The sequence below is a fragment of the Hibiscus syriacus genome, unplaced genomic scaffold (assembly GCF_006381635.1).
Source record: "Hibiscus syriacus cultivar Baekdansim isolate YM2019G1 unplaced genomic scaffold, ASM638163v2 tig00110239_pilon, whole genome shotgun sequence".
Lineage (NCBI taxonomy): Eukaryota > Viridiplantae > Streptophyta > Magnoliopsida > Malvales > Malvaceae > Hibiscus > Hibiscus syriacus.
In genome coordinates this window covers 1822063-1894151 of record NW_024062641.1, presented here as the reverse complement: position 1 = coordinate 1894151, position 72089 = coordinate 1822063, and the positions used below count along the sequence as shown (strand labels likewise).

At 35.7% G+C, this 72089-nt stretch overlaps 1 protein-coding gene and 1 pseudogene across 1 annotated transcript; one reads left to right on the top strand and one right to left on the bottom strand.

The window, feature by feature from the left end:
- Positions 1 to 18095: 18095 nt before the first annotated feature.
- Positions 18096 to 19526, top strand: LOC120114700 (B-box zinc finger protein 21-like). Its single transcript, XM_039135522.1, has 3 exons — positions 18096 to 18410; positions 18528 to 18980; positions 19109 to 19526. Exons 1-3 carry the CDS (start codon positions 18222 to 18224, stop codon positions 19367 to 19369), a joined length of 903 nt encoding a protein of 300 aa, XP_038991453.1. The 5' UTR covers positions 18096 to 18221; the 3' UTR covers positions 19370 to 19526.
- A 22164-nt stretch (positions 19527 to 41690) lies between these two features.
- LOC120114664 lies at positions 41691 to 52714 on the bottom strand (annotated as a pseudogene).
- Positions 52715 to 72089: the final 19375 nt, after the last annotated feature.

The window sequence follows — 72089 nt, the reverse complement described above, 5'->3', positions numbered from 1 at the left end:
AACACCCTGTTTAAATATCTCCACCATCTTTGTATGAAAGTGAGAGCATACAGAAATAGATGTCCCTTGTTCCCATATGTAATGGGGTAAGGGGGATGTAAGATAGTAGGTTGTCCCTAACATCAGATTGAGAGCAGTTTCCGTAGAAGACCTCCGAATTATGAAATGCCCTCCGTGGGACTCGATCCCACGACCTCAAGGTTAAGGAATAGTAAAATCATGGGTTCCTATCAATTATTTTTCTAATATTAATTACTATTGAAAAAATATTTTTAAAAAATAAATAATTTTTTATCAAGCTCTGCTCAATTAAAAATTATATTTTTAAAAAATAAAAAACATTTTAATTTCTTTTATAAATTTCTAATTTAGTCCCCGAGTAAAATCAATTTTATTTATTATTAAGTCGAAGCTAAAGATCGAAAGAGATGAGGATGGCAAGGAGATTGAAAGAGAGACTGATCGCCCACACAATTTCTCAATTATAATTACATTACCAATATTTCAGCTCTGCTCTTTCCTTGCTATTTATTTATTTTGGGGTTTAGGGTTCTAATAATGTTTATTAGGTAAACTACATATTTAGTACTTAAACATCGGTTTTAGTTTGTCTTAATACTTAATCTTTCAATTTTTTTAAAATTATACTTAAAGTTTAGTTTTTATTATATTTTAGTATCCAACTGTTAAAAATTTAACACGTTTAGTACCTAAACTGTCAATTTTGGTCCGTTTTAATACCTAAATTTCAATCTTTCCATAAGTTAATGTTAAATTTTGAACGAGTACAAAAATTAAACAAAAACTGATCTTTAAGTATGATTTTGAAAAAAAATTAAAAGATTATATACTAAAACAGACTAAAAGTAATAGTCTAGATACTACACACATAATTTACCCTAATTTTTTTAGATGAAATATATTTATATTTTAAAAATAAAAAATATTATATATATATATATATATATATATATATATATATATATATATATATATATATAAAGGAAGCAGACTACAATCTAAGCATCGCTTCCCTTCTAGCATCTGTCATTAGGAATGGAATCAGTTCCTCTGGTGGGTTCGTTAGTATGATTATATCGGTCTATTGCGTCTTAGCATATTTTTTATATTGATAGATGTTTATATTCATTTGATTGTAATAAAAATTAGTTATTAATGTGTTTATATATTTATTATTATATTAACATTGATTATATTTAATTTTATCGTTAATATTAATATTTATTTTTTAAATGATATAATTAATTTTTTAACTATGTTTATATAATATTATTTTTATTATTGAATTATTATTTTTTACAATTCAATAATTAAAAAAATATTAATATAATTAATAATTATTATGTGACATTAATCTATCAAAACTGTGATGGCTTTGTATAAAATAAGATTGACAATAATGAATGAGTGCAATTTAAAAATTTCACGCCAGAGAATTCGATAATAATTTATTGGTTAGAGGTTTACTTTCTACTCATTACGTTTTAATTCAATATTTAATATAAAAAAAATTATATAGTAAGCCAAAAATCTCACCATGATGAGGGAGGGTGTGGTCCTCTTTGCTGGAAATGCAAAAATAGGGGACACAACCTGTCAATAATATTCCTTTAAAATCGAGATTCAAATTCAAATTATATTAATAAAATTTCATCCCATTTCACTTCTCCGAACTCTTTTATTTTTTAAATTTAATGATATCTTTGAATACAACGTTTTTACTCGAATGTAATCTATTAAAACTATAATAATTAATCTGAGATCCGTCGGTAAGGCGGACTGTCACAACCCAACTTTTGAAATTGAATTAATTAATGGAAATTTTAGGGATCAATTTGCGAGAACTAAAAATGTTTGGCTGGTTCACGGATTTCCTGAAAGTTCAGGGATCAAGCCCTAGATTTTCCCATCACAGTTCTGCAGAGAAAATTAAAAAAAAGGAGAAAGGGGGATGGTAAGGATTGAACCCTTATTTCCGAATTCGAACCCGAAGGCCTCCAAATTGACCGTTAAACCCGAATGTGCATATGTAAATTATGTACTTATTATAGTGCATCAATTTTATCTGAAGGGTCAATGACTAATTAATGTCATCGAATATTTAAGGTACTCGTGGATCTCATGATCGTTCGCTTGCTCAACCTAGTTCCTCCCGATCTGCTCGTCTGCGAGAGCCCCTGTGAATACTCGTATAGTTTTGTAACCCTGTTAAATATTCATTTTTGATTATTATTCCGATTATAACCTTGTTCTATAATAACTTAGGTTCTCGTTCAGTCGAAGATCCTAGTGAAGTCAGTGCTCGATAGATCTCCCAGACTGATACTTTTTGCGAGGTGGGTTCCTCGTGTGTCATATACCTATTTTAAATATATGTTTGAAAAATCATGTGCACATGATTGTTTTATCTGATTTGCAATGTGACTATCTGTTTGACTTGATTTCGTATGATTTATCTGATTTAAAGACTTGTTTCTAATTAACTAAAGTTTAAGCCTGATTGTATGGTTTATTTTCTCTGGTTGCTGTTTTTACTAATAAATAAATATGTCTGAACTCTGATTTCCTGCTACCACTGATTACTGTATGAAAACTATTTTTTCCAGGGTACTTTGGGATCTGGTATGAAGTCTCTGCAGGTTCAACTCGGTCAAATTGGTTATTTCTTATATAGGTTCAGATCGATCGAGTTGGTAATTCCTTATGGACCTAAGGCGACTCTTGGGTGGGTTTATGAGCCTAATGGGCCTAGTGGTAAGACATTTTGGATCCTGAGGTACTTCTTTAGGGTGACACCTCTGCTATGTGCATTGGGTAAGTCCTTATGGGCCTGAGGGCACTCCTTTCAAGTGGGCACCTATGCTTCAGTTATGGTAAGACCTTATGGACCCAAGGTGCTCCATTTGATTGGAACCTATGCCCTTCGGGCCTAGGGTAAGTTCTTATGGATACAGTTATGAGGAACTACATATGGTGTTCGGTTAGAGGGTGATTATGTATTTTTAAGCTAAAAACACTATTGACGTTTTCACAATTTGGAACTGAACTGATTTTGGAAACTTTACTAACGTTTCATAACTTTCTTGATGAACTGGTTTTGAAATCTAAATTGTATGTTTTATTTCTGCACTGTTGGAACACACTGAGTTATATAGCTCATTTCCTCAAACTTTTCTCTTTTAGATATTTTAGATAGGCGACCTGTACCTGGCACTTGGAGGATTGACACATTCGTACAATGATATTTTGTTGTAATGTTTTTATCTTCCGATTTGCTTTTATTTTAGGTGACATGTGCCTATATTTTGAAAATGATGGAATGCTTTTATTATATTTAGTTTTTACGACTTTAATTATTTGGAATTGAATTTTAATAATATCAACAATATTTGTAAAGATATTTCTCCGTAATATGGTTTTTCATTATTGATAAATGTTTTGGAAAATATTATCATAATCCGCTATATCTGGTTATAACGTATTGGACGTCTGGGTCTAGGGGTTACAAATTTTGGTATCAGAGATTTCGATTTTTAAAACCTCGTACTGTGAATGGTCCAAACTAAAAATACAATTTTAAGATATTTTGAAAAATAAGTCACAAATGCCATGTCACTAAGTTTTAACGAGTTTAACTATGTATGAACTATAAGTGCCAAAACTAATCCTAGGTTTAATCTTACTGTAGTGAACCTCGAGACCCATCAAGATGAGTGCTATACGTGGTCGTCGACCTGGTCGAGGGCGAGGTCAAGCGACTAGGTTTACGAATCCTATAAATGAGATGCATATAGATCCCTCACCTCTGGTAGATAATTCTACTTCTGTAACCCCGATGGATCTGCCTCCCATCCCTAGTATAGGTTTGACTACTCCAAATAGAGGAGCGATCATTTCTGAGACTGAACCTACTAGATGAGAATTTCGATAGAAAGTTTCTCTAGTTAATTCATGGACGTCAGAGCTACAGGGGTTGTACAGAGGTTGAGGATTGACTCTGTGATACTGAGTGGCGCATGAACCAGTAATAATTAGAATCGCAACGGTGTTATTTGGGAGTTGTCTCTATGTTAGACGGGAATGCCCACACCTGGTTGGAGTTTGTTGTAAGTAGCGTTCTGACCAATTACTTGGCATGGGATTTCTTCAATGAGCGTTTTAGGAGCTATTTTCTAGAAGAGCATTATCTCACGCAGAGGCGAAAACAATTCGAGGATCTGGTTCAGAATGATATGACTGTTTCTGAATATGAGATAGAGTTTTTGAAGTTGCTGAAGTATAGTTCCAGTTTGGTATCTACCGAGAGGGATATGTGCCGAAAGTTTTCTTAGGGGCTCAGATACGAGCTGCGTCGTCAGGTGGTTACTCACCAGGATGAAGTGTTCGATGTTGTAGTAGAGAGAGCAAAAGACGTTGAAGAAGTTGAATCTTCTGCACCTGATAGAGATAGGGTAGATCGAGACCGATCTAGAATACTTTCAGATCAGTCTAAGCCTTTTTTAACCCATGATAAGAGGACTCGTACTGTTGTCCATCAGAGGAGTCATTCTAGTTCGAGGCTTACGTCACCTCCACCTCCGTTAGTTAGTCAAGGCGATTATTCAGGTTTCACTCCGATACCGAGTTACGAGCAATGTGAAAATCAATACGAGGGAGAGTGTCATAAGAAGATGGGTACATGTTATCGCTGTGGATATAGTGAGCACTTTCTGAGAAATTATCAGCATCTGGCTTCTTTCGATCGGACCCCCGCTCAGACTCCTGTATGTTCTCAGGCTTCTATTCAAACTCTATCTAGGAGCCACAGTCAGGGTAAGACTTCTGGATCTTTTTCTAGGGTCGACAGTAGAGCTCGATCACAGAGTAGATGACCAACTGCTTCTGAGGCTCGACAGCTTGCCTTTGTCTACGGTATTCAACGTTCTGGTGATCGAGATAAGCCAGGGACTTTTGTAGGTATATTTATTGCTATTTCTGTTTCTTATAACGCCCTTTCAATATACGGGTTTCGTATCTTGAGACCCCTCAGACTTTTGATTTAAGGCACCGAGGCCCTTGTTTCAACTATGAGTCTAAGAAGTTTTTCCATTATCGTCAATAGAATGATTATCCTTTGTCCTTTGAAAGAACTATTAGAGATCTAGGTTTTTTTTTTGTGTGACTCTGGTGAACTTCGAGGACAAAATTTTTTTAAGGGGAGGAGAATTATCACACCCTAATTTTTGAAATTGAATTAATTAATGGGAATTTTAGGGACCAATTTATGAGAATTGGAAATGTTTGGATGGTTCACGTATTTCTTAGAAATTCAAGGATCAAGCCTAGATTTTCCTATCACGGTTCTGTAGAGAAAATAAAAAAGGGAGATAAGGGGCTGGCCAGGCTTGAATCCGTGACCTAGGGTACGACCGACCATGCCCCTACCAACCGACCTAAGCCACTATTTGAGTTTAAAGTAATATATATATATATATATACCAATTGCTTTATTTTTGGGTTTTCATACCCATAACCAAAACCCCATTTCCCCTATGAAAACACCCTAATTCCCCCTAAGTTTTAACCGTAACTGTTGTACCCATTTCTCGATTCATTCGCTCTGGTCACCGATTATGTGCCCTGCTGAAATCATCAAAATCAACATCCTCTGGCAAACCTAACCCAATTGTTAGCGATACAAATCGACCACCATTTGGCATGAATCGATAGCAAGTTGCCTGTGATCACATCGCATCGGTTTTACTTCGATTTCGATCACCTCGCTCGTCAGCTCACTTCACCACCTCGACTACCAGACTCCTCAGCCTCGTACGACCAAAACCCGACTAGTGTGGCTCTTCACCTTCATTGTTTTCATCGTCCACCGGGGGTAAGATTCGAGTCATATTTATTTTAATATTTTACTGAGTTATGGTTGATTGTATTTGTTGTATTACTTTTGGTTGAGTGTGATGATGCATCCCGAGTGTTCGATCGTCCAAAACTTCCTTTTCGCAGTTGCCACGTGCCTCCAAGCACTGACGCATGTATGTGGGGCTCATCCATAACTCTGTAAACCTTCTCGAACCGGTCTGGGTCAACTCAGACCGAATCGAGTCAACCTAAATTGATCTGAGTCAACTTGAACCGATCTGACCCGTTGACTTAACCCGACCCGTTGAATTTGATCTGACCGTTGACTTTGACGAGAGTTGACCATTGACTTTGATCGTTGACTGTTGACTTTGACCCAAAAAGCTAAAATTTTTAAAAAGTCATATTTTATGTTTTTCGTCATCCTGAGATCGAATCCGAAGTATGTTTTTCCAAATTCGAACCCGAAAAAATCCTCCATATTGACCGTTAAACCTGAATGTAAATATGTAAATTAAGATTGTATTTCAGTGCATCAATTTTATCTAAAGATTCAAGGACTAATTAATGTTATCGAATATTTAAGGTACTCGTGGATCTCGTGATCGTTCACCTACTCGACTCGGTTCCTCCCGATCCGCTCGTCTGCGAGAGCCTGTGAATACTTGTATAGTTTTGTAACCCTTTTAAATATTCAGTTTAGATTATTATTTCGGTTATAACTCTGTTCTGTAATAACTTAGGTTCTAGTTAAATCGAATAGCCTAGTGAAGCCGGTGTTTGATAGATCTCTCAGACCGATACTTTTTGCGAGGTGTGTTCTTTGTGTGCCATGTACCTATTTTAAATATATGTTTAAAAAATAATGTGCATATGACTATTTTATCAGATTTGCAATGTGACTATCTGTTTGACTTGATTTTGTACGATTTACCTGATTTAAAGACTGATTTTTTATTTACTAAAGTTTAGTCCTGATTGTCTTATTCAAGTTCTCTGGTTATTATTTTTATTGATAAATAAATATGTTTGAACTCTGATTTCCTGCTACCATTGGTTACTCTGGGATCTGGTATGAAGTCAATGTAACACTTCTAATTCGTATCTGAGGTGCTCTAGGATCTGGTATGAAGTCTCTGCATGTTCAACTCGGTGAATATGTTTAGACTGATCGAGTTGGTAATTCCTTATCAACCTAAGGCGACTCTTGGGTGGGCTCCTAGGACTAATAGTCCTAATTGTAAGACCTTTTGGACCCTAAGGTGGCACATTTGCTATGTGCATTGGGTAAGTCCTTATGGGTCTGAGAGCACTCCCCTCAAGTGGGCACCTATTCTTCGACTAGGGTAAGACCTTATGGACCCAAGTTGCTCCCTTAGGTTAACACCTACGCTCTACGAGCCTAGGGTAAGTCATTATGGATGCATTTCTTGTAACACCCCCAACCCGTACCCGACCCGGATATGAATTAGAACTGTCACATTAACTTTTCAAAACCTTTACTCTTACAAAAATCATGAAAAATTTGAACTTTCATTAAAATAAAGTGAACTAATTTACATAAGTATAATCAAAATATTACAAAATCGATCAGAGCATATGTGATTTAAAGTTGATTACATTCCAACATAATTAATACAACAAAATGACGTACTATTTGAATCACTTCTGCTCTTCTATAAAAGGTATGCTAGCTTGTTGGATCCTAACTCTGATTTTCCTACTTCTTGGTACCTACGTGTGAAACACTCACACGCTAAGTCGCAGACTTAGTGAGGCATATAATACAATAATGCATTATCTACATCATGAACATGCAATTCAATCATTTTGGCATGCAATCACAACCATCCTATAACTACTCAATCATAACATATATGATTATTCGTTAACAAATAATAATATGTCATCTTATAAGAAAGTAATTTTTTTTATATATTTTATATGCCCATGTACATTACCGAGAACTTAAGGTATGTCAGTGCATTGAGGTTGTGCACAAATAATGTCACAGCAACTTGTATAAGTTTGCACTGACTGCCATATAAAATTATCCCGAATGACCTCATATATATCATGAAGGACCACATATATCTCCCGAAGGACCAAATATAATTGTCCCTAAAGACCACATATATGTTCCAAAGGACCAAATATATATCCCGAAGGACCTCATATATGTTCCAAATGATCACATAAATGTCCCGAAAGACCACATATAACCCTCGACTTTTGGCATGCCAATTATACTTGCATGTCTCATCTTATATAACATGGTCTTGAACATTTATATATTTCATATGTTCATATGGTTAACTAATTCTCCATATATACTTGTACTCATATACTTATATCATTTCTCATGTAATCACATATGTGTTTTCTCGTAACGTATATCATATGTGCATATAATCACTTATCTCATATCATATAGCTTATGTTTTGTTCTCTTATATTCACATGGATCACATAACATCTATCATAACATATACACATATGTCAATTATACATGTACTCCTAATGATCATAACTATGGAACCATGAAATCAAACAGAAGAAATAGACTTATCACAAGTCTTGTTTCCATAAAATAACATCTATACTATGGTATGCACTCACCTTAGCCTCACTTAGTCCAATCAACTCCTATGACTTTTATCTCTTTCTTGATCGTTCCTAATTCTTCGATCATTCCGACACTTACTTATGTTCAATATCTACACAAATTTACATTTGTTATGGATATTAGTATTCTAATCCTTATGAATCGATCAACAATAACCTAAACTAAAAGAAATACTTAATTTAAATTTCCACTTTAAGTAGTATCGGTACCCAAGGTATGGTACTGATACTTCCTTTGCTGTGGTATCGATATTGTGCTTTGGTATCGATACTCTTTCTCGATTCTGGAATTCCATTTCAAGAACGATATCGATATTTTCCTAAGGGTATCGGTACCATGGGTATCGATACTACCCCTATCGATACTTCTTGAATAACTTATCATAATTTGGCTTATGGTATCGATACTTATTCATATAGTATCGATACCCTCACCCCAAATATAACCCTTCTCTCTTTGAAGTATAGATACTGTATGAACAATACCGATACCCCTTGCCCAGAATTCATCATTTTAACTCGAAAATTCACCTGAATCCACCTAAACCTTTCATTTTGAACTCCTTTCATGCCATTTAACTTAACTACACTTATACAAATCACCTTATATCCATATAACACATTATTATCTTCAATATCTCATCATAAATTTTGAAACCAATAATCTGACTAAATTTCCAACATATTCTAATTTCATTTCTAACACTTTATACTTCTTATTCTAACCAATGAAAAGTCAAATTTAATCTTCAACTTCACTTACTAATCATTTTCAACAATTTCACTTGAACACCTCTTATATTAAATCATTTTTAACTCTCTCATCTTTTGGTTTTAATAAATCTTATGCTTTCCTTAAGCTTAAGTATTACATAAAGAACATAAACCAAGCTTAATTTAAATAAAAAATAAATGGATATGAAACTCATCTTGATAATATGGGGTTCACAGTTGAAGGAAGAAGAAAGATGAAGAATTCTCTGGAAATCTTTGATTTTTCCTCCCTCAAGCTCCACGTGGTTATAATATAACCATAACCATATTTTTAATTATTTCATTTGACAAATGACCATTTTCCCTTCCATTCCTCCTTTTCTATTCAATCCTACATAAAAATATTACACTTAAGTCCTTGAACTCTTTAATTTATCTAATTTAGTCACTAAACTCTAAAATTTTTATAATTCAGTCACTAACCCAGTGTTTGGGATGTTACATTTCTGGGGAAATTCATATGGTGTTCAGTTAGAGGGCGATTCTATATTTTAAGCTAAAAATACTACTGATATTGTCACAATTTATAACTCAACTGATTTTGGAAACTTTATTGACGTTTCATAACTTTCTTGATGAAATGGTTTTGAAATCTAAATTGTATGTTTTATTTATGCACTGTTGGAACACATTGAGCTCCCTAGCTCATTCCCCCAAACTTTTCTCTTTCAGATATTTTGGATAGGCGACCCGTACCTGACACTTGGAGGATCGAAACATTCATACAATGATATTTTGTTGTAATGTTTTTTATCTTCCAATTTGCCTTTATTTTGGGTGACATATGTCTATATTTTTAAAATGTTGGAATGTTTTATTACATTCAATTTTTAGAACTTTAATTATCTAGAATTGAATTTTAATGTTATCAACAATATTTTTAAAGATATTTATTCTTAATATGGTTTTACATTATTGATAAATCTTTTGAAAAATTTTATCATAATCCGCTATACCTGGTTGTAATGTATAAGTCGGGTCTATGGGGTTACACAGAAAATTGATGTCTTTATAGATAATATATTGAAGATCCACAGGGTTGAAAATAAGTGGAGAGTTAGAATCTCTTGAGGTTTTATTGGTAGTATCTATTGAGGTTTTATTGGCCATATGATCTGCAACTTGGTTGGCTTCCCTTACGATCAGGTTGAATTCAACATACCACACATTCCTGGATAGGAGGACGATTTGGCATACTTGGTTGAATAAACTATTTAGTGATGGTGGTATAAGGAGTTATATGACTTCAGCATTTTCTGATTGTACTATAACTCTCTCAAAGACTTGTTGCAAGCTAAGTTAAGTCTTTCGGCTACTGTCCAAAGTTTGGCTTCTAAAATGATTCAATGTCCAAAATAATTTATTGAACACGATAATGAATTAACCACGATAGGTTTTTACAAGGCCACTTGCTGCATTAGAGGCCTTTGTCACGATGTTATACTGCTGCTAGTAAGCTCGTGTGGCCTTAGACGCGTTCTTAGTCGAATTAACAACTAAGTAACCCAAATGCCTAAGCATTTATTGTTTAAAGCAAAGCAGAAACAAATAAAACAAAGGGAAAACAACGAGATGGATGCTCAAAGTAAAGAGAAGAGAGAATGAGATAATGTTAACTTGCATTCCTCAAAGTGACGATGACAAATGAATTGGAGAGAGCCTCATTTTATAGCTGGAGTCCCATACATCCAACAATTACAATTGAATTACATCAATGGTTCAGAAGAAATCCTACTCTATCTAATACTCTATTTTCTATCCTTTTTAAATGGATAATTACAAGAGATAATTGTGGGATTTATCAATAAGATAAATAAGGAATTATCATGTCTTATCTTTTTATCCAAATAAGTGGTCCAACTTTCTGGGTCTTCTGGAAACTCTTCTAGATCTTTTGGAAGACCCAAAATGTGAAAAAGAGAGCTTTAGGTAGCCTTGATCACATTTTATTCGATCTTGGGCTTGTGGCCTATAACATTCTCCCCCATTAGATCTAGTGACATCCTCATCGCGCGACTAGAATGAAATTGGTCAATCTCTTTTTTGAATTACCACAAGGCCTCAACAAGTTCCCAACTCCCCTCACTCACGGGAAGTCTCTTCCATTGAACAAGGTATTCATGTCTTGGGATGCATACCATTTGTCTAATGAATCTCTCTACGTGGATGGCTTCAACTTCTTTCTCGTATGAGACCTTCACTCTAACTGGTGATCGGTGTGATTTACCTTGATCTAGGTCATCCTCATCCTAATGAAATGACTTCAACAAACTCACATTGAAAACAGAATCAGATCGGATGGTCTATGGTAACTACAACTTGTAGGACATGGTGCCCACTCGTTTCATAACATTGAAGGGACTCTCGTATCTTCGCACAAACCCCTTGTTATTCGGGTTACGCAAGATCCCAATCAACTTAGCAATGACTAGATTGTAAACTTCAAAATTCATGTCCTGACGCTTTTTATCAACCCACATCTTAGTTTGCTTCCTCGCCTTATGCAAACAAGCGCGGGTTAAGTCGTGGTTCTCATGTTACTCCTTGAAAAATTGGCATGCTACTAGATTTAGCCCTCGGTACCCAGTCACAACCGCATTTGGTGTGAACAGTTGCTGCTTGGTCACAATCTTAAATGGACTTTGATTAGTTACCTCAATTCTCTTCAAATTGTAAGAAAACTGAGTTACATCTAGCAACTTCAGCCAATCACGTTGCATGACACTTACATAGTGCCTCAAGTAGATCTCAACGAGTGTATTCACTCACTTAGTTTGCTCATTAGTCTACGGATAGACACTCGTCGAGAAGTTTAAGTCTGATACCATCAACCTGAACAACTCTATCCAAAACCTCCCATTAAACCTTGTGTGCCTATCACTAATGATCATCTTCAGAACACCCCAGTACTTCACCACGTACTTAAGGAAAAGACGAGTCGCTTCTCGGTTGGACACACTTTAGACACTGGAATAAACGTCTCATACTTGGAAAATCGCTCAGCAATGACCATGATGTTCGAACATCCCTCTGACATGGGTAAAACGACTATAAAATCTATAGAAACAATTTTCTATGATCTCTCCGGGATCAACAATGGCTGCAACAACCCACATAGTATTTTCTGTTCAATCTTGTCTTGTTGGCAAACAATGTAAGTCTTCACATAGGCTTCAACATCATCATCAATATGCGGTCAATAATAGTGCTCTTCTATCAAGGCCAAGGCCTAATGAATCCACGGATGTCTCACCCACTTGGAATCGTGGCATTCCCTTATGAGCTCTTTCTGCAATCCCATAAATTGCGGCACATAGAGTCAGTGTCCCTAGGAATACATGATCTCCCCCTCAAGTTAAATCCTCCAAGTTTTGCCTCATTGGTAAGTTTCTTCAATGATTTTCCCCAAGATCATGTGACAAGTCCTCTTTGACATGATCTAGCATTGGTCCTTCCAACAAGCTCGCCATCCTGCTAACGTACCTTCGACTTAAGGCATCAATAACAAAATTTATTTTCCCTTATTTGCACTTCAAGAAAACATCAAAATCGGCAAGAAACTCTTACCAACAAGCCTGCTATGGTGATAACTTCTTATGTGTGAGGAAGTAACTATTGGCAAAATTATCTGTGTACACAATGAACTTTGACCCAAACACATAATGTCACAATGTGCGTAAATAATGCATAACCGCAATCAACTCATTCTCATGCACCATGTATCTCTGCTCAGTATCTTTAAGCTTTTGGCTCTCAAAAGAAATCGTATGTCCCTCTTGTATTAGGAGCCCACCAATCGCCACATCAGATGCATCGGTGTAAATCTCAAAGGGCTTGGTATAATCTAACAGCACCAAGACCGACTCGTTCACCATTGCGAGCTTGAGTTTTTTAAAGGCTTTTTGACACTCTGGTCCCCAATCTTATGCCTTGGCCTTTTTCAACAACACGATCAATGTTGCAATAATTCTGGAGTAATTTTTGATAAACCTTCGATAGTAGTTAGCTTACTCGAAGAACGATCTCAAATTTTTTTATCTTGGTTGGTGCTTCCTACTGTTCAATGGTTTGAATCTTGTCCCTGTTCATCTTGATCACGCCACCTCTAATAATGTGACCGAGAAACAGAACTTCCTTTTCATTCTTAACATAGAACCCATTCTCTCGTAGGATTATGAACACCTTCCTCAAGTGTTCATCATGCTCATCCAATGTCTTGCTATAAACCTCGATATCATCCAGGTAGACTATAATGAACTTATCGAGAAAGTGTTGTAGTACATTATTCATCAACGTACAAAAAGTGGCAGGAGCATTCGTAAGGACAAAAGGCATCACAATGTATTCACATGAATCGTACCTCGTCACACAAGTTGTCTTCAGTTCATCTCCCTTGGCTATCCTGACTTGGTAATATCTCGATCGCAAATCTAACTTAGTGAACTACCTCACATCACCAAGTTGATCAAATAAGTCTACAATAAGAGGAATGAGATACTTGTTCTTCATTGTGAGTTTATTCAAACCTCTATAGTCAATGCACATTCGAAGTGACCCATCGTGCTTCTTTTGAAACAACACCAGAGCACCGTAGGGTGACTTGAAAGGTCAGATATAACCAACATCAATGAGATCCTTCAACTATCTACTCATCTCCTCTAACTCGGGCGAAGCCATTCGATAAGGAGCTCAGGCGGGTTGCTCATAATTTGGCACAAGCTTAATCTTGTGATCAACCTCCCACTACGGAGGTAACTTTTTTGATAAATCGACACTCATCATATCCATAAATTCTACCAGCATACGTCCTACTTCACTAGGAACTTTCTCGATTGTGATAACAACATCACACACCAAGTTAGACAAGAAGGTCAGCTCCTCATTGGGTCACCTTCGAGAATTAAATTGCGGACTAGATCTTGGCCCCTACTTCGGACCCTTGATTCACTAGAACAATGCACTAATTCAGTGTAAAAAACTCAAAGCAAGTTCAAAATCAAGGTCATCAAGAGGAATACCTTGATGTCCTCCTTGCCGAACCATCCCTCAACAACTAACTACACTCCCTTTACGACTTCCGCAATCAAAACTTCTTTGGAATTTACGGTCTTGATGGTACTACTTGCCTTTTCTATATGAAGGTTAAGCTTTTTAGCAACTTGTTTTGACATGAACAACTCCGAGGCACTCGTATCAACTAGCGAACTTAACTTTTTTCCAGCAACGTTGATATCCACGAATATCAACCCCTTCTTCTTCCGTCTCTCTTGAGCTTCATATTACTGAGTATGGAGCCAAGCTTTAGAGTCTCAGTCTCTTCCCCATCCTTGTCCATGATGACATTAAATCTTGTTCTTCTACGGACACCCCTCGTCAAGTGCCCAAGGCCCTTGCGGTTGTAACATTAGATAGGTTCCTTGTCATTCTTATCTCCATTCTTGGCATTTGATGGCTTAGCCGCGCCACTCAAATCCTTACCATCTATGGATAACTTTCCCTGTTTTTATCTCCATCTTTGAATTTTGATTTCGATTTAGAAGAGTTAGGCTTTTTGATGCCAAGCTCAATGACTGACTTAGTCATCGTCAATACAGTGGAGAGATCATTGCAACCCTGCTACCTTAGCTGGTTCTTTTCTCATGGCTTCAGCCCCCATCCATAAAGGTAAATAACTCGTCATCTTCATCCAAACTCGGGACTTGGAGACTCAGTTTGATAAACCTTCGAACATGGTCCCTTGGTGATCCTTCTTGCTTGAAGCGACTCAACTTTGACTTTGCCTCCTCCTCAACATACTCTGGATAAAACTATTCCTTGAACTCAACTTGGAAAGCCTGCTAAGTCTCGATGGTGGAACTCCCCCGCTTCATATCGTTGTACCTCCGTCGCCACCACAAAAGTGCCCCCTCAGATAAGTAAGCACTAACAATGCTTACCTTATTGGCATTATCCTCAATGTCCATGGCTTAGAAGTATTGGTCTATCCCCCAAAGAAATTTCTCTACATCCTAGGTGGACCTGGCCTCTTTAAACTTATCAGGCTTATGAATATCACACACGACTTTAGGTACTATAACCGTCAGGTTACTCCCAAACGCAGCTTTGCACACTAACAACACGTTCTTGATTATCTCAACCTCTCTTTTCAGCTCGACAACTTCAGAGTCAGAACTCCGACTCTTGATTTCAACGACTTCTTTTCTCAAGGCCTCAATCATGGCATCAATAACATTACCACGCTCCTCTATCTTGATGTCAAATTCATTGAGGGTTGATTATACCTCCTCCTGGATACTCCCGTAGGCCTTCACCTTATCGAAATCCAATGACCCCAGCTTATTCAGATCTACAGACTCTAATACTCTGTGACCTCCTTGACCTTATTCATATAATTCTCCAGCTTGGTAACTATCCTTTGAATTGACGTCAAGAAATCCTTTGACGTAGCTCTCTTCTTCAAAGGATTGCGAGACTCATATCCCTAAGAAATTGTTGCCTCAACATATTAAGGTGCCATCTAACTCAAACAAAACTAGCTATGATACCACTTATCATGAGGCTAGACTGTTGCTAGTAAGCTTGTACGACCTTAGTCGCGTTCTTAGTCGAATCGAAAGCTAAGTAACCCAACGCTTGAGAAAAGATTGCTTAAAGCAAAACGAAAACAAACAAAAGAAAGGGAAAACAAAGAGATATGTGCTCAAAGTAAAGAGAAAAAAAAGAAAGGGAAAACGGGGCTCCTATCCCTAAGAAGTTGTTGCCTCAACATATTGTGGTTCCATCTCACTCGAACAAAACTAGCTCTGATATCACTTGTCACGGGGCTAGACTGTTGCTAGCAAGCTCGTGCGACCTTAGTTGCGTTCTTAGTTGAATCGTTAGCTAAGTAACCCAAGCACTTGAACAAAGATAGCTTAAAGCAAAACGGAAACAAACAAAAGAAATGAAAAACAAAGAGACATGCACTCAAAGTAAAGAGAAGAGAGAATGAGTGAAGCTAACTTGTTTCCTCAAAGTGATTCTGGAAAATGAAGTAGGGTAGAGCCTCCTTTTATAGCTGGAGTTTCCTACATCCAACGATTACAATTGAATTACATCAATGGTTCAGGAGAAACCTTATTTTATCTAAAACTCTATTTTGTATCAATTTTAAATGGATAATTACAAGAGATAATTGTTGGATTTAACTACAATATAAATAAGGAATTATCATGCCTTATCTATTTATCTAAATGAGTGGGTCAGCTCATTTGGGTCTTCTCGAAACTCTTCTAGATCTTTTGGAAGGCCCAAAACATGGTAAAAAAAAGCTTTGGGCAGCCTTGATCGAATTTCCTTCGATCTTGGATTCGCGGTCCTTAACACATTAGTAGGTATTTATTATTCTAATACCCAAAATCAATTAATTCGCGAGTTAATATTTTTTCTATCGTATACAAAACATTCATTTATTTTAATATCTCATAACTTCGATATTATTTATAATATATTGTTATTGCTAAAATTATTTTTTCGTTTCAAATATTTTTAAGTGTTATATTTTTTTTTACCAAAAGTGTTATATATTTCTATATGCAAAGATTTTATTATATTTTAATAAGATAAATTCAGCTTTAAAACAATATCACAAGCCTTAAATGATTACACCATACCACAATAAAACACTTTAAATACCCTGATCTTAGAACTCTAAAACAAAAATATAAAAACCATTCAAATTAAAAAATTATAGAACTTCAAAATTTTAAATCGAACATCTTTAGTGAAATGGCTAAAATTCAAGAGAAGTATTTTGTAAAATGTGTCTTTTTTTTAGTTTTATTGATTATACTGTTTAAAGATAAGGTATGCTAAAATGTATTTTTTAAAATATTTTTTAATAACACATACTTATTTCTATATTACATGATAAAAAATATTATTTTCATCAATAATTTTTAGATGATATAACCATAAATAATATTTAGATAACAAAATCGTATTTGATGAGATGGTTGATAGCTGTCATGAGGATAATAACAAATATAAGAATTCTGGTTCACCAATCACCAATGCTTTCAGTAATAAACTATAAATTTACAGTACAACAGCTATATCGGATGACGACCATGCTGATGCACAGCACCTTTGTTTTGATTAGTTAACTATTTATTTTACAGAAAAATGGTACAACAGCTTTCATTATACGACGACCATGATGATGCCATTTATAAAGAAAATGAGAGAATATGGTAATTAAAAATATACAGTTTATGTTAACAATATAGTTTATGATATCGAAAAGTTTGAAAGCTTATTAACTTAATTAAAGGAAATCACAAGTCATTGTCCCTTGGATCCTTAGAGGAGCTATTATTAGCGTTATCTTCACCTTACATAATTATTTTAAAATAAGACTAAAGTTTTACCAACCAGTGTCATTATGCTACTTTTAGTAGTTAATATATTATATAAGAATATTGTATTAAATAAAATATTTATAATTTTATATGACTACTTTGATATATTTAGTTAATTATTATTATCATATACAATAATTTTAAAATATTTTAAGAATAAATATATTTAATTTATTGATTACATTATTCAACTTTGTTTCATTATATTTTCTTAAGTTATTAGTTTATGGTTATTAAAAAATTTAATTTTTTTTGAAAATTTTTATTTTCTTTCTTAAAGTAAAATTAAATTTAAAATTAAAATTTATCAAAAAATATTTTAAAGAAAAATTATTATATTCATGTGCTTCCCACTATCCTTACAGCATCTGAAATATGAATCTTAATAACGTCAAAGCAATATATTACTGTTTACTGCATAGATATGCATAATGCATATAAACCTCTATTTCCTTCTCTTCTGGGGTTCCAAACTTTCACCGTCTTCACGGTATTCCTCTCTGTCTGGGGATCCAGAGTGATCGGATTGGAGCAAAGATCAATAAACAGATGAAGATTCAGTGCGATGTGTGTGACAAAGAGGAGGCCTCAGTATTCTGCACCGCAGACGAGGCCGCCTTGTGCGACGCCTGTGACCGCCGAGTTCACCACGCCAACAAGCTTGCCTCTAAACACCAACGTTTTTCCCTTCTCCATCCTTCCTCTTCGAAACAAGCCCCTCTTTGTGATATCTGTCAGGTAATTTTCACTTTCTGATCTCTGGGTTCTTTTTGTACTTTGTGTTATTGTGTACTTGTTGGAAATTGGACCTACTGCATCGGTGGATTGATTTTGATTTTCCTATTTTTTTTTTAGGAGAAACGAGCTTTCTTGTTCTGTCAGCAGGACAGAGCAATTCTATGCAGAGATTGTGATGTTCCAATTCATGCGGTAAACGAACATACCCAGAAACATAACAGGTTTCTTCTTACAGGAGTTAAACTCTCGGCTACCTCTTCTTTCTATACATCCTCCATCGCTTCCTTATCCAACGTTGCTGATTCTGTTCCTGAATTCAAGTCTCCACTATTGGTCAAGAACCCTATCTCTGCTTCTCCAGCAAATTTCAATCCACCTTCACTTGCTAAATCTTCATCAATCAGTACAACAACAGCAGTAACAAATGACAAGAGCACCGGAGATAACCTTCTAGCAACTGAAGACGGTGGGTCAACAAGTAGCATATCTGAGTACTTGATAGAGATGCTTCCAGGGTGGCACGTCGAAGATTTCCTTGATTCCACTTCACCTCCCCTTGGTTTCCGTAAGGTTTGCATTCATCTATGGTTATCCTTTTCTTACTATTTAGCTTTGACAAATTGTTTTTTTATTATTAATAATTATGTGATTTTCTTTTGGATTTGAATATATTTTTTGTTTTTTGGATCTATATTCAGAGCGATGATTGTATGTTGTCGTTCCTTGATGCTGATTTCGAGAGCAATATGAATGCTTTCTCACCAGAAAGTTTAGGGATTTGGGTTCCCCAGCCATCGTCTTCCCTGTATCCTCAACATTCTTCACAAACGGGAGGGCAAATCGGGTTCAAGGAAACAAAGGAAATCATGGGGGTGAAAGCTAACAGGAGATGGACAGATGATTCCTTTACAGTACCACAGATGAGGCCTCAACCCAAGAGATCTAAGCGTCTCTGGTAGGATCAGATGTTGAAAATGTTGTGTTATAAGTTTGACATGGGTTCAACTTCCCATCTTTAGCTTATCTTCTCATTTCTTGCTAAGTTAGATTTCAGTTTAATGTTTTCCACTCCCTAATAAGCCCAGTTTCGTTTATAGCACTTTCTTCATTTTCCCCACTAACAGAATGCAAGGATTTCGTAAACACGAATAAAAACAACTATTTCCATTTAACAAAACTGGAATCTAATCTAACAGAAGGCATGACATATCGTTATCAAAAAATCTAAAGAGAACATACAAGTGAACCGTCTCAACAGACAATCATGGGAACAAAGTAAAGGGATCTCTCCCCCCTTTCTTTTTGGTCGGGGAGATGTATTTTGTCAATGAGATTGGATCTGCCAATTGGAACCGGTTGTAATAGGAAGGGAATAACAAGAAGATAGATGATAGTTACGATAAATTGATGATGGGTTCGGATAAGGAAAAAGAGGGGTAGGACCAGCCAAGAGGTAGCTGGTTTTGTCCTAAAGCGAATTGCACTATCGGCTGGTGGGTCGAGCACATCCTCTGGAGGTCCCCCAATTATAGATATGCTAATTCATGCATCAACTTTCCTCAATTTTATAAATAAAATTATTAGTCAAAGATATTGCTTTTTAAATGTGAAATGATTTCCAATCGCGTCATGATATCATTATGAAAATGCTTTGTGTTTATAGGTCTTTAGTCTAAAACTAGAAAGGCAGTTAAAAATGACAACTTCTAAGGTCAAATCTGTGGACTGGTTTTTTTTGGAGGGTTCAACCAGATCGTACGAAAGGTAGCTTGTTGCAAACTTCTGTCTCCGGCACAATCTTTTTGGTGCTTATGGAACCTTTTTGTCTGGTGGGCTCAAATCGGCAATAATAACCTTTATTCTTACACCTTATTTGCATGAAATATCACATCAGGATCTTAATTTGTTTGATATTAAGAGATTTGCCTTTTTTTGCCATGTTTATTTCAAGCATTGAAGTGGTCGACATCGCCCACTATAAAAGCAAACGCCGAAACATATCGTGTAGGTTTGTTATCTAATAAGATTGAGTGTGTGTGAAGTTAACAATGTTAACTTAGATGTTGAAAATTGCGTGAAGTTATTGAGCGTTGCATGTGCGTGTGTGCATTGCGAGTGCACGTTAAACTTTCTGTTATGAGTTTGTTATGCTTCTGTTATCTAGGTAATGAGCTGTATAAAGAGGCTTCAAGCCTTCACTGAAATTTGGTCAAGTTTAATGAAATTCTTTTGCTGAAATATTTCCCTTGCGTGTAAGCTAGCAAGTTGTTCATCATGGTATCATTCGCTTTCCGTTCCTGAGGTGTATGCTTTGCTTCGCTGCTTCAGCTGCTGGAGGAGATGGACTCTTTGACTGCTAAGTCCTTTACACACAAAAAGGTGAAGGCCGTTCTCGATGAGTCTAATTTCTTACTCTGGAAGCATCAACTCTTGTTAACTGTTTGGAGTCACCGGCTTGAGCAGTTGTTAACTGGTTCGATGCAACCTTCACCTGATTTTGTGGTTGGTGCGAATGGTGAGTTTGTGCCAAATGATTTGTATGATGATTTTGTGGCACAAGATAGTGCACTTGCTTCGTGGCTACTGTCAACGATCAGTTCCCATTTGCTTTCTCAGTTTGTTGGGGCAGAGACAACGATAGCTGTTTAGAACAAGGTTTTGAAATTTTTTTCAAATCGCTCTACAACGGCAGTCATCAGCCTTCATTATAAGCTTCAGTCACTCAAGAAAGGAGATGACATCTTGAGGACCTACCTTACTCGGATCAAGGAGGTTTGTGATACGTTAGCATCGTGTAACAGTACGATCTCCATAGCATAGCAAGTTGCAAGTATCTTAAAAGGTCTCTCCAGGGAATATCAGTCGTATGTTACCTTCATGACCAAAATAAAAGATTCATTGTCCCTCGATAAGGTGTGTCCGTTGTTGATTGATGTTGAGACTTAGATTGCTGGCTTTGACGCTTGAGATGATCAATTTCCAATGAGTGCTCATGTAACTAATATGAGTATTGGTTCCAAACCGAGTAAGAAAAACTCTTAAAATCGATCTGATTATCGAAATGAATTTGGCTATGCTACTCGAGGACGAGGTCGTGGGAGGCCAAGGGTTCAGTGCCAGTTATGTGGCAAGAATGGACACCTAGTGCTTGATTGTTGGCATCGTTTTGATCAGAACTTCTCTGGTAGGGTTTCTGGTCGTTATTCATCTAGAGATAACACTGGCAGTGTTAACTACTCCAACCTTGAAGATGTGCCAGTAAATGGTGCAACATGTTCTTGTTGTGCTAAAGGACATACTGAAGCTCATGTTGTTACTGCTCATAGTGATTAATGGGTGGTTGATTCTGGAGCATCACACCATGTGACACCTGATGCTTTAGCCATTGGTCATAAGGGTGATTTATCTGGTCCATGTAAATTAATTGTTGGTAATGGTGTCTCTTTCTCTAGTCATGCTACTGGTAACTCTGTCTTAAGCTCCAATTCTTGAGCACTATTATTAAATGATTTGTTGCATGTGCCTAAGATAACAAAGAACTTGCTTCCGGTGTCAAAGCTTGCTAGTGACAGCGGTGTTTATTTTGAGTTTCGAGCTACAAGTTGTTGTGTTCGATATGAGAGGTCTGGTGAAATTATGTTGCAAGGTGAAGAACGAGGTGGTCTTTACTTTTTTCAAATGGATGTTGATGCTAGGAGTAGTAGTCAGGAAGAAGCTTATTTTGCACTTGCTTCGAATAAATTGTATTAACCTTGGCATAGACGCCTAGGGCATCCTGCACATGGGACCTGATCGCTTGTAAATGTATATGCTAAGGCAAGCAAATCTGTGCAAGTATACACAATCGATGCAAGTAATATAGGGTAAGTGAGTATCGTCTCCACAGGGATTGGTCGAGAAATATATTTTTACCACAACTAGAACTAGTGTCATAGACTAAGTCCTACTAAGTATCAACTTAAGAACTAATAAAATGAAGAAGTGATTTTACGATTGCATAAAAGTTTGGTCGAGGCAAAATAAGTATGCAGAATGCTAAAATAAAATAAAACAAGACAAGTGTTGATTTAAATCTAATGCAAACAACCTCACATATTCAGATATATCACAGAGCATTTATGCTAAACGTTTGCTTTGGCAACAATTATTCTAAGTCTATAATGAATTATTATGACTTGCTAAACTGCCCGATAGGATTACTAGGTATTCTTAGAAGGTTGCTATGGCAATACTCCTCAGTGTTAACTAAAACCCTTGGTGTGTCAAACTGTTTTTTGTAGCAATACCTCTCAGCGTAAACTATAGGCGTTGTCTATCCTACTCTAGCGTCTATCCCTTTTAGTCGATTGAAACTCACTCCTTATCTCTAAGGTAACAAGTTAGAGCTTCACCATCCGAGATTCATTCCATTGCTCACGTGGATTTATCTTAATTCTCTCGAATCTAAGAATCACTATCTAGACAAAAGGTTATCTCTCGATGCTCTTATATTGCCAAGACTTTTTTTACCAATACCCCAGGAGATCTCTCGATGCTCTTACAGCGTAAGGTAAAATATTTAAACAGTGAGCAAAACAATCATAAGCAAACATAATTCATCATTCATAAAACATAAAAATATTGTTCAGGCAAAACAAAGTTTAACACCAAGTAAGACATTTATGGTGCTATCAAAGATCATCCAGAATTCAACGTTTAGTACAACCCTAAATAAATAAAGAGTTAAAAACAAAGGAAGAACGACTCCCAAAATCGGGGGCTCTATCACGACAATTCTGATCAGTACCACTCATGCCTTGGTGATCAGCCTCTCTTGAGACCTGATCACCGCTCTGCTAAAGTCTGGCTATGGAGGACACCAAGGAAGGTCGGTGGGTAGACGGTGAAGAAGCACTGCAGTTGCTCGCTCACGCCTTGGATAAAGCTCTTATCTCTTCTTCATTTTTTTCTCTTTGGCGGCTACGGTTGATTATTTATAAGGAAAGATCTCCTAGGGGTTTGCATGCTTTTGGAGTTTCCATAAATAACCGTTATTAAATGCCCAGACTTAAAAGGAAAGGCGGCTGTCAGAATAATTAAGGCTTGCTTGCACGTGAAGTAGGTCATCGAGCTGGCGTGTGACATAGGCGGTTTCGTCACACATGCTTCAGACTTCTTCAGATAAACTTTGCCTCGGCGAGATAAATCTACTCCTCACGTTCTCATCTATTCCGTTGGCCTTTGCAAATTTACGTTGTCACGACTGAAATGTTCTTCCTATGTAAGTTTCCTGCACAAACACAATCTAAACAATCCTTTCTCCTCAGCAGGATCAGTCAGACCAAATAAATCTTACCTAAGCAAAATTTATCCACCACAAGCTAATGCAACCTATATGCAACTAAATGCAACTAAAATGTTGTGCATACTTTGTTTAGATGAGCAATAACTCAAGTGAAAAGACTAAAAATTAAGTTTTTTTACGGAGTTATCACACCCCTAAACTTAAGCTATTGCTTGTCCTCAAGCAATGTACAATAGCTAGAAGAAAATCAAAATTGTCATGACAAGCAGTGTTAAGAATATCATATGGTTTGAGATTTCAACCCTCAGTAAAAATGTTTGGCCTCAACATGTTCGACAGTAATGTCAGTCAAGTCCCTTCCCTTATCAGGATTCTTTGCTATAGTGTGTGCGTGATTGTGACCAGTCTATGCATAAAGGTAATTATAAAACTTAAGTAAGCACTTCTGGTTTGTCAAGGCAACAAATTATTTTTCAGGCTTAGTTTATACTCCTAATTATTTATCAACCTCTTTTTTTAGGGGAGTCAGCTCATCACACATGCCGTTTCACACTCTAGGTGAAAGGGAGCATACCTTCCACCCCCAAGCTAGTCGAGCAGAGTCATCCTGTGACTACTTTCATTCACTCATATGCCTTGGCTACTCTTAATTTCTTATGGAGTTTTTCTAATTATGCTTTTGCACAGAGGAGTGTCCCTTCTTATTTTTCGAGTTTACAAACACTAGAGAGTTTTCACTTTACCCTTAAAATATTTTTGAAGTCTCGACAAGCAGAAAGTTCTTTTCCAAAAAATTACAGATTACCTGAAGCAAGGTCAGTATACAACCGTGTTTATAAACTTCAAAGAATCAGGCCTAAGGTTGGTTCTCTTCTTTAGACAGTCTTAACAATAATTATGGCCTACGCAATCAAATTATGCATTCATCATCGGGCATCCCTAATTCATTCCTAACAATAATCTTAACATGCTTATGTCATGACAACCAGAATTTTTAACCAATTATCATCAACTGCTTTTTAACAAAGTATGGCAGAATATGGTACAATATCTCCCCCAAACTTGAGGGAATGCATGAAAACTAAAACTATATAAAGCTATATGCAGATGAGAAAAAAATGAAAACTAAAATAGAAACTCACTGTGGTGGGTTGGCTTGAATAGTTTTGGCGTCGAGGGGGATGGCTGAAGTATACGACCTGGCATTCTCTTGTAGTGCTTCTTCCTGGTCGAGGCTTGTATTGGAGTTGACTGGTCGACAGTAGGGGTTGGTTGTGCTAGAACTGGTACTGGACTAGGATCTGCTTCTGGGACTGATATTGCTTGATTAAAGGGGACTGTATAGGATCGTGCTCGGGTTGCTTTGGTACTGGAGTAAAAGCTTCATCAGGGAAGAAGTTGGGTGGGTTATCTTGACTGCTCTCGGAGGTGGAAAAGGAGGAGGAGGTGTGGAACTCGTATGTGTCACCTTGGCCTTCCTCTGGTACGGGTGGGACATGGGTTGCCAGTGGTGGCACATCAGTGGGCACTTCTGGGTGAACTTCTGGAGGGACATGCGATGTCGTGGCATGGTATGTTCTACCGCCTACCTTGTATTTGAGGATGACACTGGGGAAGGTCGGCAGTCTGGTGTTAGTGTTCGGGAGTAACTCCTTGAAGAATGTGTTGAGTTGCATGTCCCTACCCTTGACATAGTCGAAGTAGATTTCCATGTGATCTTCCAGGCGTCCGATCTTTTCACGTGTTTCTCGAGTGTGCGTGACCACATCGGCCATTCTAGCCGTGGCAACCGATTTTGCTCCTCGCTCCAAACCTTCATGTGGGGCATCCTCATCGAAACTCATCAACTCAGATACATTTTTCTTGGTAATACCCTCCTAGGATTTAATGAAATCCTTGAAGGGCTCCTCAGGAAACGTTTTCTTCCTGCACAGCGCGATTATTAGATTGAGAAACAATAGGTTACCCCGGTTCCTCTTGGCACATTCATGGATTTGCTCAAAGATGAGTTCTCCAACATCGATCTTCCTCTCGTATATGATCGAGTGTAAAAGCATCAATCTTTTCACGAGGAAAGTGGTGTTGTGAGATGTTGGCATCAGCTTGCCTTTGAGAAAGTGGTTCCACAACTTTACGTTCGGTTTTAGTGCTCGGCGATCTACTCTTTTCCTTGTTGGGGCATTCCTTTCGAACTTGGCCCACCCGAAGCATAAATCTTTCTGCACTCTGTCATACGTTTCTTGATCCGCCTCAGCCACGAATCGCTTGTACTTCTCCTCTACTTTCCCCAACTTGAAGTATATATTGACTGCTGAAGGAGAAAATCGAAGGAGCTTCCCTCGAACGTACACTGTGTGGTTGGATGGGTCTTCGAGGTGGGCGTAGAACTCCCTTACCATCGCCGGTGCTACGACTTTGGAATGGCTAGTAAACTTCTCCTAGTTATGTTTCTTTATCACGTCCATCACCTCTGGTCCAAACGATTCTTCTTCCTAGGCTGGGAAGATGAATTCATCTTCCAAATATACTTGACGTTTCTGAAATATTTTGAAGCGTGCTTTTGCTTCGGCTGTTTGGAAATGTTTGAAACTCTGTGTTGGGGGTTGGGTTTTCCTTGATCTTACCATTGTACTTGGTTGAAATTAGTGGTAGCAATGGGAAGGAATTCGTTGACAGAAATTTTTTCTTGTTTAGTGGAGAGAGAACGAGGCACGATGAAGAAGAAGAAGTTGGGCAATTTTTTTCTTTGGAAAGTAATGAGTGGTTTCGAGGTAGTTTTGTCCTTACATGAAGGGGAAATATTTTTGCATTTAATGAAAAATATATGATTGGACATAAAGTGCGGGAAAAGATCTCTTTTACTCTTTATTCTGCCGCCAAAACCATGCATCCTAGGGTTTCTTTTCTTTTCATGCATGCTCTAACTCCCCATGGGTGTTCTTTGCTTGCCTATAGTAAAAAAATAAAACAAAACGGATGATGAAAGTAGAAAATAACTTAACTTATTTATGTACAGAATTCAAATTTTCGTTGCCTAGGTAACAAATTTTGTTTAAGTAAATAAAGCAAACTCTTGGGCATCATGTGCCAACGATGCCAGTTTGTCGCGTATGAATGGGGCTCTTTTGTACTCCTTGAGTCTCTTCCCATTCACCTTGAAGATGGAACCATCTTTTTACTTCTGGATTTCAATTGCACTATTGTCATGGACTTGGTGTACGATGAATGGTCCTGACCATCTTGATTTTATCTTGCATGGGGATAACTTAAGACGTGAATTGTAGAGCAGTACTTGTTGTCCAGAATAAAATTGCATGGGCAATAATTTTCTATCATGCCATCGTTTTGTTTTCTCGTTGTATAGGCGGGCATTCTCTTATGCGTGTGCTCTAAATTCATCCATCTCGTTCAGTTCCAAGAGTCTTCTTTCTCTAGCAAGCTGAGCATCCATGTTTAACTTTTTGATAGCCCAATATGCTCTATGTTCGAGCTCAATAGGTAGATGACATTCTTTTTCATAGACTAGTTTGAATGGTGACATTCCCAACGGTGTCTTGAACGCTGTGCGATAAGGCCATAGTGCTTCATCCAGTTTCGGTGATTAGTCCTTTCGAATTAGGTTGACCACTTTCTCAAGGATCCGTTTAATTTCCCGGTTAGGCTTCGACTTGTCCATTCCTTTGAGGGTACACCATAACAATCCTATGTCGTACTCCAGATCGCTTCAGTGCGTTGGCAATCAGTTTATTATCAAAATGTGTTCCTTCGTCGCTGATGATAACTCGTGGTGTTCCAAATCGGGTGAATATATTTTTATGCAAAACTTTTAACACCGTCTTGGAATCATTGTTAGGTGTTGCAATGGCCTCAACCCACTTTGATACATAATCTACTGCCAAGAGAATGTGCACATCTCTAAAAGATATGGGAAAAGGTCTCACGAAGTCTATTCCTCATACATCAAAGAGTTCAATTTCCAGAATATTTTGCCATGGTATCTCATGCCTTTTTGATATGTTTCCTGTTTGTTGGCATCTATCACATGACTTATAGAATTCATACGCATCATTGAACAAGGTTGGCCAATAAAATCCAGACTGAAACACTTTCGCTGCTGTTCTCGTTCCACCGAAATGCCCTCCATATGGTGACTAGTGGCACTGGTGTAGAATATCTTTATGCTCTTCTTCTGGAATGCATCTTCAGATTATTTGGTCTCCACATTACTTGAATAGGAACGGTTCATCCCAGTAGTAATGTCGTACATCATGTCGAAACTTCTTTCTGCCCTGGCTAGATAAATTAGGAGGAACAACACCACTAACAAGAAAGTTAACTATGTCAACATACCACGGCGCAACCGTGACAAATAATATTTTCTCATCAGGGAAATCCTCTTGAATTTCAGTTATGTCAGGACAATCAAGTTTGTTATCTAGCCTGGACAAATGGTCTGCCACTTGATTCTTTATACCTTTTTTATCCTTAATTTCTAAATCGAACTCTTGTAGCAATAATATCTATCGAATTAGTCTAGGCTTTGCATCTTTTTTATTAATCAGATATTTAATGGCAGAATGATCTGTATACACAATTACCTTAGTGCCTATTAGGTATGTCCTAAACTTATCGAATACAAATACTACTGTTAAGAGTTCTTTTTCAGTGGTGGTATAGTTTACTTGTGCATCATTAAGAGTACGGCTCACATAGTATATAACATGAAAGATTTTACTTTTTTGTTGCCCTAGCACTGCTCCGACTGCATAGTCACTAGCGACGCACATGAGCTTGAAAGGTTCGTTCCAATCTGGTGGGACAACGATTGGTGCTGTCGAAAGCTTTTTCTTCAAATCTATGAAGGCATTCAAACAATCATTAGTAAATTCAAATGGATGATTTTGTTAAAGAAAAAGACATAAGGGTTTAGAGATTTGAGAAAAATATTTTATGAACTGCCTGTAGAAGCATGCATGTCCAAGGAAATTGCATACACCTCACACATTGGTGGGTGGGGGTAGGTTTGCAATCACGTCCACCTTGGCTTTATCGACTTTGATGCCTCGACACGAAATTTTGTGACCTAACACTATTCCCTCAGTTACCATAAAATGGCATTTCTTCTAATTCAGCACAAGGTTGGCTTCTTCACATCATTTCAATACCTTGGATAGATTACCGAGAGATCAGTCAAAATCATCTCCCGAGATGGGGAAGTTGTCCATAAATATTTCCATACATTCTTCCACCATATCTGAAAAGTTTTCCATCATGCATCTTTGGAATATAGCTGGAGCGTTACACAGTCCAAACGGCATTCGTCTAAATGCATAGGTACTATACGAGCATGTGAAAGTGATTTTCTCTTGATCCTCCGGTACTATGGCTATTTGGTTATACCATGAGTATCCATCGAGAAAGTAGTAAAATGTTTTCCCGCTAACATATCAAGCATTTGGTCGATGAAAGGGAGGGGAATGGTCTTTCTTTGTGGCTTTGTTGAGCTTCATGTAATCCATGCATATGCACCAGCCCGTGACTGTTCTTGTGGTGATGAGTTCGTCATGTTCGCTTTTAATCACGGTCACACCACCCTTCTTTGGTACACATTGCACCGGGCTAACCCATGAACTATCGGATATATGATATATTACTCATGCGTCCAACCATTTTATAATTTCTTTCATGACTACCTTATTCATTATTAGATTGAGCCTTCATTGAGGTTCCATCGAAGTGCTATGGCTATCTTTGAGGTTGATTTTGTGCATACATATGGTCTGACTGATTCCCTTCAAGTCTGTCATTATCCATCCAAGAGTTTTTCTGTGTTGTGACAAAACATTCAACAAACTATTCTCCTGCTCGGAGGTTAGGTTGGTAGAAATTATTACTGGCAGAGTTTCATCAGCTCCTAGATAAGCATACTTCAAGTGTGATGAAAAAGTTTTAAGTTCTAGTTTTGGTGTATGTTGCAAGAATGAGTCTTGAGACTTAACCTCATCATAATCTAAATGTTTGAATTTCATACATGATCTACTATGAAGAAGTCTCGATTGATCATTTGTCTTTCCTCCGTATTATGCATTGATATCATTTTTGGAGTGTTCATTGTTCAGATTTTCGTTGTCGGGGCCATGGTTTTCTGAATCGTCTTCTAGAAATAATTTGCTTGGAGAAAATGTATCTTGTTCGTAGATCTCGGTTTTAGGGTCATGGTATAAAGCACTATATTTATCGAGTCTTAGAGATTCACATTGTCCAAGGATTATCTTCTCCTCTACTTCTCTGATACACTGACACTCTTATGAATCATCCACATATTTCATGGAGTTGAATACATTGATGGTGACTCTTTGCTCTCCTACTCGCATTGTGAACTCTCCCTTTTCACAATCTATTAGGATTCTCCAAGTGGCTAAGAAGGGTCGTCCCAGAATGATCGGGCTCATCGGCTTCGCAATCCAGGATGAGGAAATCAGCTGGAAATACAAATTTATCCACCTTCACTATGACGTCCTCTATTCTGCCCTCTGGCCGCACGTATGACCGATCAACTAGTTGTAAGATGACTGAGGTTGGACAGGGGTGATACCTGTCTACTTTCATAAATATGGACTTTGGTATCAAGTTTACACTTGATCCCAAATCAACAAGAGCTCATCCTATGAAGTCATTACCGATTGAGCATGGTATTATGAAGCTGCTAGGGTCCTTTTTCTTTGGTAGGAGTTTGCTCACTGCTGAACAGATTTATGTTGCCGTGGCAACACGTTCTACCTTCCGTTTCTTTGTAACAATGTCCTTAAGAAACTTGGCATATTAAGGTATTTGCTCGATGGCTTCTAGTAAGGGTACATTGATACATAACTGATCCAGAATATCAACGAATTTTTTAAACTGGATGTCATCATCATGCTTCTTCAACTATTGAGGGAATGGTGGTGGATGTCTCACATTGTCTGTTGCTGTTATTGAAGAATCTCTGGCCTTGACCATGAATTTCTTCTTGTTTGAGTGATGCTTTTCTGAACCTTTTGTTCTTTCCTTATCTTCAGGTGTTTCCTCTCGTTCAACATTTTCAGTCCGATCCTCTAGTTGTGTTATGCCATGGAGAGGACTGTTCAGGTGTTCTCCCCCAAACTTGTCATCTTAGTTGATCTGTTTTTCACTCCTTAGTGTAAGTACATTGCATTGTTCCTTCCCATGATGTTTAGTGATCTCCGTAATACAAGGGAGATTTCCTTGTGGGCGAGAATGTAGTGCTGTAGCAATTTGTCCCACTTGATTCTCCAATTCTCTTAGGGAATAACCATGGCTTTGCAAAAGTGTTGCTTGACTTTGTAACAAATTTCCTTGATTTTTTAATTGTTGCAAAATGTTCGTGCATCAAGGTCTTTGTGGAGACCATGAAATCTTTTGTCGAAGCTATAAATTCCTGCATTGATAACTCAAATGAATTAGTATTAGAATTAGTATTAGAGGAAGAATCTATACCTTTATTATCTTGCCAGGGCTGCTGATGATGTTGATTCTGAAAATATTGATGATCAGAATTATTTTTTTGTGGCCTGTAATTTGTTGTTTGATTATTGTTGTTTCCTTGATTACTCCATGAAAAATTTGGGTGCTGTCTCAACCTAGGATTATACGTGTTTGAGTAGGGGTTATTGTTGCTCCGATTGTAATTGCCCACAAATTGGTTGACTCATGGTTTTCTGGGCATTCACTCTCATAATGGTTGCCGTGACAAAATAAGCATGCATTATTGGTCACCTTGACTTTTCTTACCTCATTAGGACGTTGCAAATTTTTCAACATATTGGTTATGGTAGAAAGTTGAGCTGCTACCGAATCCTTACCCTCTAATTCATATACTCCAGATATTTTTTTTGCCAGTTCCCAATCTTGTATTTGGAAATTGATAATCATTATTTGTTATCCTATCGAGGATGCCAAAAGTTTCCTCGGGTGATTTATCTAGTAAGGTGCTATTTGCTGAGGCATCTAGCATCATTCGAGTTGATACATTGACTCCGTTGTAAAACATCACCACTTGCGTCCAATCGTGAAAGCCATTGTTAACACACTTGCGAAGTAGGCTTTTTTACCTATCCCAACATTCGTACATTGATTCATCATCTCCTTGGCGAAAACTAGCAATGTCATTGCGAAGTTGTGCATTCATATTGGGTGGATTGTATCGAAGTAGGAAACTCTTGCATAAATCTGCCCATGACTCCATTGAGCCGGAAGGAACTCCGCTGAGCCAGGATCTTACTCTATCACGTAGGGAGTAAGGGAAAAGTTTCAGTTTGAGCAAATCTTCATGTACTCCTTGTTGCCGAAATGAGTCGTATACTTCAAGGAAAATACGAACATGTTGCCTAGCATCCTCGTTGGGTGATCCACCAAATTGTCCAATAGAGTTTAGCATGTTAAACATCACCAGTTTGAGTTCAAAATGAGTGGCTTGTATTTTAGGTGGCACTATGCCTGGATTGAGGTCATCGAGAATCGGGTTCAAATGATCTCTTATTGCTCTTGGCCTTGCAACTTGAAGATTAATAGCTACATCAGGTCCTGAATCTCCCATGTTGTTTTGCATTTGGAGTTGATTTAAATGTTATCTGGTTCTTTGGGCACGCAACCTTTGTCTGAGCGATTTCTCAACTTCAGGGTCGAATGGTTACCAGAAGATCTCAGGGCCATGCAATAATAAAACCTACAAAAGAGAATAATAAACTACGTTAGACTAAATATAAGGTGACACAAAAAGAACTTGTTATGGCTAAAAATTTCGTCAGTTGCCAATCCCCGGCAATGGCACCAAAAACTTGATCGATTGTAAATGTATATGCTAAGGCAAGCAAATCTGTGCAAGTATACAAAATCGATGCAAGTAATATAGGGTAAGTGAGTATCGTCTCCACAAAGATTGGACGAGAATTATATTTTTACCACAACTAGAACTAGTGTCACAAACTAAGTCCTACTAAGTATCAACTTAAGAACTAATAAAATGAAGAAGTGATTTAACGATTGCAGGAAAGTTTGGTCGAGGCAAAATAAGTATGCAAAATGCTAAAATAAAACAAGACAAGACAAGTGTTGATTTAAATCTAATGCAAACAACCTCACATATTCAGACATATCACAGAGCACTTATGCTAAACTTTTGCTTTGAAAACAATTATTCTAAGTCTATAATGAATTATTATGACTTGCTAAACTGCCCGACATGATTACTAGGTATTCTTAGACGGTTGCTATGGCAATACTCCTCAGCGTTAACTACAACCCTTGGTTTGTCAAACTGTTGTAGAAATACCTCTTAACGTAAACTATAGGCGTTGTCTATCCTACTCTAGCGTCTATCCCTTTTAGTCGATTGAAATTCACTCCTTATCTCTAAGGTAACAAGTTGGAGCTTCACCATCTAGGATTCATTCCATTACTCACGTGGATCTATCTTAATTCTCTCTAATCTAAGAATCACTATCTAGACAAAAGGCTATCTCTCGATGCTCTTATATTGCCAAGACTTGTTTTACTAATACCCCAGGAGATCTCTCGATGCTCTTACAGCGTAAGGTAGAATATTTAAACAGTGAGCAAAATAGTCATAAGCAAACATAATTCATCATTCATAAAACATAAAAATATTGTTCAGGCAAAACAAAGTTTAACACCAAGTAATACATTTATGGTGCTGTCAAAGATTATCCAAAATTCAACGTTTAGTACAACCCTAAATAGATAAAAAGTTAAAAACAAAGGAAGAACGACTCCCAAAATCGGGGGCTCTGTCGTGACAATTCTGATCAGCACCACGCCTGCCTTGGTCATCAGCCTCTCTCGAGACCTGATCACCGCTCTGCTAAAGTCTGGCTATAGAGGACACCAAGGAAGGTCGGCGGGTAGACGGTGAAGAAGCACTGTAGTTGCTCGCTCACGTCTTAGATAAAGCTATTCTCTCTTCTTCCTTTTTTTTTCTCTTTACCTGCTATAGTTGATTATTTATAAGGAAAGATCTCCTAGGGCTTTGCATGCTTTTGAAGTTTCTGAAATAACCATTATTAAATGCCTAGACATAAAAGGAAAGGTGGTTGTTAGAATAATTAAGGCTTGCTTGCACGTGAAGTAGGTCATCTAGCTGGCGTGTGACATATGCGGTTTCGTCACACATGCTTCAGACTTCTTCAGATAAACCTTGCCTCAGCGAGATAAATCTGCTCCTCACGTTCTCATTTGTTTCATTGGCCTTTTCAAATTTACGTTGTCACGATTGAAATGTTCTTTCTCTGTAAGTTTCCTGCACAAACACAATCCAAACAACCTTTTCTCCTCAGCAGCATCAGTCAGACCAAATAAATCTTGCCTAAGCAAAATTTATCCACCACAAGCTAATGTAACATATATACAACTAAATGCAACAAAATGTTGTGCATACTTTGTTTATACGAGCAATAACTCAAGTGAAAAGACTAAAAATTGAGTCTTTTTTACGGAGTTATCAGGACCCTAGAGCAAGTTTGCAAGTTACTTCATGTAGTGGTTGATAAGGATTTGAATGAACAATGTGTTGCTTTTCATATGGGAAAAAGCCATAAGCTCCCTTTTAATGCTTCATATACGATTTACACTGCTCCATTTCAATTGATCTATACTGACTTGTGGGGGCCTTCACCTGTTGTTTCAAACGGTTATAAGTACTATATTAGTTTTGTTAATGCATGCATACGTCATACGTGGTTGTATTTGCTTCATGATAAGTCCCAAGCAGTTCATGATTTTTAGTTATTCCATCAACTTGTTTCTATGCAGTTTGATTCGAAGATACTTGCTGTGTAGAGTGATTATAAAGGAGAGTTTCGCAGTCTTTCTCATGTTCTCCTAACACCTGACATTTCGCATTGCTTAACTTTCCATCATACATCTGAGCAAAATATAGTTGTAAAAAGGAAGCATAGGTACATTATTGAGCTTGCACTGGTGTTTCTTGCTCAAGCTTCTATGCCTATTAAGTTTTGAGCCTATTAAGTTTTGAGCCTATACTGCAGTGATGGCAGTGCACCTTATTAACAGGTTGCCAACAAGAGTTTTGCAAGGGCTTTCCCCATTTGAATCATTGTTTCATAAGAAGTTTAACTATAACTTGTTGAAAGTCTTTGGTTGTAGATTTATTTCGTATCTAAGGCCATATAATCGTCATAAACTTGAATTTTGATCACAACCATGTACATTCCTAGGTGTTAGTCCTCAGCATAAAGGGTTTTTATGCCTTGGGTCGAATGAACGAGTTTATGTGTCTAGGCATGTGAAGTTTGATGAATGATAGTTTCCATTTACAGCTGAGAGTAGTAACAGTCACTGTAATTCTTCTTGTTAGACTAGTCGATCTCTTGATATTGTAATGGATGTACATAGACTGCGTGATGTAGTTGATGAGGTGTTAGGAAGTTAACATGCTTCTGAACATGAACTTGAGGGTCCTGTAGTTGATTCTGTTGGTTCTCCTAATGATCTTGAGGAATCAAATGTGCCAATATGTAATAGTTAAACTCAGGGTGATTCATCATCCCAAGAGGAGACTGTTGTACCTGATGATTCTGTGTAAGGTTCAACTGTCAATCACCACCCCATGCTGACTCGCAGTAAATGTGGCATTTATAAGCCAAAGGTATACACTAGTGTCTTTGATGATAGTGTTCCTTCCAATGTTCATGATGCTTTGATGTCACCCAAGTGGGTAGTTGTAGTTAATGCTGAATATTCTGCTTTGATTCAAAATAAAACCTAGAGTCTGGTTGAGTTGCCAATAGATAAAAGTTGTATGGGTTGTAAATGGTTGTTTAAGCTTAAAAGGAATCCAGATGGTTTTGTTCATCCTTATAAAGCTCGATTAGTTGCTAAGGGTTTTTCACAGGTTCCTGGTCATGATTTTGTATATACATTTAGCCCGGTTGTTAAATTTGGAATTGTTTATGTTGTTCTTGCAGTTGTAGTTGCTAAGGGCTGGTCACTAAGACAGGTAGATGTCAATAACGTCTTCTTGAATGGCGATTTGGTTGAAGATGTTTATATACAATAGCCCCCAGGTTTTGAACAGTTTGGTTATGATGGATCTCATTTAGTGTGTAAATTGTAAAAAGCCTTGTATGACTTCGACAGGCTCCATGTATCTGGAATGAAAAGCTCAATACTAGTCTATTTGAGTTAGGCTTTGTAGTGTCACGTGCTGATGCTTCATTGTTTGTTATAGTCATGAACGATTCATGCACTTATATTTTAGTATATGTAGATGACATAGTAATTACAGGAAGCTCAAATGAAGATATTGATGTTGTTATTCAAATGCTGAACAAGAAGTTTTCCCTAAAAGATCTTGGGGTACTTTCATTTTTCCTGGGTATTAAGGTCAAGAGGAAAGGTGCTGAGATAACTCTTAGTCAGAGGAAGTATATTCTAAAATTACTAGAGAAGAAAGATATGCTTCAAGCCACTCCAACATGTACTCCTATGGTAGCAGCCTTAAAGGGTCCAATAAAAGGAAGTGTGTTATTACCTAATGCACGTGAATACCAGAGCATTGTTGGTGCATTGCTATATGTCTTCTATACGAGACCTGATATTGTTTTTTTTCAGTCAATAAGGTGGCTTAGTTCATGCAAGCACCATGCGAAGAACATTTGGTAGTTGTTAAGCATATCTTATGCTACCTGGCTGGCACGTTGGACTATGGTTTAGTATTCTCGACTGATGATACTAGGCTGTGTGTGAAAGCATTTTCATATGCTAATTGGGCTGGTGATGTTGGAGATAGACGATCGATGACTGGCTATGGGGTGTTTCTTGGTAATAGTTTAGTTACCTGGGCTTCAAAGAAGCAAAAAATGGTGTCTCGTTCAACAATAGAAGTTGAATATCGTAGTGTTGCAGAAGCTGTTGCAGAGGTAACATGGATTGATGCCCTATTGAGTGATCTAGGGTTACAATCACTGGATGATCCTATTATTTGGTGTGATAATACAAGTGTAGTAGCCATGTTTGCTAATCCACTATATCATGCGAAGTCAAAGCATGTTGATCTTGATATTCACTTTGTTAGGGAGAAGGTTGCAACAGGTCAACTAAGAGTGAGTTATGTACCTATTGGGTTTCAGCTAGCTGATGGTTTTACTAAGCCCTTGGCTAAGGCATCGTTTCAAGTGTTTCGAGACAGAGTTCATGTTCAACCATGTTAAATCAAAAGAAGAAGAAGAAAGATGGGAGAATTTTAGCTAATAAGATTGAGTGCGTGTGAAGTTAACAATGTTAACTGAGATGTTGAGAATTACGTGAGGTTGTTGAGCGCTGCATGTGCGTGTGCACCTTAAACTTTCTGTTATGAGTTTCTTATGCTTCTGTTATCTAGGTGATGAGTTGTATAAAGAGGCTTCAAGCCTTCACTGAAATTTAGTCAAGCTTAATGAAATTCTTTTGCTGAAATATTTCCCTTGTGTGTAAGCTAGAAAGTAGTTCATCAAGGTTCTATACTTGCTTTTGCGGTTAAGGCTAACTAATCAAATTTATATATTATATCTTATAAATGTTTAAATATGATATTTTAAATTTCTTTTTATTGAATGATGAAATATTAAATTTATTTACGTATGCCACCGTTGTTAAGCTTATATTAACATACTATACAAATATTTTCTAAAAATATTATTTACTTAATTTTTATCAAAAGGTTTTTTTATGATACTTTTTAAAATGTTTGACTTTTTCTTATCAATTAAACATGATATTTGCAAGAGAAAGATGAATAAAAATAATGCTTTACCTAATTGAAAAGAAAAAAAGAAAAAAGCCTGCAAGTTAAGACACAAGGTCCACCGCAATGAAGGGGACAATCCAAGCTCAGGCCTCTGCATCTTGTCCTAACCATGCACTCAGTAAACTCTCCTACCCTATAATCCTCCTTGTTGAAAACTCTCTTCCTATGCGCTTCATTTCTCCCAATCATGTCTTTATCTCTCCCTCTTCCTTTACCTCCACATCCCCAATTATACCATCCACCTCCTCCTCCTTCCCATCCCCATCTACCACCAGTCCCACCCCTCCCTCTACCTCCACCTCCACCTCTACCGCCACCCCATCCCCAACCAAAACTGCCACCACCTCCTCCACCCCCGCCTCCGCCACCACCTCCCCTTCCACCTACTCTAGTCTTGTTGTTGTTGAGCACAACTTCAGTGGAACTTGTATTACTTACTTCAACATTGTCTTTTCCTAGGGAAGCTTGAGATGAACCCAGCGAGAGGAAGAGTTTGGTATTGGCTTGAGGTTGAGCAGCACTATCATTTACCAACTCATCGCCTCTCACCTATCAACTGCCACTGCTACAAAAAGGACAACCCAAAAACCTCTTACAAATGTCCTCATCCTTGGATCTCTACTAAGATGCAACTGTTGCCTATACGTGTCTCACCTATATATATACACTCGGGTTTACATTAACAGCTATATTTGGTCCAACTTGATCCCTGATCTAAGGAAAACCCAAACCATCCAATTGCTACTGTTTTCTTCCAAAAGGCGCTAAAATTTGAGATGCCTTCGGAGTTCAGACGCACTTTCTCCCCACTTGCAACACCAAATTGTGATGTGAGTGGTGCATGCTGGAAGCCTCAGAATTTACTTCGCCCACTTGCACTATATATCATAATTAGAGTAATGTCACAATATCCTAACTTGTGATTATTTAATTATAATAAGAGTAATGGACACTTGTTTGAGCTGTGGGTTCATCGATTTTGTTCAGTTGTTTGGATGATTGCAAAAACATTGAATAAGCATGTTTAGTAAGTTCTGATTGTTAATTTTTTTCCTATAGCGGCACTAATCCATTGAGGCGGATGTGTTGATCGCAGTGATTGCCTACCGAAAAGTTTTTCAGCTTTTGATTTGCAAATGCAATGATCACAAACCAACATTTTGATGAAAAACTTGAGCAGAGTTGAACTTTGGAGCTATATAACAAGGTAACCGAATAACATCAACTAGCATGTTCAAGTTTTCACTTCAAATTACACCATAACAAGAGCAATTTGGGAGCATATTATACAATTTTGGCAAATTTAATCATCTCCTTGCCAGACAAATGGGGCTAAGTTTTCGAGCTTGCTTCGCCTACAAGTTTGGGAATTGAAAATTTTTTAAGAGCAAAGGAGCAGTCGAGTATATAACGGTTGTGGGGATACCATGCTCTTGCTTGTAAATACGTATTCCTTGAAAGGTACATAACAAATTGGTTTCATAGCAGTGGTACCATCATGCCTCCCACTTCTATGAGAAATAAAAAAATATAAAAAAAATTCTCTGGCAATCACTAATTCATATTCAGGCTCAAGTTTCTCTACTGATTTTCCTTAACCACCATCTATGTAGTGCTTTGTCCCAACTCATAACATGGATTATGCTTTGCTTGATTCTTGGACAAATTGGAAACGATAAGACCAGGCACAAACATGATTGAACAAAGAGCAACTTGGGACATAGTACTAAATTGCGGTCGCAACGCAACGTCCGCATTGTAACTTTTTTTAAGGTTATCGCGATGCAATATCGGCGTAACGTGATAAGGGAACCGCATCACGATTGTTGCAGTCAAAAACCATCACGTAACATTGCAACACGCTATAAATTTCGCCGCAATGCCGCAACAAACTTTAAATTATTTGAAATATAAATTTAGATGAATTGTTCTAATTTAATTATTAAAACTATATTATAATATATATCATTAATAATATCATAATAATTATGTTTAAAATTAATTACTTAAACTTGAATTAATTAACGTTATTTTAAAATTAAATTAATTTAAATTAAATTGAATTTTTCTCATATCTAAAATTGACTTGATTAATTTTAAATTAAATTTTTATATTAACTTAAGTATAATAGTTATATGTTTATTTATTATTATATAAATTTTGTATAAGAGATGAATTCACTTTATAATACTGTAATAGTATATGTATTTTATCTATTTACTATGAAACTCTAAAATTTTATCTAATCTATAATATAAAGAATAAATAAACAAATAATATTATAAATAAAATAAAAAAAGGAATACATTTCTTGACAAAATAAAAAAAATGATGGTGTGTGAGTGCAGAGGCCGAGGTGCAGAAAATCAAATAATTAATAGGCATGATTACATAAATTAGGATAAGACTAATACAAATAAATAAATAAATAATATTATAAAAAAGAATATATTTCTTGATAGTGTGTGTAAGAGACAGAAAAAAGTAATAGTGTATATGATGATGATGACGACGATGACGATAATGGTTGTGATGATGATGATGATAATAAAGGTATGTACCAATCAGAATATGTACGCATTTATTCTACTACTTTTCATGGAGATCAATGTACGTCCAAATATCCTTACGATGATAATTCAGGTTTGTATAGAACAAATGCATCACAAAATAGAAGAAATGATGATGATGGAACTCATAGGAGGATGGGAGAACACTTCTATGATTCATTTGTAGATTCATCATCATATAGTTCGTCTACAAATGATAATGAAATTAGTGAATCATCTCATGGTTCTCATTCTTACCAATCAAATTTATGTTATCCACCTTACCTTGAATAAAATCCAAGTTATATATTTTTTTGTCATTATTTATCATACAACATGTTTCCTATCAATGATGCATTTTATGATGCACGTAATGTGATGTATTCTTCACATGGAATAGGAAGGAATCAAAACCAAGACAATGACGAAGATGAAAATGCTTTAGATCTACCATGTCATTCATTTTGGTGGTGAACTATATGATATAGAATTTTTATATTTGTAGTTATGTATTTTTTCTTTCTAAGTTATGTAAAATGAACATTTTTATGTTACAATATAATAAATTTGATATGATTTTAGTGATATTGTTTATATGTTATTCATTAACATTATAATTGTTATTACTCATTATCTAGTATAATAGCAATTATATGGTTTATATTTGTTTTTAATAAATTTTTATCTATGAAATTAATTTTTTATTTTCAAAATAAAATATTAAAAGAGTATATTAATATTAGTATATTAAAATATAACTATAAAATGTATAAATATAATATTTTAGACGTATTGTGATTTTTTGAAGAAGATATCATGCCCGCAACAGTCGTAACACGTTACGTAACGTCCGTAGCATTCGCAACCGCGACACCACAATAAAATTCGCAATCGTAATTTGATACTATCAGTTGGTAGACCACTGAAACTGTCAGAATTTTTTTTTTATATGTAAAGAGTGGATTAGTTCATCAATTCTTTTATTTCTTTCCATCTGAGTATGTTTATTTGCATCGAGTTTGGTTGGACTGGGTAGCACTCCTGACATATCAAACTGTCTCAACAGTGTCTGAAGTTCAAACATAAAAAAGGAACAGTAAACGACAGAGGCAAGTGGTTGGTTTGAATGACTCTGGATGGTTCTAAACAAACCGTAGATGTTCAACAAGAATCAAGTTGGCAAAAACTATAATCACAATTCACAACCAAAAGACAACTTGGTGAATAAATTCATCAATTAGCATCGACTACTTCAGCTGAATAGTCTGCAGCTCTGCACCTCCAAAGGGTTAACATCTTTTTTTGGCCAATAAAAACATAACTATTGTTTCTCCATTGAAAATCATCCTGACAAATTCAACACTATAAAAAAAAGGGTGGAAGACTATACAATGAATAATCTCAAATATACATCATCTCAGTATTTTACCCCCACCCCCCATGAACTGAAGAGTAAAATACTCTGCAACAACAATTATGAAACAGGAATATTTCAGAGCCATCACTTGAAAATGGTTTCTTACACGAGCGTGATGCCCACTGGCAACTAAACATATTGATGAACTGTATAAAGCATAATGCACAATGGATTACTAAAACTGATACGATTGGATGGTACAAGATTAGCATAGGAGATGGGACACTAAACTAACTGCCTAAGAATCTGTCTGGAATTACAAATTAAAGCACATGCACTTATCTTTCATTGCTTCAGCTTCCTTTCCGTATTCTTTGAATTTATATTCATCCTGTTTAAAGTTGGGGGGAACCTTTCCCTCACTGTAGCATTGATTACAGAGATTAAAATGAGACTCTACTTCCTTAAAGCAAATCGATAATTGGGTAATTACAAACTGAGCAAACATGGTTCCCGTGACGATTCCTATCTCCAGTTTCTAACTTCAAGAGAGAGGATAAGATACCAAAGCCCCAATCAGGATCATCGAACATAACAAGGAACTCGCTGAAAGATACCATTGAGGTATCTGTTTCTCCGTGAACTTCCAGCATTTCACTAACCCCATGAGAAGGAATATATATAGCCAGTAACAATTTGATGTACTGAATTACATCTACCTTTCTAATCTGAGAATGACCTTCATTTACTGGCCACCGTAAGAGTGCATCAAAGGCAATCATTTTTCGGTTATCTGGAGGTCCATTACAAATGGGTGCAAGAACAACATAAAACATGCCCAAGTCCACCCTATCTGATCTTGTTTCATCCAAGACTGAGAGGACTTTCTCATTTATAGCTTTGACAGCTCTTTGGAAGGTCTCGGGTTTTAGAAAATCAAGAAATTGTGTAGAATTTCTTCCAAATTAGGCTTGCGTATGGATTTCTGAGGACCACCACTACCAGAGTAGGATACTGGTACATCAGTCTCATTCATTTCTTTCTTCAAAAGGTCCACTTCACATCGGTTCAATCACGTGATTCTCTGGAAAGCCCTAATCTGAAGAGCATTTCCTAAATCTTGCCACAATGTAGTCTTCTCACCCACCGTCTTCAATTTTGAAGGATCCACTATAACAAAAGCCACCTCCCCATTGGTACCACAATTAGCCTTGACTTTCTTCTTTTGAAGCTGCTTCAGGTGGTATATGGATCATGTAATTCAACCCTATTTGTCATTTTCAGAGCCTCCTTCAAAGCTTTCTTAGCTTCTTCAGTTTCTCCAACCCCCAAAAAGGATACAGCCTTATTCAGCTGCGCCTGCCAATGATTCGGCCACACAGCTAAAACCCTAGTATACATCTCAGAAGCTCTCTGAAACTTACCCAAGTCCATATAAAGTCCACCTAGATTGTATAAAGCATCAACATGATCTGGTTTCAAATCAATAGCTTTCTGGAAAACCTCAATTGCCCTCTCATCCTCACCCATACCATGCAAAGCTGATGCTAAATCACAATGTGCATCAGAATAATCTGGTTTCATAAAAATAGCTTCTTCTAAAGCCTTAACAGCTGCCCTATATTCCCCTACACCGTAAAGAGCACTACCAAAAGTTTCAAAGCTCTATAATGAGTAAGACAAAGAATCGCAGCCTCTCTATAATACTCACAAGCATGGTTTTAAATAGAGTTCGCGTTCACATTTTCGGTCGTGTCTCGTTTATCGTGTTTATCGCGGTTGCGGACATAACGGATGTCATCGTGTTCACTGCGGGTGTCGCGGTCGTGAATTTTTTTAAATTTTTCACAACTTATCTTAAAACATAATAAAAATAATTATAATTATAAAGAATCATTTATAAAGATTTTTTAAAATGTTTTCTAAGCGAAATTAACATATATATAATATAGTTTAACCAAATAGAAGACTTTAAAAATCCAATGATAGGATAAGATAATTAATTAACGATGACATTGTGCATACATTATTATTTAAAAGAAATAATACTATAAACATAGGAAAAATCTAATAAATTAAAATGGATAAAAATAAGTTTTGATATAACTATGAGATAAGAAATTATTTACCATTTTATCATAGAGTTATCCTTCACTGAAAAACTCAAGAATAATATATATATATATATCTCAAATGTAAGCAAAAAGAACAACACATATCTCATGCAATAATTAAAGTAAGAAAATAATCTTTATTAAAGCAAGAGCATAAGAGTACGATGTACAATAATTAAAACAACACATACCTCTTGTAACATAACTATGTTAAGATGTACAATACTTAAAACAACACATACCTCGTGCACGCCACCTAACTGTGTCAAGATGTTCAACAATCTTCATTAGGGGTATCTCTCTTTTAATCTAAAACCAATCAAACAATGTAAATTAAAATCCAAAAAAATGATAACTAATTAAATGTCATAGAAACATAGATTCTTTTGGTAGGTCAAACATACCTTAGAAATTGGGTGGTAGCAGTTTCACCAATTAGTGGAATAACGAGGAAGATCAAATCCTTCACCTTCACTTTGAGAGTGATCTCCACTTGATCTCTGTGGTCTTTGTCCAAAAATATATCCAAAAAATGTAACATTTTCACCTTGATTTTCAAATAATTGAGATGGAGGATATACTTGAGGAGGAGGATACATGTGAGGTGGAGGTAGGTGATACATTGGTGGCGGAGGGTACATTTGAGGCTGATAAGGTACAACATAATTAGGAAATGGTGGATAAAAACCATGCGAAGGTTGAAAATATGAATATTGTCCTTGTGGATAAAAATCATGAGTGCTAGTAGATGAATTGCTATACCTAGGGTTACTAGAAGTCAATCTTCTGTCAGAAGAAGAACCTTCAGAAGTATGTTTTCTGGTGTCTTTCCCTTTTTCTTTTGATCGAGCTCTTGGTTCACTTCTTTCTATACTAGATGAAGCACGAAAATGTCCACTACCTGTATAAACATATTGTTCTCCATACCGATCAGAAGATCTAAATTCAGCTCCATTACCACTCTGTCTATCATCGTCATCAATTGGACTTAAACCACCACCATCGGGCCCATCACCTCTTTGACTTGGTGTTGCATTAGAACTTGAATGAGATAAATTTTGTTGTTGAGATTGATCATCAACATTCATTTCATCATCTGAGGTATCCACATACAACACACCAGCATTTTCGCCATCTAATAATGGATTCTCTTTCTCTTGAAGCCATTCTAATAATGAATCAACATATTCAAAGATATTATCAAGGCTGATAGGATTGTAACTAGCGTTTATATCATCAATGCTCATTCTTTTTTAATGCCTCATTTTAAGTCTCATATTATAACAGGTAAACACTAGTTTCTCAAGTTTTTTGTACTTCAACCTGTTTCTTGCTTAGGTGTGAATATAGCTGAATGTGCTCCAATTTCGTTCACAATTTGATGCAAAAATTGTTTGACTAAGCACTTTAATTCCTAATCGTTGTAATTCAAGAGTACATGTGCCATATATCATCCACCACTCAGCTGCATAATATTATTTAAATTTCAAACTAATATCAAAATGTACAAATATAATTAAATAAAATAAAGTAAATAATATAATTAATTATTTACCTGGATTCATTTGATTCCAAGCTCTTTGTGACTGTGGAGTACCAAATGTCTCCTGTTTACTTCGAAATACTAACAACTGCATAAATAAAAGTTTAAGTTAAAATAAGAAAAATATTTCAATTTCAAATTATTTAACTAAGTTACAAATAATATTACTTGAATGAATCTAACCTGATTAACCATCCTGATTTGATTATCAATAGAAGGTTCTAATATTTCAATCATTGATCTTGTTCCTTCTAATGTTTCTGCTAATACATTCTCAGAAGGCTCCACCCCAGATTGAAATTGAGGATTGAGGAAATAACCACTCTTAATGATATGATATATTTTATCTTACCAGCTGAATGCAAGTCGGAATGCATAAAATTCCATCTATTGTCAATAATTCTTTCATGCTCGATGGAATATCGACAATTTTCCTTAATTGCTCATTTAGCTCTATCAACGGCCTCATAAATAAAACCAATTGTTGGTTTTTCATCACCGTCAACAAGCCTTAGAACTTTGACTAGGGGTTTGTAAACTTTTATGATATCAACGGCTTTTTTCCAAAAAATCTTTTCCCAAAACAATTTTTTTGGCTTCATAAGCAGGCCCTGATTTCTGTTGTCCCCATTTTGATTCTCTGAATTCCTATATTTAATAAGAAAAAAATCAATAACATAATTTAACTTATTTAAAAATTGGAACTAATAAAATCATTAAATATTGTTATATTTGACTAATCAGTAACTGTATTAACTAATTATAAATACTGACCTTTGATTTAAACATCTCTCTCAATCCTTGTTTTTTCCTTGTTATCTCCTCAAGCTGTATGAAATGAGTAGCGAATTGAGTAAGAGCAGGGCGAAGATTTTGCTTACCGTGAGTATACTTATTCATCAAATCAACGGTCCAAATGTGATTATATATGAAGCATGTCACTTTCTTCGCTTCCTTTAACACTTTTGCTACACTAGATTTTTTTTCCAATATCCTCAAGACATAAATCTAAGCAGTGAGCTGCACATGAGGTCCAATAAAGATGGCTTCTTTCAACATTAATCTTTTCCTAGCGGCTTTCATTGCTGCCTAATTGTCGGTCACTATTTGAATAATGTATTCTTCCCCAATTTCTTCAACAACTTTGTCTAACAAATTATAGTAGAATTCAACATCTGTACTACGAACGCTCGAGACATCCACAAATTTCCAAAATATAGTTCCTTTACTACAATAAACAAGGAAGTTGATGATGTGCATTTGATTTAAACTATTGGTCCAACCATCACACATCAGAGTTGCACCCAGTTGTTTCCAATGCGTCTTCAGTTCATTTACCCATTCATGAAGTTGTTCATACTCCGATGTCAAATACACATCTGAAATCTCATAAGGTGTTGGGAGCTTTACACCTTTTCCAACTTCCATTGATACTTGAATTAAGTTATACAACCAAGGCGAGCTTGCTAATCGAAAAGGAAGGCGATCGTATATTATAAATTTCGAGACCGCTTCACCCATCGTTTTACGCAATGTCTTTAAAATAGACTCCCTAACCTTTGGTTGTCTTGAGCTTTTTCTCTTAACCAATTCAGGTATAGTTCCCCTTAAACTAAATTCAGATCTTTCTTCACGATATCTTCCATGTAATCCAAGAGAATAAGATCGTCATTCTTCATAAATGTTATCCCAACCACCCGTACTTCGTCTGAATTCTTCTCTTCTATGTCATTCGTGTTGGGATTGGATACTTTCTTGAGTGGCTTGTCTCATAGCAGAAACATCATCTACGAATTCATCCTTTTATTCCCTTAATTGTGATAAGAATTCATCTATTCTCCTTTTTTGTCCATTTTCTTTTCCTTGGCTTCTTTAAGTAATTTCATCATGCTTTCTCTAATGATACATGTAATTAAATAAATATAATTCACACTATTAATAATGTATAATATTTATTATTAATATTTAAAAATAATTATAAAGTATATTTTTATAAAGAAATTATAAAGTATCACTATCACATATTCACATACCAGTGACATTAGGACATGGTGCGACTTCACCCGTTTTATGAGCAATGTGCTCTTTAAACTATTTTATTCCTCCTTTCACAACTTTGCAACAAAGTTTACATACAACATTTCCTTTTGTATTTGGAACTGGATCTTCAAAGTGCCAACCTATATCTCTACTCGGTGCTTCTTCTAATCCTTCAGTCGGGAATTTTTCAATACGTAGTGGTATGCTTCAATTTCAATAAAAACTGAAATTAATATATGCGTAAAGTTAAACAAAAATATAATTTTCCTAGTTTGTAAACAAAAATATAAGTTAAACTGAAATTAAATAAAATATATGACAATATTAGAAGTTTAAAATACTCTTCTATTAACTAATCGAAAATAAAAAGCAATTTTCTAATAAAAATTTATTCTTTATATTCAATAGCATTTAAATATGAATACGTGTAGATAATATTTTAGATATAGAAAATTGTATATTCATATCACGATGTGCACAGTTCTGAACACTTATAATATGTTGATAGCTTTTACATATTAAATGAATATAAAGTTAGTGGCAGTAAGATAGCAAGCAATTCCCTCGGTGGTGCATGAAATAATTTTACATATTTTCTTTTTTTTAATATAACTCACACTCATTGAATTGAGTTAGTTGTTTCATTTAATTTCAAAACTATATAATAAAAAACAACTATGGAATTCTGAAGACCTGCATTTTTGTTTTTACAACCAAAGTCATAAAAAGCAAGTGATGGCCCAAGTTCCAACCATAGTGGTTGTGGCAGGGGCAGCACACCAGCACCAAACCTGAGTGGCACTGGCACTGCAACTCAGTTTCTTTAATTTTGTAATGGGGAGCAACTCAGTTGTTGTCTGTTTACTTTTTGAATTTTCAAGCCAACTTTATTGTTGATGATGTTTTTGTGACCTGCTATAAAGGAAATCTTATCCCACACGGCAGCTTTCATGGTTCCCAAGGGAGGTGAATACAATTGGGAAGCATGTGTGGCTTCCACCGATTATTTTATCTATTTTTAACCCATTTTAATGCTTTTTTCATCACGTCCTCCTGCTTTTTTATTTTTTTTATTTTAGTCAAAATGCGGGACCAAGCGTGATATTAGGGTGTGTTTCCAACGATTATTTTAGGTATTTTTTATATTTTAAATTAAAAAATTTATGGGTTTTAATAAGTAAAAAATTAAATCAGGTAGGGTCGGGTCAGAGTTTTTTAATTGTCTGTCGGGTCAGGTCGGGTCGAGTGAAATTATAATTTCGTCAGGTCGGGTTACGGGTGGAGTACCCTTTCTTCTCAGGTCGGGTGGTCCAAAAACCCGACCCAACCGACCCATGGCCATCCCTAGGTAGAGTGCATACATGATCAAGTGAACATGTAAAAATTATGATGAATTTTTTTAATATATGTGGATTTTTATAATATGATTCTCAAATTTAGATTATTAAAACTGTGATCCGTATTTAATCTGAAAAATCGAATTTCAAAATTTCGGATTGGATATCTAAATCTAAATATAAATTTTAATTTAACAAAAATTAATTTTAAATTTAATATTTTGTGATTTTATACAATTTATTATATATCTATATTATATATATTTATCAAAATATGCTTGAACAAAGTAAAAAAATGTCTTAATATGTCATTTCAAAGCTTAAAAATAAATAATTTAAAAGGTTAAAAAGGAAGAAGAACTCACTAGATTCAATTATAAAATCTGCAAGCATTAAGAGTTAAGACATTCTAATTTTAAGGCTCGTTGGGTAGTGATTAGGCGATGGGTCTTTCAGTAATTTTAGGGTCTATTTTTTATTAGATATTTGGATGATTTTTGTCTAATCAAATGTGTAAAAAAATTACATATTATCTTATTATCAAGAAAAATAAATCAAATATCTCAACTTCCAAGAGATGTTCTCAGAAGTTTCTCAGCTCTTCCCACTCCCAGTTCCCACTTCTCTCAAGTCAAAGCCATCTTCTTCGTTTCTTCCTATTCTCATTTCCAGTTAAATATTTTTCGGTTTTCACCCCACCTATTTCACTCTTCCATATTCTATATCGAAACCTCAAATCCCCCTAATGAAGATTGCATATTCAATCTTCCTAAACTAAGCAGCAAAAACAATTACCTTCTTAAATGGAAGCGGGAAGCTTGATGCCTTGATCTACTCCTTCACCGACGGCGAAGCTTGACGGACAGAAGACTTCCTACTGACTGGGCTTTGTTTCTCCGGCTCTTCTCATTCTCGATTGGTTTTTGGTAAGATGTGTATTGTGTTGGTATTTGAGTTCACGGTTGATTAAATAACCTATTTTGTTTTGTCCCACTCCCTATCCTGGTTGTAACTTGTATGTAATTTTTCTTTCCTTTCAGTTTTCAGTTAACTTTTCACTATACTTGTGGGCTCACAAGTTGCCGGGAATATATTCTCTTAATTTTATTTTTTGTTTTCTATACGATGATTGCAATGAATGTTGATTTTTGTATTTGTCTTAGAATCACAGTTGAATAACGGTGATTACATCCCGTTATCGGCGAATCATCTGTTTCCCGTTAAATTACAGGCGTAATCCACCGCGATCAGTGACCCACCGTGAAAACCACGAATAACAGTTTCAGACAGTGGCACGACCGTAATATCACGACCGCTATAGCATTTTTGGAACACTATTTGATACCCTGCTCACAAGCACTTAAAACCATACCTTCTCCTTTAATAGCAATCCCAAGATTGACATAAATTTGAGGAAGCAAGTAACCCCATTGATTCCCACCAGCCTCTGCTGATTCCAAAGCCAACTGAAACTCTTCTTTAGCTTTTTATACTTCCCTAGCACATACAAACAATTCCCAGTTCTAAAATGTGGTCTTAGATCCATTGGCTGTAATTCACAAGACCTCTTGAAACATATCAAAACTTCTTTAAACAACTGGTACTCATACAAAACCCTACCAATTGCCATTTCTCCATCAAATGCTTCTTCTATTGACCTTGCACCATCAGCTCTACTCCTTAAAGCTCCTAATTCTTTAACAAAAACAACATAAACAAGCCCTGATTCTTCCCAAAAGATCCTCTTCTCCGAAAGCTCTACAGAGGCTCCCAACTCCCTTGACCACCCAACATCTGAATAAGTATCAAAATTATCATTTCTAAATTTCCGATCTTTTGCTTGCATTGCTTTCAATCTCTTCAGTAAAATCTCCAAATCATCTACAAGCTTCTATGTGTCATCGAAAACTATCCCGTGATGCGGTGACACTGCCCAGGCTGCCATTCGTTGCTTCTTCTTCGAGTCTGTTACTCTCTCATCCGCAATTGATGACGATGATGCTTCATACACTATTGATGCACCTTCATTTTCGTCAAAATTGAGCTTCAGACCCAACGCATCGAAGTCACTGTCCATGTCACCGTCTCCGTCATCGTAAGTTCTCAACAAACTGTCATAAGTTAACCCCTTTTCATCGTCAATGAACTCCCCATAGGTCCAACCACCCGACGGTTCACACCCCTATCCCACCACCCGACCGTTCACACCCCCATCCTACCCCTATAAATACCTCTATTCTCAATCATTTTAATCACACCAAATCCTCTCAAATCCTCTCAACTTCTCTCAAATCCTCTCAACTTAAGGTATATTTTATTATATTTAATATTTTATTAGTATTTTATTTAATTATTTAAATATTTTATTTAATTAATTTTTTACAGTTATAAAATGGAAGGCTGTCTGCTTCGTTTAATGAAATCATATATCGAGTCATTATGCTGATATGGTAACATTTTTATATTTTAATTTAATTTAAATTATTAATAATAATTTATTTATTTAATGCATGATTATTAGTTTATAAATTAATTTTTGTAATTATTAATATTTTAGAGAGCGACCGTATATTAGATCATTTTATTAGGAACCTTAAGTTAGAGATACCTACCCGTGTCTGACCGTATTTAGTCGAGGCTGGATTCGGTCACATAGCTAGATATGAAGGCCATTGTAAGATAGAACTAAACCTGATTTCTACATTAGTGGAGCGGTAGAGGCCGGAGACCCACCCATTTCATCTTTCGTGCGGATAGTGCACGATTACGCTTGAGGATGTTTCTATGCACTTGGGGCTTTCGGTGCATGGAGATGTGATTTCAGGGATGGCACACGGTAATTGAACTACTTTATGCCAGGATTATCTAGAAGGTGTCCCACGAAATTTTAACAGTGGTCGGATACCGTTAAATTGGTTAGATGCAAATTTTCAGAATTTGAGTGAGGATGCCTCAGAGGATCAAGTTAAAATGTATGCACGGGCATGCATACTACAGCTGATAGGAGGGTTGCTGATGTCGGACAAATCGCGCAACCAAGTTCACTGTATGTGGTTGCGACATCTTGGTGACTTTTATCTGGCCGAATCAATGAGTTGGGGCTCGGTAGTTTTGGCATTCCTGTATAGGGAGATGTGTAGAGCGGTTGACTATAGGAAAAATGCTATCGGCGGATGTCTCCTTTTGCTGCAGTCTTGGGCATGGTATCGCTTGCCCTTTTTATGTCCTGTTGTGAGGAACCCACTCGTATTTCTTCTACTATTGAGGTAATTACAAAACTGATTTCGTATAGTAATCATTTTATCCAGTGTATAATAAAAAAATTTCCTTGAACAAGTGGTCTATTGACAGTAAAAATCATCAAGATTTACCTGATGAATTAGAAATAATCAAGTTGTTAATCGATTAGAAGGCTGTCACAGAGGTATGCATTTTAATGTTTGAAAATCAATTTTGTATTATAGTTATATAATTATATTATTATTTTGATAAGAATTATATATATGTGTGTTAGTTTGAATGGGCTCATATTCTAATGATGATATGAGGATGTGCATCCCACTTGAGTTGAGGGGCCCATCAGATATTTAGATGGTGGTGGTCCCTCTGATCTGTTATATGATTCTCGAGTGGCACCCCACTGATTGCGTGCTCTGACAATTTGGTTTTGTACAACCAATTCCAGAAGCACCTCACAATATGGACCAGTTGCATAACACAGATCGACGCGGCAAGACGGATACAGATTGGCTGGTGAAGCATTATGAGTGAGTAATGATATGAGAGGATCGACATCGTTGCCTTCCCCATAGAGAGCCCATTTATGTTGACCACTTGACGATTGCAGATGATTATTTTGAGTGGTTCAACAACAATGAGAAACCATTTCTACTTTCTGAGGATGCACGAGAATGGAGCATTCATTGACGTCGACAGAGACGTGCACCGTCACAACCCTATCTTCCCCGACTCATGGACGAAGAGCAGGTGCTTCCGATTCGTCGTCAGTTACACCACCGGAACCTTCACAGCAACCATCTTCTATAGCGACATACACCCCACAGCTATATCTGATGCCGCCACCGCCTTTCCCTTACCAGACGCTGCCACCGTCACAGAGTTATATGACCCCCTGGAGGATATTATAGGTCTATGTTTGCATATCGACTTGGGGATCATATGTTGGTTATTTGGCGGGTGCAGCCTCATCATCGATGGTCGATGCACATACACCTCCTGTATAGTTTTATCATTCATCGATGTATGTGTTTTCTAAGTTTTCCTAGTTTCTATGAGCGGTAGGTTAGTCAGTTATACACCTCCAGGGTCCTTATTCTATGGAGGTGTTACATCGTCATCAGTTCCTCATCAACAAAATGTATCTGCTCCTGAAGACAACGACGATGATGATGATGGTGATTATGATGACAGTGAGGAGTCACAACCAGTTATACGAAGAAATCTTCCTCGAGATCGACAACCATCGCCCTGCGGAACACATTCGCACCGCAGACATCGATAGTTTTTGATATTTTATTATATTTTTATTTACTTGTTTATTGGACTTTCTTTATTGTAATTTTTTATTATTTATCATTTAATACTTAATTTATTTTGTTAATTTTGTTGGACTTTTTGTTAATTAATTCTGTTAATTTTGTTGGACATTTTGTTAATTAATTTTGTTAATTATCATTTAATTCCAGTTATTGTAATTTTTTTTATTATTTACCATTTAATACTTATTATAAGTTTGTAAGTTTGAATACGCTGTATAAGTTAATGGCAACAATGATGTTGGAAATTTGTACTGAAGCGACAACATTCTTCTAGTACTTCAAACATAAACCTTCATTGAAATCTTCGTTATCAGCTCCTCAAGAGTTATGTTTCTCTTAAAGGATATTTTAACTTAATGAATTTCAAACTCCAACAATGCCGGTTTTATCTTCCCGAATTTCTCCATCATAATAAACAATAGCTAAAATTCGCGCCATTCTTAGAGTTTGAAAGTGAGACAATCTTATATCTGTAAAAAATCAGTCTGAGACAAGCCTAATTAAATAAATAATATATGAATTAAAATATAAGAAAATAAAATTTTTACACAAAAACGTAAATAATTTTATATTATTACCGTATCGGCAAAAATATTTCGACGTATGCTCCCACTTTCCAATTTTACAACTATAAAAATTAATTGAAAACAATTAGAACAATATTTTTTTCAAATAATCATATATAATTATAAAAAATTTTATAAAAAAGTTACCTTATAACGAAAGATCGAATGAACTTCTGAATCAAATATAAGAGGATTGACAGGTATTATTTACTAGTTGAGAGGATTATTGTATTAGTTTTTCGGTTGAGATGAAGTTGTGAGAGAGTTTACGGGGGAGAGGGGTATTTATAGCTGAGAGAAGACGCTTTACACCCGAGAAGTGCGGGTGCAATTATACAAGGCGCGACCCATGCACCGCGCCATTCTGAAGCCTGTCATAATTGCAGGAAGGCGCGGCCCATGCACCGCGCTATACCCCTACGTGGCAGAAGGCGTGGCCCATGCATCGCGCCTTACCCAGCGTGTCACCATGTCAGCATAAGGCGCGGTGCATGGGCCACGCCTTACCATAAGTGGTGCCACATTAGCGTAAGGCGCGGTGCATGGGTCTCGCCTTCCTACAAAGGGTGTTAGATCGGGAAATAAAGTTGAAATGGTGTCTGACAGGGAAATAAAGTTTTTAAGGGTGATTTTTGGGGAAATTCACCAGATATTTATTCTACGAAAAATTCTAAATAGCTTTACTAGTGTTGACGATAAATTTTAAAATCATTAAATCATAAATTACTCAAAGTATAATTATAATTTAATTAAAAATTAAAGTGTAATTTAATTAAAATACAATAATTCTAAGAAAAACCTTTTATAAATTTATTTTAATCAAATTAATTCAAATATAAATTTGAAAATTTTATAAACCTTGTTTTATTTCAATATTTTTAAGCTAAGGTCGTCGCTGATGTCGCTACCGTCACTGTCGCTGCTACTGCCGATGTTATTGTTCACCGTCACTAGTGTAACCAATCCCTAAAATAAGTTTTATTAATGATCCCTAACTCAAATTCCTCAATTAGTATAATTAGAAAACCCTAATAATCGAATTAAGTATTATATTTACTAAATTACAACTCAAATTAGAACATTCAAAACCTATTTTTTATGTTTGAGTCGTATTTAGTAAATCCAATACTGATTTCCCGATTGTTGTCCCGCTATCTGTATCAGTACACTGGTTCATTCGTATCGGTACACGGGCATTCTAGTATTGGTACCCTATACATACTGGTACATATATGTACAATGTTTTGGTATTGAGTACCGATACTCCATATAGGAGTATCGGTACGGGTGGTTGTTTCATGCTTTGTGGTATGTTAAGTGTGCATGCTTAGATTTTATCTTTTTCACGTAGATGAATGATATAAACTTAAAACCTTCAAAACAAGTTAAGATGATGGAGTGTAAGCGTCATATTGATATGAATTCGAAGAAGACAAAAAATGAAGTATGTACATTATAATTAACTACAATTTAAGGAAATTCAATAAAGCAACAACTGGTATCATAAATAGGTGGCCATAAACTAGAGAGTCTTGACCAACTTGAAAGATCTTTTAATGTAGTTGAAATAACTAAATTTTGAGTTCTTCGAATACATGTCATATCGAAACATAATTTGTAAGATCATTTAGTGTTTTTCCATAGAATTGTTTGTCTGATTAAGTATTATAGATTAAATTAATAAATATTTTACATGGTCAATATTTATTATTTTGGCCATTATTAATACAAGTGTTTGTATTGTTTTTAAATATTTTATAGTTTATCGATCTTTATCTATTCGATTTGTACTTAAGAGAAGAGCCTATGCGAAAGAAGTTATATTTGCTTGTATCCTTTCAGGTAAAAAATTATGAACTAGGGATCATATTATTTTGTGGGTATATATGTTAATGATATTTTCTAATTTATTTTTTCTTCAGAATATCCTTACGGATTATAGAAATGGTCAGAAGACGAGAAAAAGTTATAGCATTGTAAAATTTCATACCCGATGGATAGATGACTTTATGCCTACTGATAGTCGTAATGTTTAACATGTATATTTATAATTTGTTTTTTGCTTGTATGTACTTGCTTGTATTTTTAACTCACATTATTTTGCAGGTATATGTGCCTTTGCATGATATACAAGGCAATCAATGGTTTTTATTAGTTGTTGATATTGTGGAAGGACATAATTACGTTTTGGACTATCTTGGCGTAAATGAAGTGCGTAAGAATATTGCAGAAAATATTTTAAGTTATTTATTCATGTATAAGAACTAATAGCATTCATGTATTTTTAAATATAAATTTCTTAATTTTTTCTTTGACTTATTATAGCAGTTGAGTAAAGCGCCAGTTATGTATAAGGGTCATGCACATTTAGGTAGATTATTTGAAGATGTTGCAAAATTTTCAATCCATTTTCTTGACTTAACGAAGCAACCAAATCCGTACGTAATATAGATTTTAAATAATAGTTTCTATTTATTTGTCTAAATTTCTTTGTAATAAATTATGTATTTGATATTGGATTCAGATTATTGTTGCATGTACATATTAAAGTATATAGAAGTTGATAACAAGAGTGATTGGCGAAGTGTAATACCCAAACATCAGGTCAGTGATTAAAATGTAAGGATTTAAATTTGGTGGTTTAATTTAAATAAATTAAAAAGTTCAAGGACTAATTTTGGAATTTGTGTCTAGGACTTATTATCAAAGATGGAATAATGGAAGGGCAAAGAGGTCTTTTAGTATGAATAAATTTAAAATTCATTTTAAATAAGAATATTTAACATGTGAGGATTAGAGTAAGGGAAAGAAAAATCTGGAAGCTTGGTTATATTCTCTTCCTCTTCTTTTCCACCGTGACTCTATTGCTAAGGTGAGATATGTTTCAAGGTTATTTCTTTAATTTTTGGATTGGTTTTGAAGCTTTGAGTGGTATAGAAGATTAAGGATGCTTAAAGATGAAGAGAAACTAAGTGATTAAGGAATTAAGAGTGAATTAGTAAGATGGGTTTTTAAAGAAATTGATGGGATTGATTAGTATTTGGATTTCTAAAGATATATTTGACTTGTCAATGGTCTAATTAAGGTATGTGAAGTCTTATAAAGGATTAAGAACATATTTGATTGATGGCTATGATTTTTAGTTTAAAGTATTCTATGGAGAATTGTGGGATGTTAAAAGAGGATTAATGGATATAAGTTGTGTGGGATAAATGTTATTGAGTTTATGGACTTGAATAGAGTTAAGGGTAAGATATTTAAGTGGGTTTTGAGTAAAATATGAAATGGAATATGTGAAATCTGGGTAAGAGATCAGTACTGGAAGAACATTACCGATACTATAAGGATAAATTAAAGGAAAACGTATGAATCAAATTAACAATATCGATACAGATTGAAGAAATATCGATACTAATGTGGAGGTATCGATACTATAATTGAAATGATATTCCAGAATGCTAAAATAGTATCGATACTGAAGGGTGTATCGGTACCATAGAAAAGAAGTATCGATACTGTAGGAAGAGTACCGATATTATTCAGCATGAAATGTTAAATTAGGTGTTTTATTTCATTTATGTAAGTGTTAATTGGTTATTCGCTAATAGAAAGTTGATATTGATCTTGGACATATTGATGTGTAGATTTGGATCAAAAGGGATATAGCAAAGAGACTGAACGAAAGTTAAAAGGATTTAGTTTAGGACTTACATGATGCAAATGTTAGTGCAATTTATATTTTTATTTTAGATATGAAGACGACTTGCGATAAGCAACCTCGAAGGTTTTTGATCGAAATTTTTTTATTTATTTTATTCAATATTATATAATTCTTTATATAAAGTGTATTTTCAAAGTACTGTTTTGATTTTTATTTGTATGTGAATATGTTTTTCATGAAAATGTTCTATGTGAAAATGTGCTAAGTGAAAATGTTCTACGTGAAAATAACCTATGTGAATGTGCTCTACGTGGATAAAACACACTTAGAATAATGAAATATTAAATAATTATATGGTTAAATCCCAAGGTATATGTATGATAATTAGAGGTATAGTTGGCATGCCAAGAGTCGAGGGTTCTACGCGGTCCTACGGGACAATTCTACGTGGTCCTTCGGGACAAAATTCTAGGTAGTCCTTCAGGATAAATCTATGTGGCACTTCGGTGCATATTCTTCGTGGCACTTCGGTGCAAATTATATGAGCAGTGGTGATTGCATTTATAGTGCACAACCTCAATGTAATCAGATATCTTGAGTTATCAATGATGCGTTGTGCTATTAAAACAAAGTGATATAAATTGAACAACGTGTAAAAGTATATGTTATTTTCATGAAATGTATCTTGATTTCAATATGCAATGTTTTCTATGAGGTAAATAAACAAGTGTTTTTAAATGTTTTTTATACTCAATATTGCCTCATTAAGTCATCGACTTAGCGTGTGATTGTTTCACACGTAGATACAAAAAGATCCGAGGAGTAAAGATAGGAAAAAGCAACATACAACTGAAGATAATCTGATCAAAATTATTTGAATTGTAGGTTTTTTATGTTGGTTACTATGAAATTTTGTTGGCATGCATTATAAGGTTTTAAATCGAATAGCTCTTATCAATTTTTTAATCATACTATTTTAAGTTATGTAAATATATTGAGTATTTATTCTCATTATGAATTATAAATTTTTTATAGAAACTTTGGTTTAAGGGTTTCACCACTTAAATACAAATAAAATTTTAAAATTTCAACAAGTTTTCAAAGAGTCAAAGTTTTGAAAAGTCAACGTGACACCTTATATCTTATATTCGTATTCGAGTCAGGTACGGGTTGGGGGTGTTACATTTATTGATATCAGAGCTATGGTTTCACTAATTTTAAGTTTGAAATGAAACAAATTATGAATTTAAAAATTGTACATGCCAACAAAAGGTTAAGAATTTCTAATCTGATAAGGTAAATTATATGTTGTCCTTGCAATAAAGTTAGTGATTATATTTTAATATATGTTGGACTACGAGGGCTCCCGAAGTGAAGCGGGAGATGGGCATGAAGGAAGTAGTAATTCACCTGCACCAGCTAGGTAATGTGAAGAACAGACGTCTCAAGGAGTGCTTGTACAATATCAGGGAATCATTTTCAGGACGTTGGATGTGATTCTGACGTGTTTCCAACCGTCTGCTCCTTCAGCTCCTAAGATGATGTAGTTGAGGAGTTAAAGAGTTTAGGAGAACCTGAGTTTAGAGGAGAAGCTGAGGAAGGTCATGTTTCTGTGGATTTTTGGTTAAACGCTGTTAAAACTATGCTTGAGGGTCTCTATTGTTCTGAAATAGAGAAACTGGATGGAGTAGTCTTATTGCTACGAGTTCAAGTGCGTATATGATGGACTAACGTTACAATGAGAGCACATAGAGATCAAGTGACATGGTCATTCATTTTGGAAGAGTTCAAGAACAAGTATAGCGATGATCAATTTATTAGACAAATGAAGTAGGAGTTCATGAATTTAAAACAAGGGAATCACACTGTGTATGAATACGAGTGCAATTTCAAAAAATTGAGTAGATTTACAGCTAAATTCATTCCAACGAAAAAAGACTCATGTGATTGGTTCATGGAGGGTTTACACCCTAGATTGAAAGAGCTACTGTTAGCGCTAAACCTTTTTACATTTCAAGAGGTGGTGAATCGAGCAAAAACCTTGGAGATAGCTCATAATGAAAGATTTAGGGAGCAAAAGACCCAGTGGAATAAGAGAGTTGGTGCCTTGTCGAGTGCATCACAATCAAATAAAAATCTAGGGTTAGGTTTTCGACCTCAGAATCAACTGCATCCTCAGGTAGAGGATCAAATCTTGTGAGAGCTAATAGACTCAATCAGTTGAATCAGGAGCGGGAAAGTCAACTCAATGTCAGCAATATGGAAAAAATCATAGTGGTGTATGTCGGATGGTCTTTGGAGCATGTTTTAGATGTGGAGACACTGGACATTTTATCCAGGATTACCCATTGATGACCGGAGAGCCTACACAGTCTGAGAGATCTCCTACTTTACCTCAGAGATGTAAAGGACGAGGCATGGGAAGAAACCAATATGAGTCGTCCACTCAACCTGAACTGTGCTGCTCGGGTCAACAACCTTAAGACTACTAAAGATTATAATGATTTGAAAATCATTGCAGGTATTTTCTAGTTAGTAGATAAACTTGTATTGGTTTTGATTAACATGGGATCAACATTTTCTTATATTAGTAGTAAATTGGTGAGAGAATTGACAATTTAGTTAGAAGCTATAAGTAGTGAGGTGATTGTGACTAACCCGCTAGGACACTGTGCTCGGGTGAATCAAATTTGTCGAGGGTATCCTATAAAGATTCACGAAATTGAATTCCCTGCTAATATAATGTAATTACCCTTTGATGAGTTTAAGGTTATTTTTGGAATGGATTGGTTGTACCATTGCCATGCCAGTGTAGATTATCGATTGAAAAGAGTAACTTTGAGAAGTCCTGATGGATCAGAAGTAATAGTAATCAACGAAAGGTTTAATCCATTAGCTAATGTGATATCGGTAATGTCGGTTACGAAGTTATTATTGCAAGGATGTCAAGCTTTCATCGCCTATGTGATCGATACTAAAGCCATAGAGATGAGATTGGAGGACATTCCGACGGTCCTAGAATTTCCAGATATATTTCCAGCTGAACTACCGGGATTACCTCAAGATACAGAGGTGGAGTTTCAAATTGAGGTTATGCAAGGAACAACACCAATTTTGATGGCTTCGTACAGAATGTCCCCAAAAGAACTGAGTGAGTTAAAGGATCAGTTGCAAGAGCTTTTGGACAAAGGATTCATCAGACCCAATGAATCACCCTGGGGTGCACTGGTACTATTTATAAAGAAAAATGATGGTTTGATGTGTCTATGTATTGATTATCAACAGCTCAACAAAGTGACTATAAAGAATAAGTATCCTCTCCCAAGAATAGATGATTTATTTGATCAACTCAAGGGATCTTCGATATTCTACAAAATTGATTTGCGTTATGTCTATCACCAGTTGAAGATACAAGAAAAAGATATTCCAAAAATGGCTTTTAGGACTCGGTATGGCCATTATTAGTTTATGGTAATGTCGTTTAGATTAACCAATGCACCGGTAGCATTTATGGATCTTATGAATAGAGTATTTTAATAGTACTTTGATCAGTTCATGGTTGTGTTCATATATGATATTTTGGTTTATTCAAAAACAAATGAGGAGCATGACGTCTATCTTCGAGTGATTCTTCAAACACTACGAGATAAGAAGCTTTATGCTAAGTTATCTAAATGTGAATTTTGGTTACCTGAAGTGGTATTCCTTGGAAATGTGTATATGCAGAGGGGATTCGAGTAGATCCTCAGAAGATTAAGGCTATTATGGATTGAGAAGTTCCAAGAAATGTTTCTGAAGTTCAAAGTTTCTTGGGATTTGATGGATATTATCGAAGGTTTGTTAAGTACTTTTCGATAATTTCCTCCCCATTGACCAAGTTGTTAAAGAAAGAAGTGTCATTCATTTGGACGGATAAATGTCAAGAGAGTTTTGAATCCTTAAAGAAGGTGTTAACTGAAGCTCCAATGCTAGTACGACCAGTATCGGGCAAGGACTATACAATATATAGTGACGCTTCCCATAATGGTATGGGATGTGTTTTGATGCAAGATGGAAAAGCAGTAGCCTATGCTTCGAGACAGCTTAAGTCACATGAAAGGAACTATCTGACGCATGATATTGAGTTAGCAGCGATGGGGTTTGCAATGAAGATATGACACTATTATTTATATGTGAGCGATGTTATATTTACACGGATCACATGAGTTTAAAGTATTTGTTGACTCAAAATGAGCTAAACCTAAGACAAAGGAGATGGATCGAGCTACTTAAAGACTATGATGCAATCATAGATTACTACCTTGGGAAAGCTAACATTATAGTGATGCACTTAGCCGAAAGACTTTTGCAGGTTTACATATGTTAGACGCCCGATTTGTGTTAAAAGGCAATGGTAATATAATGTCCGAATTAAAGCTAAGACATTTATTACTGGAGCAGATAAAAGAGTTGAAAATAAAAGATGTTAAGTGTTCAACAAGATTAGAACAAGTGGAAAAATGTGAAATCAAGGATTTTGATATTGTTGTAACTGGTTTTCACCTGGGCACGAAATTTTACTTGGTGGGAAAAATAATGTGGATAAAAAATGATTTTGATTTAAAAATATTTTTGGAGTCGCCATCGACCTTTTTGGGTAGGTAAGTCGAATACCTAAAAATAATCTTTTAACAGAGTTTTTAGGAAAACATTAGTTAAAAGATAAACTGATATGCGTTTAACCAAAAATTTATTCTTTTTAATAATAAAAAGGGATTCGTGGTAGATTACGTTTGGGGAAGGATTAGCACCCCCACATTGGTACTTGTTGATTATAAATTGTCTCTAATAATAGAATTTAATAATTCAAATATGAATTTAATTTATGATCCTTTCATATTAAATTGGACAATTATAAGGAAGAAAAATATTTAAAATAATTTATACGAATTATAAATAAAATATTTATTCATTTAAAACATCAGAAAAGACATCTAGTTATGTTAAGACTGCTCTTTTCTTTGATATTAAAATAATAATTATTAAAATATTATATATATATATATATATATATATATATATATATATATATATATATATATATTTATATGACTAAGATGAAAATAATAAAAAAATAACAATGAAAGTAATAATTTAAACATATCGAAAGTAATAATAAAAACAAAATAAAATTGCAAATAAATAATGATCAAAATAAAAGAAATTAAACTTATAAAATTAAATTGCAAAATATATAAAACTTATGGTCACAATTAAAATTATATAAAAGTCAATTATTAAATTACAAAATATAAACAATTAATGGACATAGTTATAAATATTTTGTAGTATAGACATTAAGAGTGTAATTTAACACTAAATATTAATATGGGACAAAAATAAATTTAATAATATTATAAGGGACTAATCATAATATTTACCCTAAATTATTAATCAGGATTAAAATAAATATTATTAAAACTTAAGGGACTAAACAAGATATTTTACCTTAAATATATATAATTACGGGTGAGGACTAAAATGTAAAGAAAATAAAATTCAAATACCGAATTGAAAGGCTCAATAATTGATTTTAGTGACCAAATTATAAAGATGCAAACATAGAGAGGCTTGCCGAAAGATTTTACCCTTGTGGGAAATTACACAAATGCCCCCTCCTTAAAATGACGTTGTTCGGGAGGGGTTTATAAACCCTTTAACTGGCCCAAAAAAGGGCCTAAACTCACATTTTTCATTTCCTCTTCTCTCTCTAAAATGAGAGAACCAGAGTTCTCTCTGTCTTCTCTCTAGTTTCTCTCCCCGTTGAGAGAGCCGACCATCAGCCGACAGCCCTAATCCGCCGCCAAGCATCACCGCCGACCACCGCCTACGGTGGCCGAAATTATAATATTACCCCAAATCAAAACCTGATTCTCCTTTGTCCTAAATTCAAGCCCCATTTTTCCTAATAACCCCTAGATAACCCTAGATCTAAAATAAACCGAAGGTTTTTACCTTCGATTAAACGACGGTTCCGGTGTCGTTTGCTTTCCACGTGCCAACAGGTAAGTTTTTCCTCTCGTTTGCTTCTGTTGGGTGCTCGTGGTTCGTTCGATATTGCTCTCGATGGTTGCTGTTGCCTCCGTCTTTTTTGCAGGTGATCGATGATGGCTTTTATAGCCTCATCGGATGTTTGGATCGGACCAGTCCAAAGGGAGCCCTTCAGTGAGTCACCATAGCTATGGTGGTGACTCACCATAGGGCTTTGACGTGGAGAGGGCATTGTGGTATTTCTGGAGCATTCTGGCTAGGCGTGTCGTGGCCGCAAGGCGTCGGCAGCTGCTGGTTGGATCACCTGAATTGGAGGTGTCGGCAACAGCTGGATAGCTGAGGCAGCGGCGGCTGGGATGTAAACCTAGGGTTATTAAACCCTAAGGCTACATTTGCTGGAACTATCTGTGGACCTAGGGTCTTTAATTGGATTGGGCTCATGGATTTATAATTGGGATGTGTAATCTGGGCCTGTTTGTAATAATAATAATATTAATAATAAAAATAAATATATATAATAATAATAATAATAATAATAAATAAAATAATAAAAATAAACAAAATGAAAAAAACTAGTGTCTTCAGCTGCCCCTATTTGCTCATTCTTTTGTTAATGAGAATAGGGCAAAGACGAAAAGACAATAAGTTTTTTTCATTTGACTTCACTTGATTAGGATGGAAATGTTGAACATGTTCTTCTTCTTTAGGATTAGTTCTTCTCATTATGAACTTTTCCACTAGGGATTGATAATCCATATCGTTTTGTGATGAAATCTAGCAAAAGGTTAAATAAGTTTTTCTCATTATGAACTTCTTTTTCCTCTCCAGATGAGTTCTTCTCATTATGAACTCCTTCTGGAAATGTTGATCCTTAAGAAATGTGTCATTGATTCAACTTCATATGTGATGAATTAAAGAAGGTTGAACAAGTTCTTCTCATTATGAACTTCTTCTTCCTCTTCAGATAAGTTCTTCTCACTATGAACTTTATCTGGAAATGTTGGTCCTGATTTATCTTCTTCTGTGATAGAGTCAAACAAAGGTTGAACAAGTTCTTCTCATTATGAACTTATTCTTCCTCTTCAGATAAGTTCTTCTCATTATGAACTTTCTCTGGAAAAGTTGATGTTGATCTATCTCTTTCTGTGATAGAGTCATGCAAAGGTTGAACAAGTTCTTCTCATTATGAACTTCTTCTCCCACTTCAGATGAGTTCTTCTCATTATGAACTCTACCTGGCAATGCTGATCCATCGAATGATGAATTTGAGCAAAAGGTTGAACAAGTTCTTCTCATTATGAACTTCTTCTTCCTTCTTCAGATGAGTTCTTCTCATTATGAACTCTTCCGGAAATGTTGATCCATCAAATGATGAATTCGAGCCTTTGCTGAAATCTTTTCTAATCTTTGAAATTCCTGTTAAATATTCAAATCGATAAAATGAATGAAAATGCCCCTATTTTTGCAAATGCCTAAAAATAATACATGAATGTTGAGTGCATTTTTTCACTTCAAAGTGGCAAACTTGGTTTTCCTTCACTTGGTCAAAATGTCATTTCATGCTGGCATTTCTGATTTAGAAGAGCAATCTTTGTGTCTTCTTTGTTTCATGAAAGTCTCAGAAAAAATGTTTCATTTATGGAACTCTTGCTGTAATCAGAATTATGACCTTGATGCCCCCATTTTATCTTTGATAAAATCGGCTTTCTTCATCTGAACTTGTGTAAAAATCCAATAAAGCTTTCATATTTAAAAGAGAATCTATCATCTTTGAAGAGAGAATCTATCATCTTTGAAGAGAGAATCTATCATCTTTGAAGAGAGACTCTATTATCTTTGAAGAGAGAATCTATCATCTTTGAAGAATGTAGATGTAGATATACTAAACTCAGCAGAGATTAATTAGGAGATCAGCGTCTGTTCTGATTTAACTCTTGAAACACATTACAGGGAAGATTTATCCTAATTCCTTTCATGTCTCCACATCTAATCAGATCTCGAACAAGGTAACTTGGACCATATCATGTCAAGATGCTTAACAATAACCTTTCGTTCAACCTTAGTTGGCTCCACTAGTTTCTTGTTGTTAAAATTTCTGCTTCCCTTCTGTGGAAAGAATCTTCCTCATATATATCTTCTAACCTTGGGGCTGAAGAAGTCAGGTATTATCTTGTATAAATAAATGAAAACCATATGATCACAACATTGGTTCAGCATCAGAATAACTTTTTCGTAAAACATTTGATAATACATTCATCATCTCATGTGGTTTATGCTGAGATGCTAGTAAAACATTTGACAACACATTCATCCTTTCTTGTGGCTTTTTCTTTGATTTCTCATCAGTGAAACTCTTTCATAGTGTTCAAAGCTTTTGTATGATGTCTCAAGAACAAAACTCAATGGGAATATAAGTTAGATGTTGGTTTGTTTCATGACCAAAAAGTTGGTCAAATTCACAAAATATGCTAGTGTCGAATTGAATAAGAGATACCAACTAATCTTGATATCATCTTGGGCAAGGGCCAGTGTGATACCGATCACGTTTTCTTCCATAATGAGTGTTGTAGGAAGTATAAACACATCCGCTATAGGAGCCATGTATAGAAAGAAATCCATGGAATTCTTACTGTTGTAAATATAACGCACATGATAAACCAAATAGATGAAAACTCAGTTCATCCTGACTAGCAATGATACCCTCAGTAACAACGGGAATAAGGGTAATATACATAAGCTGAGCCTCTTTATTCAATGTCATCAAGTAAGTGAAAGCTGTTGTGAAAAATATCTTCGTAGCCCCAACAGTGTGTTTGAAATTAACTGTTAAGAACCTCAAAGAAATATTTCTAATCATTACTGTCACACAAAAGACCAAAATCAAAGTCGAGATCTTGAGGAACTGAACCTTGGATCGAATGGTTTGCATGAGGACCATCTTTATTCATGCAACTTTGATGCATCTTAACAAAGATCACGCTGTCATGTAACACATGGTTAAGAAGATTGGGTATTTGAAACCATACTTGTTGAGTAAATATCTATTCAACATCAGGACCCTAATACAACTATTTGATGAACGAAGCAATTATATATAGTCAGCTCAACTGCCACTGCTTATCCATTTTCTTTCTTCATACCTTACTGTCTCATTGGAAATATTTGCTCAAGTCAACGATCTTTCCATAAGATGATATGGATCTTCAGCATGCCCCAACATTGGCTAATACAAACGTTCAAAATATATCAACATTCATGATTCTAATTGAAAGGGGCTTTCAACATGCCCCAACATTGGCTGATACAGACGTTCAAAATATATCAACATTCATGATTATGATTGAAAGGGGCTTTCAGTATGCCCCAACATTGGCTGATACAGATGTTAAAAGTGTGCTCAACATTACTTCTTGCTGAGATGAGCCTCCAAGAATGCCCAAATATTCATATTACTACGAGCCTTCAAAATGGCCCACCATTCTATTTCTGGTTGAAATGGGCTTTCAAGATGTCCCGCATGGATCTGTCTAAATTGGGCCTTAAAAATACCCCAACTTTTTTAAACTGTAAGGCTTACTTTCAATGTTTGTTTGATTTCAATATCATGATACCCACGAGGTCCAATTTTGACAATGCACTGTTGTGGGTACTTGCGGCTTTATCCGTGCCTCAAATCTGTTTATCCTGAATACTCTCATTCTGATGTCACTAAATAGTAGTTGTCAAGTAACTTGAGGGATTCTCTTCATATTGTCACAAACTTAAGAAGTAATCAATCATTTTGACGAAAATGTCTGAGATATGTTCCTTTTCTGAATGAGGTGCGCATTTTTTGGATCTGGAGGGATATAGTCGGACAGAGTGGTATAAATTACTTGGTAATTCATTCCAGGCTGACACAGTGAACCTTGTTTTCAGTGAAGGTTATTGGAATATACTTTTCTGTGTGAGAGAAACCAATTTATGTGAACAGTAATCTTATTTTAATGCAATAGCAAGACTACATATACAGTGGTACAAGCTCTTGAAAAGTCCGCACCCATGCAACATGTTGATTCTGATAACTACTCATCTAATTATAAAGTGATCTTTCAGGATGATTTCATAGATATTGATAGTTCTTCTGATACCGAGGAAATCCTGAATTCTGATTCTGATAAGGAGAATAAACTGTTATACAGTGGTACAAGCTCTTGAAAAGTCCGCACCCATGCAACATGTTGATTCTGATAACTACTCATCTGATTATAAAGCGATCTTTCAGGATGATTTCATAGATATTGATAGTTCTTCTTCTTGCCCCCCAATGTGGAGGGTGATCCTTGGTTAAGGTTGAATCAGAAAAAAAATTATAGGCTCAAAAAGGGAAAACAAGGGATATATATATATACATATATTTGAAAGGATAAATGAAACAATGTTGTTCGTCATCTTATACACAGAAGCCTTTATAAAAAAAAGTATCCCCAAGGGGATGAATATTCAAGATTAATCTTTATTAAATAAAAAATGTTATTAATGCATGATATAATTATTCAAATCAATCCATCTTCCTTTTTTTTCTTCTTGCTTCAAGTATGCCCCAATTACTTGAAATTATCTTTGATAAGTTGGTCAATGATGCCTCATCTCGTCATTTCTTGCATGAAGATTCATGGGTAATTGAAAGTTTGGTTCTTTTGATGTTTTTTTTTGTTTCACCAATAAAATGATGATTTTGTATTTGGAAGGAAAAATGTGTGATTTTTGAAGTCATGTGTATGGTGTAAGGTTATCAACCAACTCTACACAAGAAAGTAAACATTTGAATCTGATGTCTCAAAAATATGGAGAGACATGACTTCAGAGTCTCAGATAAATGTATGGTCAAGATTTGGTTTTAGTAAGGGTCAAGTAATTGACGTTGGATGGGATATGGAATATATAATTTTACCACTTGCCAAAGATCTATAATTCTTGAAAAAGAACATTTAATCTACTTGATACTCAAAAATTTCAAGATTAAAATTTGATTCCTTGCTCATAACCATAAAAGCAACACAAGTTTATTTATTGCACACCAAGACAGAGAAAGGAACAAAAGACAATTTCAAACAAGATGTTGAAAGTAGAAAGTACTACAATGGTAGATATCAACTTCCACTTGTTTGTTTATCATGCATCATTATCATTACTCCTCTAATCTTGGGTATGTAACAGGATCAAAGTCTTTGTCCTTATTTGCCCCCCATTTCTTGATCATTTCTGTTAACTGGGCTCGTTTGGATGATTCCTCAGGCATACTAATCTCTACTTCTTTCTTAGTATCTTTGTGGTCAGATCTTATCTCCTCGTTTATCAGTTGGAATTTGGGCTCAAAATAATTCTTATTGGCGACAATAGCTTTGTCCCGGTTCTGAACACATATTCCAGCTGTGATTGGCGTAGTATTCATCATGTTCTCTAAACTGCCCAAAGCTTCATCTATCCTCTGGAAGTCTGATATGGGTATTTGAGATGTTTTCATGGTTGCATTTTCCCAGTTTATTTTTAGACCTATGGGCCAATCTCGGATTATATTTATGGAAGCCATTTTGCTTTGATTTCCTTTCTCATTTTCTTGCGCCCGATATTCTTCACAGGATTTGGTCACATTAGTCTCTATTGAGGCAACTATTTCTGAGCATTGAACCTTAACCCATTCTTTTACCTTGCATTTTTTAATTGCTTTCTCTAAAGGATCTTGGAAATTTCCCTCAAGGTTACCAGGAACCTTAGCTGAACAATTTGGAATTCCAGTCTTGTTTATCCAAGGAACCTCCTTATAGGTCCAATTCTCATTTGAAGGCCACTGTGGTTGAACAAGTCGTGGAGTAGTTAATCTGGCTGAGAGCATTTTTGGATGCAATTTTTCACTCGAACAGTGGAAGGAAGGAAATTGAAAACCCTTCACATTCTTTTTCTTGTTGATCAATCTATAAGGTTTGGCACCATGTTTAAGTGAATAAGACCTCACTATATTAACCTTAGCTTCTTTCTCAACGTCAGTATTGTCAGAGCCTCTTATCCTACCAATCTTGATAGCTATTTCGATCATTTCTCCACTCATGATGATGTCAGAGAAATTATTAGTGGCAACCCCTATCATGTGATTAATATAGAGAAATTTTAATGTACTGATGAACAAAGTAGTGAACTCCCTTTCAGTCAATGGTGGATGCACTTGAAAAGCAACTTCATTCCATCGTTGTGAATATTGTCGAAAGCTTTCATTTTACTTCATATTCATGTTTTGCAACATTGTTCGATTAGGGGCCATATCAGCCTTTTGCTTGTATTGACCCAAAAAAACTTGAGCTAAGTCTTTCCAAGAACGTATTTGAGTACATTTTAGCTGATTATACCATTTGGATGCAGACCCAGATAAACTGTCTTGGAAACAGTGGATCAACAACTTTTCATTCTCCACATAGCCAGTCATACAACGACAGTACATAGTGATATGATATGAAGGGCATGTGGTCCCATTATACTTCTCAAAATCTGGAACTTTGAACTTTGGTGGGAGAACTAAGTCGGGAACCAAACTTAGCTCTTTCGCGTCAAACCCATAAAATGACTTAACCGTCTCTCTAGATTTTATCACCTCTTCTACATTTTTCAATTGTTGGATGAGTTTTTTGGAGTCAGGGACCTTATTATCAGTACAAAATTCATCTGGCTTCAATCCAGAAGTAGTAGGACAATCAGTGGGGAACAATGCTTTAGCTTGATATTGTGGATTTTTAACAGTGAATTAAACTGGTGATTGGGTTTCCTGATGTACAGAGGTGTGCTCAGGAATGTGAACAGGTGCAACACCCAGAGGATTTGTGGGGTTTTCAACAAGACTCTTTCCAGCGGTCTGGTGCTTCCTAATCATTTCTTTCATATTGTTCAGTAGATTGATCTGAGAATTTGCGATATTAGCTTCAATTTGTGCCAACTTGCTCCTATATTCTTCATGTCTCTCTTTTTGTTCTATCTCAAATTTGGTTAGCCTATCCTCCATTTCTTTAGACATTTTTCTTGTGTCGTGCTAAGCGTTCTTGCTACAAGGAAAAACCAATATCACATCGGTTGAAAACCTTATTTTAATGAATGAATGTTTTAATACATGATGTAAGTTTGAAACTATAGATGTAACTATGAAAAAATGCAAATGCAGAAATGAAAATGTAATACAAACATAAAAATGCAAAGATGCAAAATGCAAATGCATGTATGAAGATGTGAATGTAGAAATACAAATAAAAATGCAAATTGTGCAATACAAAAGCAAACAAAAAATGCAAAATGAAAATGCAAAGATGCAAAATGTAAATGCATGTACGAAAAGGTGTTACTCAAGAGTGATCATCTTAGAACAGATTTCATTGAACACAAAAGTTTCGGTGCATCAAACAAAATTGTACATACATGGGACAATTTTCAATCCTAATTTCAACAAAACTTTACATATGGGGGATAACTTTCCCTCCTAACTTCTCTAGAGCCAAGTTGGTTTCCATTCATGCTCAAAAGTTGCATTATCAGTCTTTTTTAATTCCTTGTAAAGTCAGCTTATTCTATCAGCTTATGGGTCATATTGCTTGTCTGGACTGCAGCTTCTTCCATGACATTCTCTTTTTCCTTTATCTTTTGTGTCAATTCTCGGAGTTACTCATTTTCCCTTGTAAGAGAACCTTTCTGTCCAAGAAGTTCTTGTACAAGATCTTCATATATGTTGCAATTCTTTTTCAGTTTGGTGACCCCTGTTATCCACTCTTCTGGAGTTTTCCTATGCCAACATTTTGAAAGCTTGACTGATCTTTTGGAAATCTTCATGCATGGTTTCCACTTCTATGCTCAATTTCTTGTTTTGATCCTTCAAATAACATGCTTGAGCTTCATAAAAACCTCCTCTATTCTGCGTGTCCGGACTGATACTCTTACTGTAGACTGCTTTTGGTATCAATTTGGCAGGATCTTTGTGTAATACTTTTGGTATTAATATAACAGGATCTTTGGGTGCATAGCTCGCCTTCATCCTTGGAGTTTCCTCAGGATGTCTTTCCTTAGCTACGTCATATTTTGTTTGATCATAAAACTTTGTATCCATTTATGAAAACTTTCCAATTTGATGAACAGTCTTTCAAGTCAACACCTTTTGGTTATTCATGATCATGCAATGCAAACAAAAGAAATCAATATAAACAAGTTAGAGCAAAACAAAATGTATGAAAAATAAAATGAGAAAGGAAAAAATTAATGGAAAGAAAAGATCCTATCTATCAAGGTATAAATCCTAACTCATGATTTCTAGTTCTATGCTTTCTAGTTCCATGCTTTGTTTGGAAAAATTAACCTAACTGCATGATTTCTAGTTCGCAAGCATTTAATAAAAAAAATGAAATCATATTAAAAGCTAAAGCTTATTTCTCCTTTGTGTATACCTACGACAGGGTTTCTACATTATCTTAGATCAGGAGAATTTCTAGGGTTTATTATATGCAATGTTTTGGTTCTAAGAGTAAAGGTACTCGAACTGTCCTTGTTAATTCCCCCTTGGGCTGTCAAACCCTTAATCCTAGTCCATTACAGACTTAAGTGGATCGAGTTCAATTTGAGGGGACACATTTCCCTATGCCTGACACGGAGAATAAATCCTCACGAAGACATAGGATATATAAACCCTGAAATTTACTTGCTAGGTCTGACATGGAGAATAAATTCTCACAAAGACGTCACTTTCACTCCCACTTAAAAGGGAAAAGAGCTCGAGTATAGAGCTGATGTTTATGCAATGCAAGTGTTAT

Excerpts from the sequence above, each read along its gene's own strand:
- LOC120114700 (XM_039135522.1), top strand. The coding sequence starts at position 18,222 with ATGAAGATTCAGTGCGATGTGTGTGACAAAGAGGAGGCCTCAGTATTC. Across the intron at positions 18,411-18,527 it reads CTCTTTGTGATATCTGTCAG|GAGAAACGAGCTTTCTTGTT; the intron begins GTAATTTTCACT and ends TTTTTTTTTTAG. Across the intron at positions 18,981-19,108 it reads CTCCCCTTGGTTTCCGTAAG|AGCGATGATTGTATGTTGTC; the intron begins GTTTGCATTCAT and ends ATCTATATTCAG.